The sequence below is a fragment of the Beta vulgaris genome, chromosome 1 (genome assembly GCF_026745355.1).
Source record: "Beta vulgaris subsp. vulgaris cultivar EL10 chromosome 1, EL10.2, whole genome shotgun sequence".
In the NCBI taxonomy this organism is placed as follows: Eukaryota; Viridiplantae; Streptophyta; class Magnoliopsida; order Caryophyllales; family Amaranthaceae; genus Beta; species Beta vulgaris.
In genome coordinates, this window is record NC_079202.1 from 53,891,369 (window position 1) to 53,961,923 (window position 70,555).

General features: G+C 35.4%; 8 protein-coding genes and 1 long non-coding RNA gene across 10 annotated transcripts; 4 read left to right on the forward strand and 5 right to left on the reverse strand.

Moving 5' to 3' along the window:
• Positions 1 to 2,547: 2,547 nt before the first annotated feature.
• LOC104905554 (transcription factor DUO1) lies at positions 2,548 to 4,754 on the forward strand. Its single transcript, XM_019252143.3, has 3 exons — positions 2,548 to 2,979; positions 3,337 to 3,595; positions 4,143 to 4,754. The coding sequence occupies exons 1-3, from the start codon at positions 2,699 to 2,701 to the stop codon at positions 4,623 to 4,625; spliced, it is 1,023 nt and encodes a 340-aa protein (XP_019107688.3). The 5' UTR covers positions 2,548 to 2,698; the 3' UTR covers positions 4,626 to 4,754.
• Positions 4,755 to 5,100: 346 nt separating this feature from the next.
• LOC104905306 (uncharacterized) lies at positions 5,101 to 9,545 on the reverse strand. Its single transcript, XM_010693796.4, has 4 exons — positions 9,057 to 9,545; positions 5,853 to 6,011; positions 5,646 to 5,754; positions 5,101 to 5,552 (listed from the first exon to the last, which is right to left on the reverse strand). Exons 1-4 carry the CDS (start codon positions 9,339 to 9,341, stop codon positions 5,347 to 5,349), a joined length of 759 nt encoding a protein of 252 aa, XP_010692098.1. The 5' UTR covers positions 9,342 to 9,545; the 3' UTR covers positions 5,101 to 5,346.
• A 2,319-nt stretch (positions 9,546 to 11,864) lies between these two features.
• LOC104905305 (dnaJ protein homolog 2) lies at positions 11,865 to 16,642 on the forward strand. The gene is made up of 7 exons (XM_010693795.4): positions 11,865 to 12,021; positions 12,860 to 13,097; positions 13,901 to 14,072; positions 14,265 to 14,403; positions 14,559 to 14,692; positions 14,779 to 14,921; positions 15,848 to 16,642. The coding sequence occupies exons 2-7, from the start codon at positions 12,948 to 12,950 to the stop codon at positions 16,370 to 16,372; spliced, it is 1,263 nt and encodes a 420-aa protein (XP_010692097.1). The 5' UTR covers positions 11,865 to 12,021; positions 12,860 to 12,947; the 3' UTR covers positions 16,373 to 16,642.
• Positions 16,643 to 24,024: 7,382 nt separating this feature from the next.
• On the reverse strand, positions 24,025 to 24,519 carry LOC125492036 (glycine-rich cell wall structural protein 1-like). The gene has a single exon (XM_048634131.2). It carries the CDS (start codon positions 24,517 to 24,519, stop codon positions 24,025 to 24,027), a length of 495 nt encoding a protein of 164 aa, XP_048490088.2.
• A 3,414-nt stretch (positions 24,520 to 27,933) lies between these two features.
• On the reverse strand, positions 27,934 to 32,418 carry LOC104905304 (histone-lysine N-methyltransferase ASHR2). Its single transcript, XM_010693794.4, has 3 exons — positions 32,193 to 32,418; positions 29,465 to 30,704; positions 27,934 to 28,327 (listed from the first exon to the last, which is right to left on the reverse strand). The coding sequence occupies exon 2, from the start codon at positions 30,675 to 30,677 to the stop codon at positions 29,493 to 29,495; it is 1,185 nt and encodes a 394-aa protein (XP_010692096.1). The 5' UTR covers positions 30,678 to 30,704; positions 32,193 to 32,418; the 3' UTR covers positions 27,934 to 28,327; positions 29,465 to 29,492.
• A 3,785-nt stretch (positions 32,419 to 36,203) lies between these two features.
• On the forward strand, positions 36,204 to 42,739 carry LOC104905303 (uncharacterized). The gene is made up of 5 exons (XM_010693793.4): positions 36,204 to 36,359; positions 36,502 to 36,772; positions 37,098 to 37,212; positions 38,447 to 38,565; positions 42,293 to 42,739. The coding sequence occupies exons 2-5, from the start codon at positions 36,549 to 36,551 to the stop codon at positions 42,342 to 42,344; spliced, it is 510 nt and encodes a 169-aa protein (XP_010692095.1). The 5' UTR covers positions 36,204 to 36,359; positions 36,502 to 36,548; the 3' UTR covers positions 42,345 to 42,739.
• Positions 42,740 to 48,575: 5,836 nt separating this feature from the next.
• On the forward strand, positions 48,576 to 51,332 carry LOC130591367 (uncharacterized). Of its 2 annotated transcripts, XR_008969227.1 has the most exons (4): positions 48,576 to 49,061; positions 50,229 to 50,438; positions 50,509 to 50,674; positions 50,952 to 51,332. It is a non-coding gene; the product is annotated as an uncharacterized LOC130591367 (long non-coding RNA). The 2 variants fall into 2 exon arrangements; XR_008969226.1 differs by having other exon boundaries at positions 48,936 to 49,061; positions 50,229 to 50,674; positions 50,952 to 51,330.
• Positions 51,333 to 52,755: 1,423 nt separating this feature from the next.
• LOC104905302 (cysteine proteinase inhibitor A) lies at positions 52,756 to 56,236 on the reverse strand. The gene is made up of 2 exons (XM_010693791.4): positions 56,061 to 56,236; positions 52,756 to 53,244 (listed from the first exon to the last, which is right to left on the reverse strand). Exons 1-2 carry the CDS (start codon positions 56,157 to 56,159, stop codon positions 52,975 to 52,977), a joined length of 369 nt encoding a protein of 122 aa, XP_010692093.1. The 5' UTR covers positions 56,160 to 56,236; the 3' UTR covers positions 52,756 to 52,974.
• Positions 56,237 to 58,712: 2,476 nt separating this feature from the next.
• Positions 58,713 to 59,993, reverse strand: LOC104905301 (hypothetical protein). Its single transcript, XM_010693790.4, has 2 exons — positions 59,816 to 59,993; positions 58,713 to 59,179 (listed from the first exon to the last, which is right to left on the reverse strand). The coding sequence occupies exons 1-2, from the start codon at positions 59,924 to 59,926 to the stop codon at positions 58,895 to 58,897; spliced, it is 396 nt and encodes a 131-aa protein (XP_010692092.1). The 5' UTR covers positions 59,927 to 59,993; the 3' UTR covers positions 58,713 to 58,894.
• Positions 59,994 to 70,555: the final 10,562 nt, after the last annotated feature.

Below are 70,555 nucleotides of genomic sequence, written 5' to 3' on the forward strand. Positions count from 1 at the left end.
ATCCATGCTGGCGACCCATATGTACGATCAAGACGCTCTAGAATCAAGCCTGACCCTTCTCGGTTATTTGTCCAAGTAAACCGAGGTCCCACAAAGGAATATCTTGTAATTCTAAATCATGTTTCCTTTTCTCCCCTAATAGTATCATCACCACCTAATTTGTCCTCGTAATGATCTAATGGTTTATATCAATAATGAGATGGGTTATAATTGGAACAGGTGAGCCCACAACATTGGGCGTAGTTGATGATGGTTCCCCAAACAAAACGTCCATATCATTCCATTATTTACCAGAGATTTTACAAAAACATAGTTACACATAGAACTAAGTACAGTCACATCATAAGGAGCCCAACAAAAAACAACCACTCCTCCACTAGCACCTACAACATCAACCCCTACTACACTACGTGGCCTAGTACTATGAAGCAAACCTTGTACATGATGTACTGTAGATTTTGTTTCCTGCAAAAACAAAAACATTAGACGTACGGTAGATGTCAACCAGAGTATATACGGAATTATCGGAGCGTCCCTGGACGTCAAACCCCGACAATTGAGCGAGAGGATATTCATGGATAAGGTGGTGACTGGTCTGGGTCAGTCACTACCCTAGGAGAGTCATCTGACAATTTTACCATCAGTGAAAAACGACGATCGATCTTATCAGCTTCAGTGTGATGAATGGTAGACTCATCATCATTACCTTTAATGCGCTTGAAAATCCATTTTCCCGCTGGAAGTGGTGGAGAAGTTGCTGCATTGCGCTTTTTCGAAGCTTTTGAAGTAACTTCATCACCAGGTTCAACTCCCATTGATCGTGCCATGGACACATCAGTCAATGCCTTAGTCTGAATCCCAGTTGGCGCAAGTGGAGAAGCAAGATTAAACCCACCTTTAGTTTCCCATTGTACAAGACGTTGTCTTTTACTACTTTTGGTTGCTGAACTGGAGTCCCCTAGCAGGTCATCCACCCCGTCAATAGAGTAGCTGCGAATATGGCGTTTCCGACCACATATGTCACCCTCTTGGCCGGACCAACGCGGTGGTCGAATAGTGCACCATGCACTAGGTCCAGCCTCATTTGGTGCAGGTGGTTGATTCCATGTCCATCCTTGTTCTACCAAAGCCTCAAGAGTTCCATTCCCATGTAAATCACTACAAGCACCAGTAGGACTAGTAACAAAATGCTGAGGGTTTCCCCCATCCACGCCATCACCCTTACCCGTATCTGGACTAGGTTCCTTACTAACAGCAGCTGCACGAAAGGTGGTTGGGAGTCTTGTGGTAATACCCAGGTGTCTACGAAAAGGTCGTGGCCCCCGAACTGAACCCTCGGCCGCTGCATGAACACTCGATGGAGCACCCTCTACCATCGTCGAAGGCACTCGCTGCACATTTGTTTGATTTTCCGGCCTTCGAACCGTCCCACAAGTAATATCATCCACACCAACACGCCTCCCCGACAACGCCACCACTTCTTGTGGTTCAGTTTCCCTGTTAACACTTTCGACAGAACCGCTGGAAAAAGTCATGGGTCCGACCCTAAAATAGAATTTGCAATTACGTGAGACATATGGATGCCAAATATGTTGTAATTGATATGAGACAAAAGGACTTGGAGTTCCAAAAAGAAATAAAGTTGCAAAATTGTGGCTGAACCAAAAATAAAATAAAAAATTTAACGATCTACATTATTTTATTTTTAAAAAGTTTTTTTAAAAAAATCTTATTAAAAAGAAAGAAATTTCCACCAATGACAAAGGTAATGGTTTGGTTACTGTTGGAAGTCTTATTTCATGGGAAGTAAATTCCCTTGTCTATTTTTTAGGAAGTGGCTTTGGGTATTTGGTTGAGCATATGAATTTGTAATTGACACAGGAATGTCTAATCACCAAGGGGGTTGGTGATTAATTTCCGACACTTCATAAGAATTTCCATTTCCTTGAAAATTCTATTTTCCGTGAATTTTCTATTTCCTACATACCAAATAACTATCCTAATTTGTACTTCCTAGAAAATCCAAATTCCAGTGAAATTTAAGGTGAACCAAACGACCTCGTAATACATTGTGCATGTCTTTGTATCAATATATTAAAGTTTTAATGACGAAATCAAATAATGTTTGATATTATAATACTAAAGTAAAACATTATTAAATAAAAATTATAATTATCGTATCTCGAGCCTAAAACTAGTTAATCTTTTCTAAATTAGTACATGTAATTTCTAGAAACATACGAAAACAATTAACACAACACCACAAAAATTCCTAATAATTATCAATTTAATAACTTTTATTTCCATCTTCAAACACATGATTTATTAACAACAAACATTTCTAGAAAATAAACATTAATATTTTTTGCACCCATTAAACAAACATTAATTTTTTAAAGATGTAATAAAATTACTTAAGAAAAAGAAGTCAATCCAAAACAATATTAGTACAAAAAAAAAATTAAAATGGAAAAAAAACCACGCACGTAATTGGAAGATAAAAAATTCGAAAATGGGAGTAGAGGTGGAGAAAAAATCGGGAATGAGGGAGTATGGGTATAGGACAATCCGTATAACTGTTAACTGCCACTTTCATTCACATTTTACTTAAATTATTTCTTCCTCACTAAACACAAAATTCTACTCCCAAAAACAAACAAAAAATCCAACTTTCATACACAAAGAAAAAGAGAAGAAAATGGAGGAATGTAGTAATGGTGTAGGAAATACTAAGAGAAAAAGATATTGTTATTACAACAACACTAATAATAACAATTATAATGACAGTATTGAAGCAAGAAATGTAATGATGATAAGAAAAGGTCCATGGAAAGCAGAAGAAGATCAAGTTTTACTTAATCATGTACAAAAATATGGCCCTCGTGATTGGAGCTCCATTCGATCCAAAGGTCTTCTTCAACGTACTGGCAAATCTTGCCGTCTTCGTTGGGTTAATAAACTTCGACCCAACTTGAAAAAGTACTCCTTTCGTCTCATAATGTTTTTTTTGTTCTTTAGAATAATATTGCATTTAAGAAGAGAATTGTCGAAGTTTGTCTTGTTTATGGTTGTTATATTTTCTTTATTTCGAACTTATAACTGATATTGATATTGAACGAGTTACGAAGATGGTTAAAAGAGAAAGTGTACTCTCCATGTGTTGGGATTATGCTGTTTTTCTTTTTCAAGTATAATGACAGATTGACAGTTACTTATTTTGGAAAGTTTCTAGTAGTTATGTTTGTTTCTAGAATAAGGTTTTTTTTTGTTTGTTTGTAATTTTTAATGGGTATGTAGCAAATTTTCTGACAATTGTTGGGGTTGTGTTATTTTTAGTGGATGCAAATTTACAGCAGAAGAAGAGAAAGTAGTTATAGAATTGCAGGCACAATTAGGGAATAAATGGGCAAGAATTGCAACACATTTACCAGGAAGAACTGATAATGATGTCAAGAATTTTTGGAGTAGCAGACAAAAGAGATTGGCTAGAATCTTAGTGTCTCAATCTCCTACACGTTCAAATAAAAAGCAGAAAACTTCTGCTTCTTCAACCACCACTACTACTACTTCAAGGGATCGTGCTCATTTTCTCGAGGTATGTCTTTTTTTCCTTCTTAATCAGGGTTTTTGGCAATGCTACATCTACCCGGCAGGTAGTTAACCCACTAGAAATAGAGCATTAAAAAACTATTAGAACTGATGAGTTGGATTCCACTATTTATTTATTTCTATTAGTAGTGGGTTGTTGATCCACTGGGTAGATAAAGTTTTTTCCGGTTTTTTTTCATGTTAGTAATTAATGTTGTTTAGTTAGTTGAAAATTAAGAGTGCGGAAATCTAGATGGATGGCATTTGGGAATGTATGATAGGAAGAAAAACACATAAGGTTAGGAGTTCTTTTAAAAACACAAAGTGAAGATTAACATTAGTAGGTTGTTTATGTTATTGTCTTTTGGAAATAATCTCAATCCTACGGCAAATGCATGTACAAATAAGATGATAATGTCAAGGATGTCTTGATCTACTGGTTAAGATTGAGGTGTTGTAAATGATGACCACAATTCTTTTATTTCCTGACAATTTTACGTAGTTGTATTATTTCAGATTTTGAAAGTTGCATATTGTTTTGTTTTGAATTGTAGGTCCCCAAGAATTCTTTAATGGAGGGAGAAACATCATCACCTAAAGCTCAATCTCTGGAGTCATCCTCTCATGGCAGCACAGACACAAACACCATGCAAATGATACCATTTCCAGCATCAGTTGAGCATAAATGTCCATCTTTTGAAGATAACAACTTTACCTATCTGGAACCAATTGCCTTAAACACATACTACAACAGCATGGACTGGCAACTTCAAGAAATGATATTCCCCTCAATTCCCCCCCTCCAAACAGACCTTTCATTCGTCCCAGAAACTCAGGAACTCATAGACAGGCTTGACTCCAGCTTTTTTTCTCCCTTTGGATGCACAGGTTTCGGTGTTGGAGGTGGTAGTGTGAGCGCTGGCGCCCGAGTGAAGCTGGAGAATGACAACCATGCGACACCAGACAGTTTTTTCGATGACTTCCCATCAGATGTGTTTGATGATATAGAGCCATTACCAAGCCCTTCTCGCTGGTAGATTAGAATTAACTATTTAGTAACCTGTAATAACTCTCATGTTCTAACTTAGTTTTTACAGACTTTGTAGCTAGTTCTCTGTTAGTAGTTTAATTATTCTGTACTCGAAGATGCTTTTGACTTGAAAAACTATGTGATTCATTTGTTTTAGTGATGTATATATGCATCTAATGTATGAAGTCTTGTCATCTAGTTTCAGGTAACCATGTTATGACGTTAATCTGAATAAGAATATGAATGATGCCAATCTTCTAATAATGATCCCAACTTAAAGGCTGTTCTATAAAATCACAACTACAGGGTCGTTTTCTAGTTTGGAGACCGAAAAGAAGGCGACTTATAAGGTCCAAAGACGAGCTTTAATTGGCTAGGCGGGAGGACGAAAAAGGAAAAAGAACAACCAAGATTAACATTTTATCAGTCATTTGAGATTAATTTGGGAAAACACCACTCAGAGAAGAAAAAAAAGTCCAAAGTGAATAAGAAAGAAGAAATAGCAAAACTGCAATAGGATGTTTGAAAACCACAACTCGTTTTCCTCCAAACTTTTGTATCTCAATGTTTTGGCCAATTCTTGTACATCCAATAAGCTAAAAAAAATGGAGTTGCTACCAATGAGAATCTGTAAATAATGGATCTTGTAGCATAATATGGCTACAAACATTTATTCAGAAATCACACCCTTCAGAAATGAGGAAAATTCTGAGCCTTAAGGGTAGAAGTCATACACCATCAGCCAAGGTTTCTTCTATGGTGTAACCGATACCTGTTACACCTGGAACGGTGAGCAATTGAAAGCTTCCGGCAGTAGATGAACCACTTTCTCCAAAAGTGATGCATCTTGATGCATGCGAATAAGCACAATAGTTTACTTCATAAACAACAGCACGTTTCTTAAAGGTTGAAACTGAAGTTCCAACACCTTCCCCTACAAAGTCAGCAAAAATATGTCAATTGAAGGAAATACCAACTTATAAAGTGAAATACATCATCAAAGAATCTGGTAAAAAATAAAGCTTACCATGGGTGACTAACAATAAATTTTCTCTAGGGTATTTATCGGCAAGTGCTTGAATGACATTCTCATATCTGCTCCTTGAACCTAAAACGGTCTCTTCCCACCGTGGCATCTATATTTGCTCCACAAGATAATTCAGGTTAGAACAACCACATATACATTTAGTAGTATCATTCCCAAGGAAAGTAACTTGGTAGTTGGTACATTTACCTCTTGGTAAATTCTTTCAGCAGAATGATCTACAGTTCCGGCAGGTAGCAGAGCTTCGAGCTCAGATATATTGAAACGAAAATCACCATCTTTAGGTGCGAATTCAGGTCTTATGGCTTCCCTACTCAGCATCTCACACAATCCATACTCGATAGAGACCTGCAAGGTAGTCGGAGAAAATTACACATTTTGTACTCAAGTTATGTATTACTAATTTTTAACTCAAGATTGATCTTAGAATAAAATGCTTTTGTAGTTGAAGTAAGAGTCGATTCATCTACCCCTATACAAACAAAAACTCACTATGATGCAGCCACATATACAATCAATCAAGATTTTTCTTTTTCCTTTTTTCTTTTCCTTTTTTCTGAGGGGAGTCTCAACTCTCAATCTAGATGAAGGCACCAGGGGCCACTTCATGAAGCTAATCACTACAGTATATAATATACCAACCTATCTCAGAAATTGCCAGCTGAAGCACAGAAGGCAGAAGAGGGAGAACAAATTTCTTTGATGGAGTAGGGAGAACCATCGACTAACGACCAACTTACATGAATCAAAGCCTCAGAAACTCCAAAACCTAGTGTGCGCACGTTTTACCATGAGATTAATCAGTCAGCAAGGATAGCATGCCAAGGAACGTGATTCGATAGTGTCATTGACTTAAAAATAATAGAAGTATATGCCTTTAGGTATATTGTGCTGAAGGGTTGAGAGAAAGAGGGTAAAAAAAAAAAGGATGATAACAACTACTGAAAGCAGAGAAAAGGAGAAGAGGAGACAACAGGGAAGGGGGAGCAAAGGAAATCCCAACAAGGCAAGGCCGTCATATCTGGAGCAGGGCAGCTGATGCAGGTAAAGTGATAGCTGAGAAGTGCCAAACAGGCTTTGCTTTTCTAAATTCTTTTTGCAAAAGATGCAGTAAACAAAAAGAGCGAGAATGAAATCTGTGTATGAGATGACTCAACTGACGGAGTAACCTCTTTGGTCAGCACTCTATCAATAGTCCGTACATACACAGATGCCATGTCGATCATATCTAGCTTGCTTGCCATTTCGGATGCCATGTCGATCAATTTTTCCTTTGGTCATATATTCATCTCATAGTTTTCAATCGCTCATTGGGTTACAAGGAAGTGGAAGCTAGATGCTGAAGCAATCAGTCAAAGGCACGACAATTCTTGATATTCACAAGGCTTCAATTCTTACTCTCTACCACCAGTCCCCTCTCTCTCTCTCACTCTGCCTGTTTCGCCTCCTCCCTGCACATTTTCATTCTAGTTTTCCCTCCACATCACATCCTCAAGTCTCCTTCCTTTTCCTCCCCCCTACCCTCCTCACTCGTACTTTTCAAAGCTCTCCTCCTCCACAAGTCAGGAAAGCAAGCAATAGTAATTGTCAAACTTACAAACATAAACCTCTTCGTTATTTTCAAAGGAGCAATTCAGATTATCAGTTACCAACCCAAGTGAAAACGACAATCATCTCTCATCCACACTATTTCAAATTAATTTTTTGTCCTTTATTATCCAATTATTCCACAAAGACTGTCACATTAATATTTAGGCTTATATCAAAACTATGATCTTCTATAACCACTCTATGCCAGCACACATAATTGACCAGTTCACCGTCACTCATCAACTTGCTTATCAACTAGCTCTACAAATAGTCAAATACCATCAACATCAAAAATCACAAACATTACATACTAATCATCCAAACAAATTAAGAAATAAAAGAAAGGGTAATCATTCATAATCATCAATTCTATAATACCAACACTAATCAAACACATACAACCCAAAAAAAAACAATTTTTTTCCAAAAGAAAGAAATCCATCATACCCAACACTCAATTCTTCTAAATAATACAAACACTCATTTAAACTAACTAACTAAATACTCATAATGATAATAAAAAAAAAGGTAATGTTATAAGCATTAAATGCATGTCTTAAAATGAAAACAGTTTATGAATTCATGACAAAATTTCACATCATTTGAGGTAATAAATGCTTGATTCAAATTTTTATTTCTATTATATCATTTTCCTAAAAAAAAAGGGTAGTCATACATAATCATTAATTATATTTTTTTTTTTGAAAGAGAAATTTCATTAATTGAAGGCCAAACGGCATCTACAATAGATATTAAAGAAAAACAAGATACAATTAAACAAGGTTAAATCAAATTCGTCTTCGAAGAAACTATAATGAACCAGATCGAGCAATACAGCGCAGCCCCCTTGTATTTGCTGAATCAAACAGCTATTGATGAGGAAGTCTATCATTCTGACATAGTTTGGGAAGAGTCTTCTTGATCGAGCCATGTTAACCGCATCCGAGATTCCAATACCTTCATGTTGAGTTTTGAACTTCAACCAACAAGAACAATTTTCATACCTAAAAACAAAACAACCACACTCACAACTCCCATAGAGGAGAAGGAGATCTCCACAACAAAGACTAAAAACCCCATAACAGGGTTTGAAGAAATCTCATAAAGAGATACTGATTTATTCAACAAAACAAGAAAATAAACTAAAAACTGAAAATAAAAGGAAAAAGGGGCTTACCATGGATGAAATCATCCATGGCAGCCCCTAACTGATGAAGAAGAAGTAGGGGAGGCTAGGGTTTTAGAGAGAAAAAAGAAAGAGGGAGGCTAGGGTTTTTGCTAATCAAACAAAAACAACCCAAAAAAACCATATCTTTCCAAAAAAAAAATCAATCATACCCATCATTCAATTCTTGTAAATAATACAAACACTCATTTAAACAAACTAACTAAATACCCATAATGATAATAAAAAAAAAAGGGTAGTCATACATAATCATCACTTATATGATACAACACTAATCAAACAAAAACAACCCAAAAAAATCCAAAAAAAATAATCAATCATACCCATTATTCAGTTCTTGTACATAATACAAACACTCATTTAAACTAACTAACTAAATACCCATAATAACAATATAAAAAGGGTGATCATACATAATCATCAATTCTATGATACCAACACTAATCAAACCTAATATTTTTTCCTAAGAAAAAAATCAATCATACCCCATCATTCAATTCTTCAAGATAATACAATACAAACATTCATTTAAACTAACTAACTAAATACTCATAATGATAATAATAAAATGCAAAGAAACCAAAATACATGATTGATCATAAAAAGAAGAAACATACCTTGACTTTAGATGGGTCAAAGGAGAGAGAATCATCAGAGCAAATAGCAGTAATAACCTGAGAAGCAGTCTGAATACAACGAAGAAAAGGAGAAACAAAAACTCGGTGAATTGGAAAACCGAGTTGAGTTCGAAACTCGTTACCAACCTTAAAAGCTCTAGATTTTCCGGCATCAACTAGAGGTGGGTCCCAAGGACGCTCAGCCGTTGATACCCACGTCGGAACAAAGTTGTCCATACGATCTCCATGCCTCATAACAAGCACATTTTGATCGAATGAACTCATTTTTTTTTCTCTCTCCTACAATTTTTGGATGTGACTTTGTTTGTGTTGTATCACTTGATGATGAATTGATGATGTAGGAGTACTTAGGAGTTGTTTTTTTTAAGGAATGGTTGGTATTTGGTAAACAACTTCGGAAGGGAGGAAATTTGGCCGAAAGTTGGGATACTCTAATTGATTACTAGTACTCATTTTTATTTGTCATTGGTCATAAACAATAATAGAGAAAGACTTTATATTATATTATCAATCATCATTATTATGTATGGACTGTCTTTTCAAGGTTATATTCGATCCGATCTTTATTAGTTTACGTGTTTCTTTTGCACAAAATTTTAGGAAAAACAATGTTATGGGACACAGAAAGAAAGAAAAACCATTATTTTATGTGAAATTTGAATGTATATGTGATGGAAAGTTAGTGATCTCATTTCAAAAATAGAAACAAAAAAATGGGTAAACTAATAAAGGACATTCAAAAAGAAATACTGGTAAACTAATAAAGACCAGAGTATATCATTGGAGAAGTAGATATTTAAGTTGGCAGCTAAAATACTTTTCCAAGGTTATATATAGAACCAATTTTATTTTAGTTATTTTATGTTTAGGAAGTGAGAATTGATTTAATGTACAAGTTTATTATACACTCGGGTGTATCATGAGAATTGTATACTCAAAATTGTTATTTGTCTCATTGCTCAATTGAAAGTGAGCAGCTTATATACAAAATTGGGGATCCAAATGAGCAAATCATAACTCTGGGTGTACCATATACATAGAAGACTCGAGTGTATGATGAATGTGCTCAATTAAACAGGTAAAAGCTAGTTTGAGTAAAAAATCAAAAAAATATATTATACTTCAACGTGCAGATGATGTACACATATTAAAATACGGGTAAAAAGGAACAAAATGGGCTCGAGTGCGGATATAAAATTAATTTAAAATCAAAATACCATTTTTAAATTTTAATAATAAATCCAAACTATAGTTTCTATAAAGTTTTCCAAAATATTCATTTTAAATAGCATCATATTCAACCAATAGAAAATAACATCTTCTATTTTGAAAAATGAGACTTAAATTTCATTAATTTTTGAAGTTCTTGACACATGCTAATTTTAAGGGTATAGTCAAATCCGTCTTAGTTTTACTAACTATCACCTTGTATTTTATATTTTTTATAAACTCACCATTTTTTTTCATTTTTTTAAAAAAGTCTTCTGACTAGTAGTGTGATCTGCCACGACTAGTAGAAGAGAGGTTGATGATCATTCAATGAAAAGTGAGACGTTAGGGAAGGGAAGATTGAGGGAACTCGAAAGGGAGGAGAGAGGAAGGAGGTAAAGGAAGGGTTGAGAGGAAATGAGAAATATAAAAAGGTGAACTCATATGTATTTAGGGAGATATAAAAATAAATGGGGGAGGTTTGTCAGTCACATGTAAGGATGTGCACTGGTTTAGGATTGCACCAAAACCGACCGAATTGATGGATCGAAATTTGAGTTTTTTGGGATCGGTACCGGACCGTAAAAATCCGATTTGATATGGACCAATTTTTTTTTGATCTTGGACCTGTTGGACCGGAATTTATATATTTTTAAAAAATATATAGGAGTATTTATTATTTGATTATAAGATATCTATATATTAGATATATTAACATCTAATAATTTTAATAACAATAATCCTAATAATAATAATAATAATAATAGGGTTTTTAACTTTCTTATTTTTTTATCTTTTATATTTTTTTAACCTATAAACTTTTTTTACTAAAAAAAACACATAAATTTCGATCCACCGATCCAGATCGAAATTTTCTAGGTTTTGACCAGACCAAAAACCCAGAACATGGATTTTATGTGGAACAATGATCGAATCCGGTCCAAATTCAGGTTCATTCCGATCCAATCCTGGTCTTTGCACAACTCTACTCACATAGATATGCAACTTTTTCAAAAAAATGGAAAATGCTTTTGAGTATAAAGATAAGTTGAATAAGTTAGAGTTGACTCTATTAACGGAACTTGCAAATGTTATTTTTATTTGAATTAATGTTCTCTTAATTAAACTAATTGTTAAGTAGAATTAACATGTTCTTTTGCGTAAATTTGATGTTCTTTTATTTTGTCATTTTAGTAACTCGTGTATTTTATTTTCATTTACTTGTTCTTTTACCCATACACCGATACACGAGATGCCAGTAGCCAACGGTTAGTTCAGTAGGGCTCTTCTCCTCGACTCCTCGTTGATGAGGAATTTTTTTTACTTCCTCCGTTTTTTCTATATGTTACACTTTCTATTTTAGTAAGTTTTAAAATTAGATGTTACATTATTATTTTGGATAATAACTTCTCTATCTCTCTCCTATCACATGTCCACATGAGATCCTTTTGTATTTCATTTTCTCTATTTCTCTCCTCTCCAAAAATAACCTAGGAGTCTGTGATTTGAAAAGTGTGCCACATTTAAAAAAAACGGAGGAAGTATTTGTTTTTTAAAAAATATTCACAATCAGTACTACTAATGTAGCCTGCTTTTCACTCCTTGTTGAACCGCTGAAACCCTCGACTCTAAAGCTGCCCATCAAGAGCAGAGACCGTCTTTCTCTGCTATATTTATCTATCTATCTATTTTTCTTTCTTCCCTCCATTCGGAAATTTCCTTTCAAATTTCTTCGGTAAGTTCAAAGATTTGAACTTTTCTTTTGTATGAGCAGAACTATTATGCTATCTATGGGTCTTATTTAACTACTTTTATTTGGTTTAGTTTAATTTGTTTTTCTCTAAAAGATTAAATCTTTCTAGTACCCGTTTAGTAGTTTATATCTGGCAAGCATTGATTTTTAATTTGTTTTTATCTATTTGTTTGCTTTGTCAATTGATTTATATTAAGCTGTGAGTAGTTTGAAATTAGGGTTTGGAATAGTGTGTTTGAGGAACTTGCTATTTATTTTGTCAACATTTATTGATAATTTTGTAGTGAAGTTTGCTTTATTTTTCTGGGTTTCTGTATTTGTATGTTATCTACAAGCTTGATAATGTTTGAAGAGTTGAGAGGATTAACATGTGCTATATGTTGGAAAGAAGTGTTTTTGCCATTTTTATATAGGAAGTAGATTGGGATATTGGTATACATTCATAATCTCTAATTAATAATTATGCTCAAATGATGTTTTACTGAGAATTTTATAAATCATTGAGATGGGAAGTTTTTGGTTTTCCTTACCATACCTGTTTGCGGGCTAATCAATTGTTTGCCTCCGCAAGCAAATATATGATGTAGTAATTTTATGAATGGTTTCCAATGAGAGGTAAGTTATTTGCAGGTAGTTTAATTAATGCAGTGCATTGTCTTCTAGGTGAATATGTGATTCCTACACGGCTACGCCTGAATGAAAACATTATGTTTTTGTGTTTGGCTTAAGTGATTGCATTTGTTATTTTCTGCAGTTGTGTTGAAAAATTTATTCCTAGTGACACTGACGAAACATCTCCTACTGGCTTTATGTTATTTAGGTTTGAAGGGGAATCAAGATTTCGTGACTGCTGCATCTAAAATCTTGAATTTACTTTAGTGAGCAGTGGGGTGCAGCAGAGACTAACCATGTTTGGGCGTGCTCCAAAGAAAAGTGATAATACCAAATACTATGAAGTTCTTGGAGTGTCGAAAAGTGCCAGTCAAGATGAACTCAAGAAGGCATACAGAAAGTCTGCCATAAAGAATCACCCAGATAAAGGCGGTGATCCGGAGAAGGTACATGTGACTTATTTACTTGCCCTGTAAGGTATATAGTACCTGTGCAAAGTTGCTGTTCTGCATATTTGTTTTTGTAGTGTCTCTATGGGTTTTTGAGTTATATGCCATTTAACCTGTGGGTTTGAATTGGTCTTGTGCTGCCTGCAGTGTTCTGCATATATATATGAATTGTCATGCGGATATCTCATCCTTGTTATAGTTGTTTTGTATATATGCGCTAAAGGCTAAAGCATTTCTTAAATAAATATTCTTGGAGGGTATTGCTTTTATAATGTCGTCTCTTAGGGGAAAAGTTTATGCTTAGGTTTCGCGCAGGCAGCAGGTTTCTTCATTTCATAATATGGAAGTTTGAGGGCTTGTTTTATCTTTACCTGTTATATCCCCTTTATCTGACCACCCAAAAGTCCCAGAGATTTCAATCTTTGATTGAATAGAATATTTTCGTCATATATGGAAAATAGCTCATGTGGCTTATTTGGTTAAGTTGGGTGATTGATTTAGAAACTTCACAAATCTTCGAGCGTGCTGCAAGTTGAGAGATTTCTTGAGGCGAAAGTGTAGATGTACATCGTGGAAGAGATTATAGACTTCGAAGGGCTTAAGATGATTATTTTCTAGCTATTTTTCTGTTTACTTTGCATGCTTTCTTTTAGGCTGACTTCTAAATATTTATACTGGACTCTTATTTGTCAATTTGACTTTTTTTATGGGCATGTTTTTCATGAGAATTCTTGTTTGAGTTATCTAAATGTTTACTCTTCATCCTTGTCTGATCTTTCATTTGATCACTCCTGAATCAGTTTAAGGAACTCGGTCAAGCATATGAAGTTCTTAGTGACCCGGAGAAAAGAGAGATTTATGATCAGTATGGGGAAGACGCTCTTAAGGAGGGAATGGGAGGAGGTGGTGGTGGTCCTTTCCATAACCCATTTGATATATTTGAACAATTTTTTAGTACTTCAGGTTTTGGAGGTGAGAACTTTTACAGTTTATTATTATCTCTAATTTTCCTGTTTCGCGCCAAACCTTCGTGAATATTCTACCATCCTGTATTTTTGTCACAGGCCCTTCCAATATATGAGAAGGATAAAATACATTAACATAAGCCAAACTCGTGATTCTTTCTGTTGTTGTTCATAATATTTACACCCATCGCTATCATAGGTGGTAGCAGTTCGAGAAGGAGGCAACAACAAGGTGAAGATGTGATTCACACTATGAAGGTTTCTTTGGAGGACTTGTACAATGGGACCACTAAAAAAGTATCAATTTCTAGGAATATTTTGTGTCCTAGATGTAAAGGGTATATTTTTAATCTTCTCATCATATGATTTCTTTCAGATGCATTTCTGTTACAGGGTGGATTGGTGAAAATCATTTCTTGATGCTGCGCGTTGACATTTTTTATTGGAAATTGGACCTCATTGGTTCTTATTTTTCTGATCTGGGATATTGCAGGACAGGATCAAAAAGTGGGGCATCCAGTCGTTGTCATAGTTGTCAAGGTTCAGGTATAAAAATTACTACTAGACAAATTGGGCTTGGTATGATTCAGCAGATGCAGCATTCATGTCCAGAATGTAAAGGCTCAGGTGATTGTTTCAACCTCTTATATACTTCCTGCTTTCTTTCATATATGTTGTGCTTGTATATCATATATAGATTTTTGGTATTGCAGGGGAGGTAATCAGTCAAAAGGACAAATGCCCACAGTGCAAGGCCAGCAAAGTTTCTTTGGAGAAGAAGGTGCTGGAGGTGAATGTGGAAAAAGGGATGAAGAATGGTCAGAAAATTGTGTTCGAGGGACAAGCAGATGAGGCGGTAAGTGCATATAAATTGCAAAACTCTAATAGCCTGTTTGGTAGCTAGTAATTAAAATTATGGCAATGGTAATGAATCTATTTGTAATCTGTAAAGGTCTCATACCATAGCAATGGAATTTCATCACCAAACAGATGGTTTTCTATTGCTTTTTCACTATCACTCAATACCACCTCTAAAGTGGTAATATATGGTATCTATACTAATATATTAAAAGGCGTTCCTAAGCAAGGAATTACGCCACGCGGCGCTATCCCTTAGAGTATTTACTTTATGTAAACACGCATACAATAAAAAAAAGAAATAGAAAATGCATCTTATAAGATTTGATTCCGTGACCTCAAGCTTATACACTAAAGTCTTAACCACCAAACCAACTAGTGTTTGGTGTTAAACTTATGAATTAAAATGTTAATGAAAATTATAATAACTCGGGGCATAGCCCGGGCCTAAAAACTAGTTAGTAATGAAAATGAGTCATAAATACCTAATCATTTTAAATTGACAACATTTTCTATGAATTCAACGAATTAGGGGCAGATCCGTGCCAAGAAAGCAAAGTCTAGTGAACTGACATTGTGGTTCTGATCTAGAAGAGTTGGCTAATATCTTGAGTATAGCTAAATGAATTAGGGGAAGATCCATGCCAAGAAAGCAAATTCTAGGACTGACATTGTGATTCTGATCTATACCAGAAGAGTTGGCTAATATTCTAAGTATAGATAAAAGAAAGGGGAAATATGGTGGGTCCCATGGAAGTGGTATTATCTGAATGTCCTCCTGTATTGTTTGTTAATTATCAGTTTGCCATTTAGTTCTTTTTTCTTAATGCTTCTTAAGTTCTTATAGTCATAGGCATTTTGATAACTTTTGACAGTTTTTCAAGTACAAAACTAAGTTCTCTTTTTCCCTGATGATGCATGCAGCCCGATACAGTCACTGGGGACATTGTTTTCGTGTTGCAACAAAAGGAACACAGTAGATTCACACGCAAACTCGATGATCTCTATGTTGAACATAAGCTGAGTTTAACTGAGGCACTATGCGGTTTCCAGTTTGTCCTGACCCATCTTGATGGCAGACAACTGTTGATCAAATCTGACCCAGGGGAGATCATTAAGCCTGACCAATACAAGGCAATCAATGACGAGGGAATGCCACACCATCAAAGATCATTCTTGAAGGGCCGATTATATGTGCACTTTAATGTTGAATTTCCTACTTCCTTACCCCTTGAGCAATCCCGAGCTTTGGAGAAGATCTTACCGTCAAAACCCGGGAAACAAGTATCAGGAATGGAGTTGGATGAGTGTGAGGAGACCACACTACATGATGTTAACATTGAAGAGGAAATGAGACGCAAGCAGCAACGAAGGTACCATGAGGCGCATGATGAAGATGATGATGATGAAGATGATGCTGGGCCTCGCGTGCAGTGCGCTCAGCAGTAATGTGATGCTGCTATTATTACAGATGATTACTTAAGTTGTTTGCAATAGAATTGAACAACCTTTGCCAGCCATTTGAGATTGGAAGTTTATATTTCAATCTTTGGTTAAATGCTGGTGTTGAAATTTTTGTGGTGTTTATTTCTTTTTTGGCGTGTATAGCTTCTACAAACTCACAATTTATAGTATAAGCTTGTAGTTGCTCCAATAGAATCTTATAAATGTATTCATTTGTTTGATCGGCAAAATATTTCTTCCTCTGTTATTGGCTCACTAGCAGTCTAGCAGGTGTCCTTTTATAAGGTAAAAAGTTGCACTTTTAAATAAGAATCAAGTTCTCTCAGTGTCACAATAACTTAATGTGAAATTGTCCCTGTACAAGATTGGGTCTCCTAGCAAAGAAACAAACCCATTCTACATTATATGTCTAATTACATTTTGAGCACTATTTAATGCACAATAAGAGTACCAAATACTTTAGAACAACTTACTGGATATAATTTGCTTAGCTCCTTGTGGAATATTATTGTGTAGTCAAACAACTCTCTTAGGGGGCGTTTGGTTCATATAGTAATATGGGTTTGGAATCAGGAATAGAACAAGGTGGTATAGGTTTGTGTTGTGCATGTACATGTTATGTTTTATGCACATGTTATGTTTTGATGATGAAAATTAATATAATATGTTATAGCATGAAAGTATGTAACAGTTACAACAGATGCATGAAGAAGAAAGAAATTGATAAACGAAGACTTTGAAGAAAAGAAGAATCAAGAATGAAGTTCAAGTTTATAATTTCTTAGAATAGTAACTTTAGATTCAAATGTAATATGCTTAGTAATATGCAATGTGCTCAATATAGAAATATAAAGTTAATATAATTATTATCTTCTTTGAGTTAAGAAAGTAAATAATTATATTAAAATTATATTCCTATATAAAAGGAAATAAGTTTTTAAAATCAGAAATCAAAAGGGATTAGGAAAATTAAGGAAATAAGTTTTTAAAATCAGAAATCAAAAGGATTAGAAAATGAGTTTTTAAAGAAAAAGTTTTAATAAAATAAGTTTTTGATAAAAACGAGTTTTGAAAAAGATTTTAATAAAAACAGATTTTATAAAAACGAGTTTTGAAAAAAAGATTTTGATAAAAATCGTTTTTGATAAAAACCGTGTTTTAAAAAAAGATTTTTATAAAACAAATTTTATTAAAACATGTTTTCAGATTTTCTAAAAGGATTTGGAAAAATACTTTTTAGATATAAACAGACTTTGAGTTGAAAAAGAAAATCTATTGGAAAACTTATCTTTTTTGTTTAAAAGATAAAGTTTTATCCCTTAAATCAAGGATTAAAAGATAAAGATATTTTTAAGTGATTTTCGTCCTAACCAAGCCTATAAAAGGGAATCAGAATTCACTTTTAAATCTCACGTTTTCAGAGAGAAAAATCGAGTCTAATTAAAAGCTGAAAACTATTTCCTTGGCACTGAGCATAGCACTGAGCTAGTTAGGTTTAAGTTACTATTTCACATTGTAATTGTCCTCTATTTGCTTGACTAAGAAGCACATCATTGAGGATCGTTCTTTCTTGTAACTTTTACATTATAGAGAGTGTCAACACTTAGAGTTAAGTGTTGGGAGTCATTACTAGGGTTAGTAGTGAGGGGAATCGTATTGTATCAAGAGTTTGATATTATAGGATTCAAAGAAATAAAAGAGTTTTTGTTTCTTGTGGACGTAGATCTCAGAGGTGAGATTGAACCACGTTATATTTGTGTCAAATCTAATATCTTTAAGTTTATTATTCGCAAAAACGCAAATTAGTAATTTTCGAGTGTTCAGCTCAGAGCCTGGCACTGAGCTGTGAAAGGATTTTTGCGAAAATCGATTAGATTTCACCACTCAATTCAACCCCCCCTTCTTGAGTGTTCCCTTAGGTTACAACAAGTGGTATCAGAGCAGGCTATTCTCGTAAGACTCACATCTAGAGAATAGAAACATGAACACACAAGACGACTTTGACAGTATTCCAAGTGTCCATTTTCAACGGGAAGGACTATGGATGGTGGAAGACTAGGATGAGGATTACATTCAAGGTTCGACTTTTGAATGCTGGAGAATCATAAAGACTGGCCTCTACCTATTCAAGTCAAAGATGCTGAAGGAAAGCTGATCGAAAGGAGGAAGATCAATACAATTCTGTTGACTATGGAAAGCCGAAAAGAACTACAAAGCTATGAGTATTCTCCAATCTGGAATTGGACCTGATGAATATTCAAGGATCTCAGCATGCACTACAGCAAAGGAAATCTGGGACACACTGGAATTGGCACATGAAGGTACAAACGAGGTAAAACAGTCTAGGATAGATTTACTAGTCCAACAATATGAACTGTTCACAATGAATAAGGACGAATCTATTAAAGATATGTTTACCAGTTTACACTAATAACTAATGAACTAAGATCTTTAGGAAAAATCTATTCTTCTGAAGATTTAGTTAGAAAAGTGTTAAGAAGTTTGACTAATAAATGGCTTCCTAAAATAACTGCTATTCAAGAGGCTAAGGATTTATCAAAACTCTCACTAGAACAACTCATTGGTTCCTTAATGACTCACGAACTTGTTTTAGACTCTAACTCAAGTGAACCAAAATATAAGGAGTTGGCCTTAAAAACTGAAGTAGAAACGGATGATAGTGAGAGTGATGAAGAACTAGCTTTTCTAACTAGGAAATTTCAAAACTTTCTGAAAAAGAATAGGAATAACAACTTCAGGAGAGGTGGAAACTCCAAAGGTAAAGGCACTACTTTTAACCCTAAGAAAAGTGCTACTAACTCTGGTTGTTTCAAGTGTGGTGAGTATGATCACAGGATTAAAGAATGCCCTCTGTGGGATGAAGAAAAGCCTAGAGAAAAACGAGAGCAGTCTAAGAAGGAGTACAAGAAAGCCATGATCGCAGCAGTCTGGGGAGACTCGGATTCTGACGAAGATCAGTGCCACGCTCAGAGCCACGAAGCAAAATTATGTCTGAATGCTGTACAGACCACTCTGAAGACGGCACTGAGCCATGACGACTCACATCTATGCTTGATGGCTAAAAGTTCGAACCCTCTTGAAGAGGAAGAAGACAGTGAGGTAAGTCTAACTTCTTTAAAACCTTCAATTCATCTTCTTTCCAAAAGTAAGCTTGTCATATTGCTTGAAAACGTAATTGATGATTGTCAAAACATGAATGATAATTTTGATAACATGAAAAAGGAAATAAAAAATTTGACCAGGCTAAAAATTGGATTAGAAACAGAATATAAGGAATTGCTGAAAGAAAACAAAACTCTAATAAAAAGGATTGACGAGAAAGACTTAGAGATAAACACACTAAAACAAGAAAAGACTCTAGTTGATAATCTCGTAAAAACTCAGTGCCAGTCACTGAGTTCCAAGCTGAAAAGTCTAGTCTTGAGGAACAAATTGAAAATTTAAATCACGAGTTGAATGAACTTAAAAATCAAGACAACAATCTGAAATTGTCCCACTACGCTACCTAGTGATGAGAAAATAAAGAAGAACTGGATAAGGTTAAAAAGGACTTAGAGATTTCCCGAAAAAGAAGTAGTGATTTGAACACCTCAGTTGAATATTTGGAATCACAACTTTCTATTGCTCGAAAGATGCACGAAAAATGGACCAATGGGAAGAATGCTCTAAATTACCTAACTTGCACCACAAACAACACGAACAAAACAGGATTAGGATATTCTGACCAGCGACTCAGTGCCAGGCTCAGTGCCAGACCCTTCGAAAGAGACTTTCGAAAAAGAAAATATGTTGGCCTTCCTGAATATCTTATTTGCAACTTTTGTGGAAATAATGGACACCTAATTGAGGACTGTAACAAAAAGAAAAATCGAATTGCAAAGAACATTAAACATGTCACTCAAATCTGGGTTAGAAAAGACATTCTAGATGCTCAACGTAAGAAAAAGGGACCCAAACAAGTATGGGTTCCTAAAACTAACAAGTGATTCTTGTGCAGGTAAACGTGAGAGGAAGCAACCTATGGTATCTCGACAGTGGTTGCTCAAGACATATGACTGGTGACAAAACACAATTCCTCTCACTAGTAGCCCACAATGGAGGGTGTGTTACATTTGGCGACAACAAAAAGGGAGAGATCATTGGAATAGGCAATGTCGGCAAGTCTCTAACACACTCCATCGAGAATGTTATGTTGGTAAATGGACTGAAACACAACTTGTTAAGTATATCACAACTGTGTGATAAAGGTAATGTTGTTGAATTTCAGGCAAATTTGTGCCAAATCTTGAATATGAAAACTAGGGAAGTAATTTTGGAAGGTAAAGATTAAACAATGTCTATATAATCGTCTAGATACCTTACCTAATGAGAAAATTTCATGCATGAGTGCCCTACAAGATAATCCACTACTTTGGCATAAAAGACTTGGACATGTTATCTAGACTGCTTAACAAATTGAGAAAAATGGATTTAGTAGATGGTTTACCATCCATAAACTTTGATTGGGAAACAATTTGTAATGCATGTGCTAGATGCAAACATGTTCGATCATCTTTTAAGTCAAAGACATTTGTTAGCACCTCTAAACCCTTGGAACTAATTCACATGGATCTTTGTGGCCCAATGCGTGTAAGGAGTAGAGGTGGTAGCAAATATGTGTTGGTACTTGTTGATGATTTCTCTAGATTTTTTGGACATTATTCATTGGTGGGAAAGATGAAACATTTGATGTTTTTCTTGTTCATATTCGAAAAGTTCAAAATCAAACAAATTGTAAATTGCTGTCTGTCCGTACTGATCATGGCACTGAGTTTGAAAATACAGATTTCGAAAAATTCTGCAATGACAATGGAATTGATCATAATTTCTCTGCACCAAGAACACCACAACAGAATGGAGTTGTAGAAAGGATGAATCGTACTTTAGAAGACATGTCTCGAACCATGCTTCTACAAAGTGGCTTACCTAGAAGTTTTTGGGCCGAGGCAGTAAGTACTGCATGCTATATATATAACAGAACTAAAGTACGATCCATCTTGAATAAAACTCCATATGAACTGATCAAAGGTAGGAAACCAAATATCTCTCACTTAAGATGTTTTGGATGTACTTGTTATGTTCACAACAATGGCAAGGATAATTTGGGTAAGTTTGATCCAAGAAGTGATGAAGCAGTGTTCATTGGTTACTCTCCTCATAGCAAAGCATATAAAGTATACAACAAAAGAACAATGCGTATGGAGGAGAGTGTCCATGTCATATTTGATGAATCTGATAAAAGCTTACAAGATGTGCAGGTAGATGATGACGAAGACTTCTCTATTGGACTGATTAGAGAGTCACGAGACAAACAGCATGATGAGAATCAACCTGAAACAAGTTCTGAGGCTCAGAGCATGGCACAGTCTGAAGAACAAATCAACAACTGCGACGAGAATGAAAAAGATGCAGAAGAGTAACTGAAACTGTCGAAGAAGAAGTGTCGGCAGAACCAACAGAAGCTGAAGAAAACGAAAACAACAGTGAACGCTCAGAGCATGGCACTGAGCCACAGAACGAAATTTTCACTCCGAAGAAGTGGAAACACCAAGGATCACATCCTACTGACCTAATACTCACAGACATATCAAAGGGAGTCCAAACTCGTTCATCTCTTCATAACTTTTGTGCTTTCAATGCTTTTATATCTGAAATTGAACCATCTAATTATAAAATTGCATTGACTGACCCTGATTGGATTTTGGCTATGCAGGATGAGTTAAATCAATTCAAAAGAAATGAAGTTTGGCATCTAGAACCTCGTCCCACTCATCAATCAGTAATTGGAACAAAATGGGTTTTTAGAAACAAACTGGATGATAGTGGGATGATTGTTCGAAATAAAGCCAGACTAGTGTGCCAAGGCTTTAACCAACAAGAGGGAATTGATTATGATGAGACTTTTGCCCCTGTAGCCCGTTTAGAAGCTATTCGAATTTTGATATCCTTTGCAGCTTTTAAAAATATTAAACTTTTTCAAATGGATGTCAAAACTGCATTCTTAAACGGGTACTTAAAAGAAACAGTGTATGTTGAACAACCTCCTGGCTTTATTGATCAAAATTTTCCTAAACATGTTTATAAACTAGATAAGGCACTTTATGGTTTAAAGCAAGCTCCTAGAGCTTGGTATGAACGCCTATCTATCTTTTTAATGGAAAATGGATTTAAACGAGGTTCAGTAGATAGGACATTGTTTCTGAAAAGTAAGGGGGAAGAATTGCTAGTTGTTCAAATTTATGTTGATGATATTATTTTTGGAGCAACTACAGAATTATTATGTCATTATTTTGCTGAACTAATGAAGAGTGAATTTGAAATGTCTATGATGGGAGAATTAAGTTTCTTCCTAGGTTTACAAATCAAGCAACTGGATAATGGCATCATGATACATCAACAGAAATATGTGAAGGAACTATTGAAGAAGTATGGTATGGAAGATTCAAAGACTTATCCTACACCTGTACCTACTGCACTTAAGTTAGATCTGGACGAAAATGGTAAGAAAGTAGATGAAACAATCTACCGAGGTATGATAGGTTCTCTTCTTTATTTAACTTCCAGTCGACCAGATATTCTTCACAGTGTATGTCTCTGCGCCAGATTTCAATCATGTCCAAAGGAGTCTCACTTCAAAGCTGTCAAACGAATCCTTAGATACTTAAGAGGCACTAATAACTTATATCTATGGTATCCTAAAGGAGGCAACTTTGACTTGATTGGTTTTTCTGACGCAGATTATGCAGGATTTTTAGTAGATAGAAAAAGTACCTCTGGAACAGCCACCTTCTTAGGTCCTTGCTTAATCTCATGGGCTTCCAAAAAGCAAAATTCCGTGGCTCTTTCCACTGCAGAAGCTGAATATGTTGCAGCCGCATCTTGTTGTGCACAGGTATTATGGGTAAGACAACAACTTAGAGATTTTGGTGTTTTGATTGATAATGTGCCCATTATGTGTGATAATACAAGTGCCATAAACATCTCTAAAAATCCTGTTCAGCATTCACGTACAAAGCATATAGAAATAGATATCATTTTTACGTGATCATGTGAAAAAGGTAATATAGCCCTTGAATTTATTTGTACTGAAGACCAAATAGCTGATATTTTCACTAAACCTCTTGCTCGTGAAAGATTTGAAAAACTTAGATTAGCCTTGGGGTTGATTTCTAGTGCCTAGTTGATTTAGTGTTTTTGATCCCTTTGCAAACTTAAGAGTTCAAAAGATTATACCTACACTAAGTCAGATGTTTGATTTAATTCAAGACTCCTGAAAAGGCTATTGATGCTGTCCTGATAACTGACACCTAAGTTGCTTCAGAAAAATTCCATGAAAAATTCCAACAAAAGTATCACAATTTTCGAAAATTCCATTGATGTTGCTTTGTTAAAACAAAAAGAATTTCAACAACTGTTTTATAAAATTTTTCTTCGAAATCTCGTGCACAGCATTTGAGAAATAAGGCTAAGTAGACTAACCTTCCCTCATAAATTAACCCCACCTAACCCACAAAACCGGCCCTTTTTTATTTTCAAAATAACCCAAACTCCAATCCCTTCTCATAACCGGTTAAACCCTAAAAAACCTTCCACCTTCTCTCTACTTTCACCTGCAAGTGCTCCACCATGGGAAGAAAAATGGTGGCTCGGCGGTTTCTCAAGAAAAAACGCCTTTCCTCACCAACTCCGTCACCCTCGTCCTCTCGGCCGCGCATTCCGACACCCCCGCCATCACTAACACCCCCACCTTCACCTCCTCCGTCACCTCCTCCACCACCTCCACAGCCAACACCACCGTCCACAACAAATTCACCAAAACCTCCCACCTTCACAAAAGGCCGCTTCAAAACTTTCGCTTCCAAACCTCCGGCCACAAAACCCTTTGTCCGAAAACCGACTACCAGATCTGCTACACATTCCGTGCCAAAGTCGAACCCGCCTCCATCTCCTCTCCGGCCACCACATTCAGGTCCGTCGAGTTCCGCTGCTACACCGCCTTCCACCTCGCAACCTCGAAAACGGAAAACCGCCGGCAAACCGGGTAAGGCTCGTTCCAAGTCTTTAAAACTCATCAAAGTATTTTCCGGTAGAGTTTATGAGGATGACTGGCTTTCTAGGCCTGAATTTAAGTTCTTAAAAGAATCTGTGGAGAATCAAGGTTGGTTAAAGTTAACGCTGTCGGGTTTTTCCCACTGATTGGGTTGCACAACCAGCATTTAAGTTTTTCTTGAAGGCTTTACAATCACAAGGTTGGGTGAAACTGGTGAATTATAACGCTGGGGTGTATGAATATAACGTTGCTGAATTTTATGAGAATTTGTCTGTTAATGAGGATTTAGTCTTAAGTTCGTTTGTCAATGGTACTATGATTACCCTAACTGTGACTGAGTTCGCTCAGATCTTAGGAGTACCTTGCTCAGGTTTTTCAGAATTACCTCACCAATCATGGCCGTTGTTGTCTGGAATTGACAACGCCACGATTAGTCGGACCTTATCAGATCAGCCCCTCACTCATGCCCAAATTTTTTCTGTTTCCCGTCTCTCTGCTCCACATAAGCTACTCCGTAACTTGATCACCAAGTCTGTTTTGCCTCGCATTGAAAACCGCGGTGAATGTCTCATTATGGACCAGGTCCTCTTTGGTTGCTGATTCATGATCTCCCCATTAGTCTGCCTCATCTGATGATTCTCCATATGAAGAATCTTTCTCAATCTTCTCTATACTATCCCTATGGTGTTTGGCTTACTAAGGTTTTTGATGCCTTTGATGTGATCTGTCCCCATACAAAGGGTCACTGTGTTGATGTTATGAGTACTGGGCTTTTGAGCAAGATGGATTTATGTGTTATGAATGATAATTGGTCAAGAAAGATTTTCGGGGTTGTGTTCCAAAGGATGCTTGTATTGGTTGTTTGAAGCTTGGGGAGGAGGTGCGTGAGATGCGCCGACAATTACAGCAGATTTCAGCTCGTCAAAGAGCAAGTGATACTCTTGTCGCTCAACGTCACCGTCAACTTATGTCCAAACCCTGACCAGCTTTCTTTATCCTAGTTCTACTTAGACCTTTTGATGATGCTTTGTCGTTTTTTTTTAAAACTTGTCGTTTTGTTAAACTGTTTTGGTACTTTTGGATACTTTTTGGATGTTTCTGATGATTGTGAATTGGTATTGGTTGTAGCACCAGCATCCCTAGCCCACTTGGTTGAGCTATTGGATTATTTTGGCTATATTCTGACTATATATGTGTTTTTTGTCTTTTTGCTGCTTTTTGAGAATGACAAAAGGGGGAAAAGAAAGCATATAATATTGACTAGAATCTTGATGATATCCTAGGTTGAAATAATGTGAATAAAATATAAATGAGCATGTGGGGACAAGTGAATGATTGAAAGCTATTAATCTAAGGTACGGATAGATTCAAAGAGGGTAAATACTAAATATTCAATCCATGCATTGTTTGAGGGGGAACAAAAGTCAATATGCATACTTTAAGGGGGAACAAATGTTTATGTAACAATATTATATTCATGAGTTTGTCATCATCAAAAAGGGGGAATTTGTTGTGCATGTACATGTTATGTTTTATGCACATGTTATGTTTTGATGATGAAAATTAATATAATATGTTATAGCATGAAAGTATGTAACAGTTACAACAGATGCATGAAGAAGAAAGAAATTGATAAACGAAGACTTTGAAGAAAAGAAGAATCAAGAATGAAGTTCGAGTTTATAATTTCTTAGAATAGTAACTTTAGATTCAAATGTAATATGCTTAGTAATATGCAATGTGCTCAATATAGAAATATAAAGTTAATATAATTATTATCTTCTTTGAGTTAAGAAAGTAAATAATTATATTAAAATTATATTTCTATATAAAAAGGAAATAAGTTTTTAAAATCAGAAATCAAAAGGGATTAGGAAAATGAAGGAAATAAGTTTTTAAAATCAGAAATCAAAAGGGATTAGGAAAATGAGTTTTTAAAGAAAAAGATTTTAATAAAAATAAGTTTTTGATAAAAACGAGTTTTGAAAAAGATTTTAATAAAAATCAGATTTTATAAAAACGAGTTTGTGAAAAAAAGATTTTGATAAAAATCGTTTTTGATAAAAACCGTGGTTTTAAATAAAAAGATTTTTATAAAACAGAATTTTATTAAAACATGTTTTCAGATTTTCTAAAAGGATTTGGAAAAATACTTTTTAGATATAAACAGACTTTGAGTTGAAAAAGAAAATCTATGTGGAAAACTTATCTTTTTTTGTTTAAAAGATAAAGTTTTATCCCTTAAATCAAGGATTAAAAGATAAAGATATTTTTAAGTGATTTTCGTCCTAACCAAGCCTATAAAAGGGAATCAGAATTCACTTTTAAATCTCACGTTTTCAGAGAGAAAAATCGAGTCTAATTAAAAGCTGAAAACTATTTCCTTGGCACTGAGCATAGCACTGAGCTAGATAGGTTTAAGTTACTATTTCACAGTTGTAATTGTCCTCTATTTGCTTGACTAAGAAGCACATCATTGAGGATCGTTCTTTCTTGTAACTTTTACATTATAGAGAGTGTCAACACTTAGAGTTAAGTGTTGGGAGTCATTACTAGGGTTAGTAGTGAGGGGAATCGTATTGTATCAAGAGTTTGATATTATAGGATTCAAAGAAATAAAAGAGTTTTTGTTTCTTGTGGACGTAGATCTCAGAGGTGAGATTGAACCACGTTATATATTGTGTCAAAACTAATATCTTTAAAGTTTATTATTCGCAAAAACGCAAATTAGTAATTTTTGAGTGTTCAGCTCAGAGCTTGGCACTGAGCTGTGAAAGGATTTTTGCGAAAAGCGATTAGATTTCACCACTCAATTCAACCCCCCCTTCTTGAGTGTTCCCTTAGGTTACAACAGTTTGGAACTTGATATCTGATACCATGTGTTTGGTTTTATTTGGGAATGAATTTTTTTCTTCTATTTGATAGGTATTGGTATGAGTCATACCCACATATCCACTTGGGTTTCTAAACCCCATACCTTGTGGGTTTGAGGTATTGGTTTTAAATCTTTAATTTTGTAACCAAACACTAGGTATAGGTTTTGCTCATTCTAAACCCATACCTCATACCAAAATCATATGAACCAAACGCCCCGTTAATCCTCACTATTTGCTTATAATTAGGGAAAATATTAGCAATTGTTTAAAACTAATGGATTATGAGTATTGTATGATTAATATTGGATTTGTTGATTTATATTTCTCAGTTACAACTCTAGGGTAAAAAGATGTAGCTGAAACAATAAGAGCATTGGTATCTTCAAAATTCAATTTTGCTTTTGAATAGCTATCCATCTATTGATATCTTCAAGATGTTATAAACGTATTTTTTGTAAATCTCTGTTTTCTTGTTAATCTTGTTTCAATGTGCATTTTCAGAATATTGTTCTGATCAAATTTTCTTTAATATGCAGTTAAAGCAATTAAGATCTAGGATGTGCATTAAAGATCATATAAATCAAACGGTAGAAGAAAAAATAAACGTCTCAGCTGATTTATCATACCAAGAGAGGAACAACTTTACAACTAAGTACATAAAACTAAACAACAGAACAAGCATTCCCTAACCAATGGCGAACAGAAACATTATGAATTAAGATTATGGACTTCAAACTCATACAGTAAATAAAAGCAAACAGTACGATCTCCGGCTTCGTAGCGTCAGCCTGAAGAGAGAAGAGCAACACTAGCAGGTTTTGGCCTACTAGTTTTTACAGACCGAAAGTCGAGGTTATCGCAGCTGCATATCTGCAATTCTCACTCTCAGGTCTTTCAAAATAAGCTTCTTTACCGTTCAATGAGAGAAGATAGCCTCCAAAACACCAGTCAACCCTACATCCAGAGAGAGGCAAAAGTAATATAAGCAGGGTGAAGGGATACATTCAATTTATACCATAATGCACGGAATAATAATTAGCATGGTTTGCTACAATTGGTGAGATGGAGTACAAGCAAGTGAAGAGATCCAAGAGCGAAGTCAGGATTTGGGATGTATGAAGAGTCTATTCTTATCACTGCCAGATTCCGGTTTTTGGCTTTAAGATAAGAAAATGTCATGGCATAGGCTATATAATGAACTCAAAATTAGACATACATACACTAATCATGTTCATTATGAAAACTGACGACTATAAAAATGACGAATATGTTTTCTGGTTTCCAGATATCTGATTCCAGTTTTCAAATAACTTAAAACTGAAAACAGAAAAAAGAAACAGGATTGTAGTTTATATCAAGCATAAAATTGTTTACAATTTGATCAAACAGAAGCATGCAGTGGTTTGCATGGCACATTCACCTTGTGGAATTGAATGTTTCTCTTATGCTCCATATATCAAAGTGAATGCAACAACAGGAAATCCTAACCGTTTACCTAGAACAGCTCCATATAATTTCACTCATACACAACAATGTTTTCAAAAATAAGATTTAACTATCAAGGTTCACCAACGAATGTCCCATCTTAGTTATGAACTATGTTACCTGGACTCTTATACCCATGTCTGACACGGTACGTGTCCAAGTGTCTGACTTGGCTAATCTATGAAAATTTTCAAAGATTTTGGCCCAAAATGAAGTGTCCAAGTGTCAGTATCCACATCCGAGTGTCAAGGATCTGACACGGGTACTTGTGGTGAATTGAAGAGTCCATGTAACTAAGATTATGAGTACAACATAACCTTTCTCTGAACCAGCGTAAATCATATTGGTTCAGAGTCCTGCATGAAAGGTCCTCAAGAGGCAAGATATTGATTTCTAAAGGAAAAACAGAAATATAATGTACCCTTCTACATGAAAAACTAGTTTCATTTTGTCAAATCTGTGATAGCATAACAATCAATACTGAACCATGCATGAAAGAAAATCAAAATATTATCATAGTGGAAGCGAGCATCATAATTAACTCATAATAGAGCTAGACATCAAAATTGTCAACATCATGCACACAAAGCAAAGTAGAACACATACCTCAGTAAAATCATTTTCCTTCATCATGTTATAACTCTTCTTTCTTCAAAGAGCCACATGCATTACACTCCATGATATTAGGTGTATTATTATTTGAGGGTGGCAAAGGAGCCAAAGTGCCTCCACAATTTTCTTTATCACACACGAATCTCACAAAAAAATAGGCATGAGGAAAATCATCATCCCCTTCATGCTCAATCTCATTGTTCTCCACATCTGACGGCGACATCTCCTCATCCTCCTCTTCCATACTTTCATCCTCACCATCATCATCCTCATCTGGCCATTTAGCTTCAATCTTGCATCGATCACAAAAACAAGAAAAACCATAATCATCCAACAACCTCTTCTGTCTTCCAGGATAACTTAGATTGACTGGAAAATAACTCAAGCAAATTTCTTGGCCTTCAGGAATATCATGTATCATTCGAATAATCATATCAGTGTTTCCCTCAGTTTCGGTATCAAGATAGTCAAATCGGCATGCATTAGGCAGACAATCGTGGTTGAAGAATGAAGCGTTTGAATAAATAGCATAAGCTCTCACAGATCTTTCCCCATGTTCTGAAAAAGGCTCCATGAGACCAAAGGAATTGCACCTGTCCTTTGATAGTAGAGCAGCAGTAATTTCCACTGATGGAGCAGATAATCCCTCAGGAAAAGGTAATGCTGAGATGATAGAGTGCAGAAAGATAGCAGCATCTGAATCCCTTTCTCCACCATGGGGTCCACCTCCATCAAGTGACATCAGTGTCTGGAAGAAGGGAGGATTAACCATAGCAAGATTCAATGCAGCTACCAAGTAACGAGCTTGGATCGGGCGATCTTCAGGTTGCTGGTCAACCAATAAGGGACAATTTCGTAAATAACTAAGAGATTGACACACCCATGGTGTGTGTGTGAAACGAAGGGCCAAAGACTGGCATTTAGGGCTGCAATATATTGCATCATCGGGATGAGAGCACGAAGGACATGCCAATGTCCTATCTCCTGTGACCAAAAGCCTATAGCAATGACCACAATATCTAGAGTAAGAAAAGCCATCCCCTTGTCGTTTTAAAGGAAAAGCCGAGTAAGTTAGGATGGGAGAGTCTCGGAGGACAGTTTGTCCTCCTTTAAGTGGCTGAGATGCCACTAGACCCCTCCCTTTCCCTTCAATGTCCACCAATCTCAAAAACGGTGATATCAGCGCATGATTATCAGCTACAGCCATGGGCAATGGAATACTGAGACTTCACTCCTGCAGAAAACAGATACACTTCTTTAGTTTATAAGAGCAATTAGCGTTTACAAGGCATTGTTGCAGATGGCAATTAAGCAGGGGTCTCCACAACCAACGCATATTGAGACTTGATACTTTTTGCATATTACTGACTTAAGAAACCAATTATCTTCTAAATATTCATGCTCATGTTCAACCTTTGCCAAATACTTCATCCGTTTCTTTCTAAATGCAAGAGTTTGATTTTTTCCCTATTCATATACTAATCGTAACTGTCCTTTTATATAAAGAACAACAAACAAATATTAGTGTCTAAGAGGTTGAATATTGACTCAATGTATATTTTCAAAATATCAACTTTTTATAAATTTCACCAGCAGATAATTAAAGATATTATACTATCTGCCAGAGTTGTGCATTGGATAGTGTGAGAACTGAGAAGTCACAATGTTGCAATTAGTACGAATTTTTATAGTTCCCAGTAGACATTACACAAGAGGTTAACAAATTTACTACCGGAAAGTCCTAAATCGACACCCCTAAAAGAACATCAATTAAAAGTCTAGATCACCAGCAATTTAATCATCAAACAATTCATCTAGCTACTTCATACTCCCTCCGTCCCATAATATAAGTCCTGATTCTATTTTTACACGGGAATTAAGGTAAAGTGGAATCTTGTTTTTTTTGGATAAAAATATTCATTTTTATTTGGAAACACTTACATTATTATATCTTTGTAACAAAAAATAAAAACTGAACATTAATGTTGCATGGTTTAATGTGTAGAGGAGTTTAATGGGGTAGAAGATTCCATTTTGTCATTAATTATAGTGTATTGGAAGCTGAAATTATGAGGGCATTTTGAGAATAAATTATTTTCATGAGGGTATTTTGGATATAATTATTGATTGAAAATAGAAATAGGACTTATATTTTGGGACACCTTATAAGGAAACAGAACTTATACGGAGAGAGTAGTTCACTAACAAATTTGACATATAGCATTATTCATTACTATTCCTTACAATCAACAACAACATCATCAATTCTCTGAGAATTTTAACAAAGTGGCATTCTATTGTATTAAATTAGTCACATTACAAGTTCAAATCATGTTATCAACGTGACAGATAATCCGAATATTACACAATCAACACGAAGATTAATTTCAGCAGCATACTTTCTAGTTTTTATACCATTACTATCAAATTAATCCGTCTGCTCATAAATAACCAAAACAAATCAACTCAATTCACCCAACAATATAAATATGCAGAACGTGAAACTTCACTATAAAGTTTGTCTCTTTTTAATGTCACAACATTGAATTGAATTCTAAACTCGAAAACTAATATAATCAAATTCAACATAGAAAGCAATAATTATTGATTAGCATGAAAATTCACCAAACAAACTTCAATTGACTCCCAAAACAATTAACTGAAGTGGTGATGAATTTGTGTGTTTGTTGATTGTTAGAGAGAGATAGATAGAGTGATTCACCTATGATTTGCTGAAAGTTGAAGTTGTAACAGAGGAGAGAGATTGATGCGGCGTAGTAGTTGAAATACAAAGAGACTTCACTCACTCTGTCTTTATTTATGTCTTCTATGATCTACAGACTCCTATTCTATTTCGGTTAGAATTTACTAAATACAAAGGCACACCCTCCTCCAGAAGCCCAACTAGTTTAGGTCTCCAAAACTAAAGCTACAACTACAAGTCTACAACTACAACCTCGTATCGTTTTGGCTCATAAGGGTAAATATTAAATAGTACAAGTGTAATCTTATATCGTTTTGGCATAGAAGGGTAAATATTAAATAATAGCAGCGATAAATGGATAGTTCAGATTAGATTCAATTTAAGTTAGAGTCGGGTGATATTAATTAATGAGTTCGTATTGTGTCGGACTCGTCCAACATAATATTCTCGTCGGACCACTTTATTTAGAAGCACTTGTGCTCCAGTTAGACGCACTTGGATTTCAGTTGGTCTTTATTTTTTTCAGGTAGTCTTCATTTTTTTTCAGTTGGTTTCAATTTTTTTTCAGTTAGTCTTCATTTTTTTTCAGGTAGTCTTCAAATTTTTTTCAGTTGGTTTCAATTTTTTTCAGTTGGTTTCAATTTTTTTCAGTTGATTTCAATTTTTTTTCAGTTGGTCCGTTATTTCTTTCAGTTGGCCCATTATTTGCTTCAGTTGGTCCATTATTTGTTTCAGTTGGTCTATTATTTCTTTCAGTTGGTACACATATTACGGAACAAAGTCCAACTGAAACAAAACAATAACTAACTAAAACATATTAAACACCAACTGAAATAACAACAAAAACTAACTGAAACACTAACAAAGCACCAACTGAAACAAAACAAAACCCAACTGAAACAAAACAATACCTAACTGAAAAATATCAATACCCAACTGAAAAAAGTCAAAGCCCAACTGAAAATGAAATTCAAACAATAAACAAAAGAAATGAAAGAAACAACACCACCACAACTTATTTACATGATAATATATTACATGGTTCGTATTCACTGAGCGTCTCTCTCATTCTCCTTATTTTTTCATCTTCAATTATTTCCAAATCCATGATTTTCGTATTTCTCGAAGGCACCTATGGTAAGTGTGCTAATTTCAATGCACTCTTCATCCAAGTTTACCTTCGAATATCAAATTTCTTGAAAACAGATTGCCGGATTCACCGGAAATGCAGATAGTTGATCCACCGGAAAAATTTGAGTTTGATGTTTAGCGCATCATTGAGAGAGAGGAGTGGTTGTCCGACCAAATGTATTGTGTCAGACGGTCTGACACAATACTTTCACTTAATTAATTATAAAAGTGGCAAATATGTTATTTTTATTGAGTTTGATTTGAGTTAATTAAATTTGGATTGGAGGATAAAGTATAGAGCTATTTACCTTAGTTTTTAATTGGATTCATCATTTTTCATAAATAGATTTGAGTCAAATTACCCCCTTTTTTAATTTGGATTTGAGTCAAATTACCCCTTTTTTTTTTTTTTACTTGCTACATTTTTCATAAATAGATTTCTCTTTTTACTTGCTACATTGCTTTATTTCGTAACCATGTACCGATATCCTCCATTATTTTTGCCATCTACCTCTAATTCTCATATATTCATCATTTTTCCATAAAATTATGGTTCCCACCACACCTTTTTTTTCATTTCCTAAATATTTATGCTCTCAACGATGTAGCAAGTAATTAAGGACAAAAAAATTACTTTTTACTTCAGTTTGAGTTGGTCAATATCGCTTCAAGTCCAAATCAGGTTTTCTAAGTTCAAGTATAACCTACGTTTGTTTTAGATAATTAGGTTTGATTAATTATTTTTGTCACATCTAATATAAGTTATTTAATTTGACCTTGGTTTTATACCAACCATCTCCATATACTTCCTCCGTTTCTTTTTACTCGCTACACTTCTCATTACACGGACTCTTAGGCAATTTTTGGAGAAGAGAGAGGTAGAGAGTAAAAAGAAAAGGGACCCATGTGGGAGGAGAGAGATAGAGAGAGTTTATTGCCCAAAAAAGAAGTGTAGCAAGTAATGCGAAACTTCCCATAATAGAAAGTGTAGCGAGTAAAAAGAAACGGAGGAAGTATGTGTTCAATATCTAAGTTTATTTCTTATAAAAAATTATTTAATCGAAGTCATCATCTATTTAGAAGTCATATATAGAGATGGGCATGGGCCGGATCTGGGGAGGGTCCAACTAGACTCAGACCCGTATTTTTTATTTGGACCCAGACCCGCCCCAGACCCACAGGGTCTATAAATTTTGGACCCTTACCCAGACCCAATGGGTCTGGCGGGTCTTGGGTCCAAAATGGGTCCAAGATGGGTCTCAAGTATATTTTGATTTTCTATTTATTTTTTACTTTAAGATTTTTTACGAACATTTTCTTTAGTAATTAAATGATATGAGACCAAAATAGTAGTTTAATTCTTCCACAAAATATCCCAAATAAAACAACCACAACAATGTAATACCAAAATGTCACAACTCACAATTGGTCTATAATAAGTTTAAGTTACTCAAATTCATAATAATAATAATTTTTTTTTAAAAAAGTCGAACTAGGGATTCGAAGTTCGAAGTGAAGCAAATAGAAACAGGAAGGTCGAAATTCGAAGTGATCGTCTCTGGCTTGTGTGTATATTTAGGGTAAAATTAATTTTTATATATTTTTTTATTTTTTTATATGTTAAAAAAATACACTGGGTCTCTGGGCCGAGTCTGGGTCTAGAATTCTCAGACCCGAACCCAGACCCGTTTTCAGACACTCAGACCCAGATCCGACTCGGACCCAATGGGTCTCAAAATTTTAGACCCAGACCCTTAAAAATAAATCGGGTCCAACCGAATCTGGGTCGGGTCCTGGACCCATACCCATCCCTAGTCATATATATGACATCTTATAAAGTCGTCGAGTTTATTTTAAAAAAGGTCATTAGTCTTATATTATGACTTTAGGAGTTAGTTACTCGTACGTCGTACCATATGTCATCTTATAAAGTTACTCGTACCATATGTCATCTTGTAAAGTTGTCGAGTCTATTTCTCGTTTGCTAAATTACGTCTTAGAATATCCTAGTAATGCCCTAATACGTATAATATATCGCAAATTCAGATTTTCTAATTTTAGATTTTAGATTTTTCCCCCTTTTTCATTCACTTTCCCTCTCAAGTCCCATCTTCTTCCTTATACCCACTGGACAAACCACCACTGCCGCACCATCGCTACACTGCTACTGGCGTCACTACCACCGCCATACCCCACCACACCATCACCAATCTTCTTCTCTCTCCTCTGTTTTCTTAATTTATAGCGATTTTTTTTAAAAAAAGAAGGGAGGCGTGCACCATGGACTCCCCATCGGTGGTGGGGCTTCCATGGTGGACGCCTCCCTTTTTTTTTTAAAAAATAAAATAAAAAAAAGCGTCCATGGTAGGCGCCTTACTGTATGGTGGAGCGCCTGCCATGGACGCCTCTGTATAATTTTTTTTTTTTTAAAATCAGTCTCCTCTAGTGTGCCGGTGGTGGTGATACGTGATGGTGGTGGTGATGCGTGATGTTGGTGGTGGTACAACGGCGGAGACAAACGTTTTGGTGTGCCGGTGGTGTGGCGGCGCCGGTGGTGGCGTGGAAGAAGGGAATGGGAAGTGAGTGAAGGGGAGAAAGAAAATGAAGTTGTATTATATGAATCTTCAATGAACTGGTGGTGGTGGCGGCGGTGTGGGTGTGGTGTTGGTGGCAGCGGTGTTGGTGTGGTGTTGGTGGTGGCAGTGTTGGTGGTGGTGGCAGTGATGGTGAAGGGAAAGGGGAGGGGAAGGAAAGAAGAGAGAAAAAAATGGAGGTATAAATATACAGTATAAAAATACTATATTTAGGGCGTTAGTAGGATATATTAGGTCGTCAAATAGCAAAATCCGTTTATTTTAGATTGGATATTAATCTTTGTTATGACTTAGAGCCTATAGGGTGCATTTTGTTGGGTTGATTTGGCTCGGGTCTATTTGACAACTCTAATTAGCCCACCAGGCCACCACACCTTCATTACCAAAGTCGTTGAGAGAGTTAAAAACTTAAAATCACTCTTCTTCTTCGTCCTCTATCTCTCTCTCGTATCTGGGTTAGGTAAGTAACAAAGTTTAATCCTTTTCAATTAGTAGTATTATATATCTTTGAATTCCTCAAAAGATCAACATACCCATTTAAATATAATCTTCTTAATGAACTAGAAATATGTCTGATTTCGTGATTTTTCTTCTTTGATCAGAAGTGAATTGAGGGCAAGTTTTAATTTTGGTTTGGAGGAGAGAGAAAATGCAGTTTTTTGGTGCAACAGAGATAAACCCATCACCACCAGCAGTTACAGCAGCTGGAAACAATGCACACATGATATATATATTCAATCGAAATGGGGTTTGTTTGCTTTACAGGGAATGGAATCGCTCACTTCGCACTTTGAATGTTCAACAAGATCAAAAACTCATGTTTGGTTTACTTTTTTCCCTTAAATCTCTCACTGCAAAAATGGATCCTGTTAGGTTATAATTTTCTCCTTTTTTATGGAATTTTAATTATGGGTTTTCATTGAAATTGTTGATTTTGTGGAATTTGATTGATTAGAAAACTACCCAGATGAGTAATTTAGGTTTCTTTTGTTAAAAGGAATTGTTTTTGGTGGGTGAATTGTTACATTTTGTTATTGTGATGTTTGCACAATGTGGAGAAGTTTTGGATCACTAACATTTGGATTGAACATGTTTTTAGTTTTGTTTGAATGATATATGTTTGGTTTTATAGTTGCATTTTGATAGATGGGATTATATTTGGAATATTAATGCTTGAAATTTGTAATTGTTTGAACAGTGCTGAAAAGGTTAACCTTGGGGTGCCTCAATTGCCTGGTCAAGGGTGTTCTTTTCACAGTTTCCGCACCAATACGTACAAGCTTAGTTTCATGGAAACTCCATCAGGAATAAAGGTAAATCGGAATGGTTCCGTCAACAATTGTGGAAATACATATTTTGGTTATATTCCATGGATGTTAGATGGTTGTTCTTTCTACAAGATAAATTTGTTCTGTGTCTTTCATTATATATTGTTATAACCCCCCATGTATATCTTTTTATGGCTCTTTTTTTAGTAGCTTTTGCTATCAGTAGTTTGGGAGGGTTCGACTTCTTAGCGGGTTTGGGTTCTAAAGTTTAGGAGTTTTATCTTGATCCCATGGTGCCAAAGATTTAATCTTAATACTGCTGCATGTTCTGCGCTAATAGTTAGCAAACAGTCATCTTCATTAATGCAGATGGACCATGCTATTCCAATCCACATACTGTCCTTAAAAGTATATGTAACTGTTTGGTTTCTTGGCCTTCTTGCTTTTTTGATTAACATATTTAGAGTAGCCATTGCCTATTGGTTTTGTAAATTTAGGGAAGTTCTCTAGAAATTGAAGTTATGATTCTAATTTTGCCAATAGAAGTATAGGATTGAAATAAAAAAGAAAATGACATGACGCAAATGTACACTAGTGTTAAGACGGGGGACTTGCATGGATGTAAGCTGTAATTTTGCAGTTAGAAATAATTAACCATGATTGTCAGATCAGAAGTCTGAACTTCATCTCAAACTCTTTAAAGAGAACAAAATCTTGAGTTGCTTAATTAAGGAAGAATTGATCCTCAAAGTTGTTTTCAGTGCATTAAAAACACCTTTGACCTTAAATTACATCTTCTTGCAACTGTTCTGTGATCCTAGATTCCTAGTTTTCTTTTATGGCAAGTTTCAGACTCCTTGTTCATCCATTTTCTTGCCTTTTTTATTCAATTTTTGCTTACTGTTACCCAAGTGTTACTCCCCTGCCGCCTAAGGTGGACGGAGAGAGTGATATCTGCATGCAACATTATCCGTGCTATTATGGAGATGTTATTACTTATTTCGCTGTCTTCTTTACTAGAAAGGCATAAATAGGCTTGCTGATTGATCAGAATTGAAAGCTAAGGACATCTGCACATCCATTCTTATAGATTTTGATTTCCTCCTAAGATGATGCTTTTAATATGTCTACCTTATTTTGAGGACCTCTGCCTATCTCTTTGAACTTCGGGGAGTCTTGTATCTATATCCATATTATGCACTGTCTTTGATGTGTGTTTTTTGAATTATTGTTCTTATATTGGTACTGATTCCTATGCATTTCATCTCTATTTGGGCAGCTTATATTGGTCACTCATCCTAGGACTGGTGATCTACGAGAATCACTGAAGTATATTTACAATTTGTATGTTGAGTACGTTGTCAAAAATCCACTCTATACTCCTGGAACTCCTATCAAGTGAGTGATTTACATTTTACATCACAGATTGAGTTATTGTTTTGGCTAGCTTTTCCTGAATAAATTTATCTGCTTTCCAAAACTTTTTCTCTAATTTTTAGTGCTCTTTATCCCTTAGCCTATAATGAGCTTTCGTGCTATTAAGACATACTGAATAAATTTGTCTGCTTTGTGAATATATATTAACTTGTTTAAAATGGCAAGATTGGTTTCATTATGCTACTTTGCTACGATGCTTTACGTAATGATATATACACTTGCGTTTTGAAATCGACGTTGACATACTTTTAGCTAGTGAATAAATTAAGACATCAATTATATCAGGTATCTTGTAAGCTCTTTACCCATCAAGGTAACCTTTTGTATCTGGTACTTCATCCGCTACTTTTGATAGATCTCGGGTAGACCTACTTCCTCCTTAAAAAGCCTCTATATTCTGATCTAAAAGAGTTCCTTTTTAGGCTTTAAATTACTTTCAGCCCTTGTTGGTTCAGCTGTAGGGAAAGGAAACATAAAGGATGCAATTAAGGTAGAGGAACGGGCACAATTTAAGCCATTCCATTCCTTTGTTTGGCTCACTGTAATCTTGAAGGAAAGGCCATGGGCTGATTTAATGCTAAAACAGATTGGACTCACATCTTAGCAAAATGTAACTCAATTATCATCGTAATTAACTTTTCCAGATGTTTGATCATAAAAAAAGAGACAGTTATAGACATAAAACTCACCAAAATGAAGTTGGTTACCCAGCAACAATTCTGAACGCTACCAATTGAATTAACACAATCTGAAGCTGTAATTTGCAGATCGAACAGCAGCACAAAGTAGGGAGAGAGATGTGAGAAAGAGAGCAGCGAGATGGAGGGAGAGTTGTGAGATGGGGAGAGAGAGAGAGATAGTAGTGTGAAATGGGAGAGAGAGGAGGTTGTGTCTTTTAAGTTTTAATTGGTTAGAGGAGGGTAACCTCTATGTTTCCGCAGGAAAAGGAGCAGTATCAAATTAAGAGATTGAGTTAAGATAAGAGATGGATTTGGTTATCTTTCTGACCCAACTAAACATGTGAATATGGAATCATTTATTCCATTCCATTTCTGGGCTCTTTTTTGCCAACCAAACATGGGCTCAATGTTGATCTTAGGAGAAGGCACTAGATTACAGTGTATATAGCATGAAAGATTAATGATTTGGTGTGCTTAAAGAGAATGTATAGCTGAAGAAATGTGGGAGTTAGGAAAGAGTGGAAGTGGTAACTTTTCATCTTAACTGGTATGAGTTATGATGCAAATGAGTATCGTTGGTCCTAATAGCATGTTAGACAGAAATAGGGCCTTCTGAACATTTATCTAGTCCTGTACCGTTATTCTAATAGCTAGCACATAGAATCTTAAGAGCTTCAAACCCTGTCCACTTTGCTCTTCCAGTCATACATAGTTGATTCATTTGAGTGCAGTGGCAAAGGGCTAACCCCCCGCCAAAAGAAAAGAATAAAGTTAAAGATAAAATAAGATCCAGCCCTGGACTTGATAATGTGTTGGCAAACTGACCTCTTGGGATGTGGGTAGACCAGATGTGGACAAGGGAAACCATATTGAAATTTTAGGGTCTCTTCGATATAGGACAATATAGAATGGGTAGGCATGACACATGAGTGGTCTAGGGCATGGACTAATTGATGAAACGACTAGGAACCTAAACTGAAGCAGATATTATGTGTAAGTCTCCGTTTAAGCATCAATAGTTTGATGTACTGGTGGCATCTGGTATTGAAGAAACCTGATACGGAGTATTCTAGAAGGGTTTTGGGCTTTTGGCTGCTTGGTATGAATTTTTTTTTACTCAAGACTGGAACAGTTCATTGAAGCTATAAATTATATGCTGTTAAAGTTTGTTTGGCTTGCGCTAGTCGGTATCTTAAACACTTTTTTCGTCTTCTTTCTTAGAATCTGAAGATCTACTTGTATGCTTTGATAACCTCATTTATTTGAAAAAAAATGTGCTAAAGAACTTGTCTCAGACGTAGTGGAGTAAATAGATTTCTCTGAACATGGGATGATACGAGCCTCAATTTTACAGTTCTTAACAACTTAGAGGACATGTATCTATAAGGACATTATGATTCTTTTTGCATCATCACATTGTCCAAGTGAAGCTGTAGAAGCACCTTAAAAAAAAAAAGTGAAGCTGTCAAAGTCAAACTTCCTTGCTACATCAAGTTAGTTTTGCTTCTTTAGTTGCCCATTATTTGCAAAGAATGAGAATCTGTTGTTTTCTGCTGTCTCTGAAAGGCATCCCTCAACCATGATTGTTTGCACATATATATGTTATCCCTCAATTCAGTCTTTTCTATCTAGTTATGTCTCAACTGGTCCAAATTTATGATGCTCTGACTTCGATCCGAGTTTGAGATGAGGTATATGGGTCAAGGAGTCAAAATTCTAAACTTAATATGCTGGAACACTATTACGAGTAGTTTTGATTAGGACTAGGGATGGGCAAGGGTAGGGTCTGGGTAGGGTCCAGCCGGACCCTAGACCCGGACTCTAAATTTTTTTGCAGACCCAGACCCGGACCCTAAGGGTCTGAAAAAAATGGACCCTGACCCAGACCCTTAGGGTCTGAAGGGTCTAGAGGGTCTAGAGGGTCCAGACTTAAATTCTTTAATTGGCCAAATTTTCAGCATTATTAATATCAATAATCATCTGAAATTCACATGACACAAACACAAAAAATCGCATGAAACAAACACAAGAATTTGCATGAAACAAACACAAACATATAAATTGAAAAAAAGAAACAAACACAAACTTATAAACTGAAAAAAAACGAAACAAACACAATTCAAAAACATATAAACTGAAAAAAACAAAACAAACATACAAACTAAAAAAAACGAAACAAACACAACTTACATAAGAGTTCAGAATGGGTGTTTTGGTGTTTTAGTTTAGCTATTAGTCTTTTAGAAAATCAGTTTGTTTTTTAAAAAGAGTTAAAATGTATATATTAAATACGTTTAGGGTCTAAGGGTTGGGTCTGGGTCCAAAATTTTAAGACCCGGACCCTAAAAAATTTACTTGGACCCGGACCCGGACCCGGACCCTTAGGGTCTGAAAAAGTTGGACCCAGACCCTTAAATTAGGGTTGGGTCCAACAGGGTCCAGGTAGGGTCCTGGACCCATGCCCATCCCTAATTAGGACACGTGCATGAGGATATATATATAAAAGAATAGTCCCTTTTGGCCAAAATCAAAGTGTCTCAGCATCCATACCCAATCACCATTTGGAATGTCCGAGCTGAAAATAGAGTCCGAGCGTCACGGGCACAAAGAATCGAACTAAAACCCCCCTTTCTCTAACCTGAAAATTTATTGAATGTTAACTCTTGATAAACCATGAAAAGTTTTATTAGTTTCATATCGTTGTCTATGGCTGTCATAGAAATATGATACATCCTTGCCTTCTTGGGTACCATCAAGTCATCAACTGATGAATTGTAGTACCTGACTACCAGTATGGTTGCAATCTACTAATTCTCATTGTTAGTCATAGATCCTTAGATGGATTCTTTCCATCAAAATAATGAATTCTCAATTTCGGGTATTGCTATTCATGTAATATTGCAAGATCCCCCCCTCCCCGAAGCGTGCTGATTTTCATAGTTTATATGTCCTGTTAAATTTTGTGTGTATTGCTACTAACCATGCAAGCATGTGATCCGGTTACTTAGGTACGAGCTGTTCAACACTACACTAGACCAATATGTTCGAGGCCTGGGTTGATGTCAGAAACGCGGTAAAGCCAGAATTTAGTGCTGAAGACAGGATTGCTTGAATCTGGTCAAAAGTTCCCTTGTGAATTTTTTTTATTTGGGCCTTCTGCAGGATATTGCGTTCACTTGAAAGCGAGCAAGACTAGTAAAATTTAGAGAAAGTTTCATGATCATGTATGTGGATGGAAATGGAACAAGTACAGTCTCTCGTATCACTTGTATGTAGGTTAAGGTTTGAAGGATCTAGGCATTCACCAGAAATATGAAATATTGTAGGTATTTGAGAATATTGCTACAGATACAATATTGTTCGTACGTCTACTTTTAGCAACACTGTTTTATTTGCAGCATTATCTTGTATTCTATTTTGGTTTGCTAGTTATCAAGTTACTAGAAATACGCAAACCTAGGGCTTCGAAATTTTTTCGAAACGTAGTTATCAAGTTATTTCGGTTTACTCGTTATCAAGTTTTTTTCTCCCAATTGTTGTTGGGTTGCCTTCTTTCACTCAAGTGGAGAGCTCAAATGGCCGCTAGGATGGAAGATTTAGGGTTTCAAAAAAAAATTTCTCCTTCAAAGCAATTCACGAGGTGGCTGCAGTTGTGAAAGATGCATCGACATCGGAAAAAAATCACTTGGTGGTTCTGCAGTTGGGTGGAAGCGACAAAATTAGTGATGTAGGAGTTAAATTTTTTATTGATGCTCTAGATCTGATATCTTGTTCTTGTAAGTGTCGTTTGGCTTATTATTTATATTAACTGTGTTGCCTTTCGGCCATCAAAAAAAAAAAAAAACGCAAACCACTCATCTATACAAATATATTAATAGGCGTGCGAAAGAAAGTCTATGTAACACGTGATACTCTCCTCAAATTTCTAATGCAAATGCTTTATGTTCATGTATACTCCTCACTTCCATTACCCATTAAAAAGTGGGGAGTTCAAGCTACTGTTCCATAGTAACAGTGCTTTGACGTCCATGCCCTTTACACCCCACATAACCACTTCCCTGCCCTCCCTTTACCACGTTCTTTTTTCCCCCTCCGGTTTTTCCTCTGAACCCTCCATCTTCATCCTCCTCAATCCTCCTTAACCTAGATAATTCCCCTTCATTTTCAACCAACGCCTCCTACTTTCCTCTCCATTCTCACTTTCTCAATCTTCTCTGTCTTTCTCCTCACCATTTTTTCTATCTCTTCTTTTTCGTTTTAGGCTTTGGTGCAAGAACAATTCAAGCGGTGGGACTAGGAGCCATGAAATCAGTGAGCAAATGAAGATCTTCGAATGAAGCAATTCATCTTCGACTAGCGCCTCCTGCTGTCCCTGTTCAGACATTTGACAGTAAGACAGGTACCAATGAATTTAATGTTCTTTTCTATTTTGCAATTGATCAAGAAATTCCCTTTTCCCTGCTTTAATATTCATTGATCTGCTATTTTGCAATTGTTGATCTTTGCATTTATGCTCTTGTTGAGTATTTGTACTTACTATATAGCATTTTACTTGAACCCAGTTCATAATCGACCATGAAATTGAAGAATTTGAAGCAAAATTAGCATACCACATCTTCATCGCCTCTTCCTTTTCCACCTCTAACCTTTTGGTCCTTTGTGATATACGGTTTTCCGGCGAACCGTTCATTTGCTTCTCTTTTCTAGAAATTTCGGGAGAATCGTTCCAGAAAATTTTCGAGCTCCGAATCACTAAGAATTTGTCCCAAATTCACTGTAAGTTTCGGTGTTTATTGTATTCTTCGATAATCATGTTCGTCAAATGTTGTGTTCTGTCATATTAGGGTTTGTATTCGAGTGTGAGTTTTGATTGTTTTGTTTCTAATTCTGTCAATTTATCTTGTTAGGGTTAGTCCTGATGTAATTTTGCCATTTAATTGGGAAATTCCTACAATGGTGCTGCACTTCCTTCGATTGCATCAATTGCGATTCTGACCTAATGCTCTGCGACCTATGCTTTATTAAATTATTAGTGATTCGATTTTTTCAATCATCCAAGTGTTCCTGGAATTTATTGGCTCAGGTATTACTCAAATTTATTCCGTTCTTTTTTTCAATTTTGCTTTACTTTTTTTTTTTTCCTGTTGTTTGCCAGCTGTTGTATTGTTTGTGTTGCTATCTCGTGTTGTATTGATGTAAAAAAATTCTGATTTAATTAAACTGATTTGCGTTATATAGCTGTTTTGGTTTGCTATCTCATTCATGGTTGGTGGAAACGAGTTATGGAACTCATTGCATCTGAATAGGCTACCACCCACGGGAGTGGGTATTCCAAGTAACCCTCCCAACTTCCTCTAACTACTGTCTGGCCATTAACCCACACGCACGTGGCTGCTTCATCACCTGGAACTTCCACGTCACCTTCACCATCTCCATTTCCATTTCTCTGTGTGCTTCTGCCTTCGCCATCTTCATTTCCCTTCTCTAACTTCCTGGTGCCTGCGATTCACCATCGTCACCTGCCAAAAATCGCATTTTCTACAATGCTTTACGAGCATTTTCTTCTTGTTGTTGAACCTCCTGATCCTTATCTAACTCGTGATGAAATTATTGATGGTTGTATCAAAACCCTAGCTCAAGTTATCGGAAGTTGATCTATTCTTCTTCTTCTTTCTCTCGTAATTTGTTGAATTTTACGTTAATTTCTGGAAAATTATCTGAATTTTACAAAAATTGAGTTTGTGTAATGAAGAAGAAGCTGAAATGAAGATTTATTCTGTTTCTACACGCCATTACTTTGCTTTGAGTGCTTTAATGTCCGACGAGCTCGGTTACAAGCTTGGAGGTATATGAAATTATAGTTTTTGCTTTGATAATTCTTGAGTTTTGTTTTATCTTTTGTATAATTGTATATAAATATGTGGGTTTAATTCATAATTTTATGTATAGTTGTTTTAGACCTTTTGTCATTGATTTTATGTGGGTTTACAAGTCGATTTCTGGCTTGAATTAATTATTTTAGACCTTTTGTCATTGATTTTATGTACTCTTAGTAGTAACCTTGTGGTGTTTAAACTTGCTTTTTTGCCCTGGCTTTGCACGTGTTGTTTTATCTTCTAAAAATACGATTAATTCGTGACTTTTTTTTTCAGACATAATTTACAGATTTTTCTCTTCACTTGGATGGAACCTCTTTAGGGTTTTTGGAGAACAAGCTTCCAAGATCTCTAATGGTAGACGATGAATACGATGATTTGGAGATGGGGTAAACTTTTATTTTGAATAATATTTATCTTTTGTTAAAGTAAATTATGCAAATTAAGGTTTTCATCTCATTTTTTCCGCATCTTTTTTCTTAACTTCGTTCACTTTCTATTAAGTTTGCCAGTTTAGGATTTATGTGTCTTCATGCGATTTCACCAACGAATTATATTATAAATTAGGAAAAATTGATTTCCAGAATGTTAGCCATATTAAAAAAAAAATAACTCGAGCGGCCTATAAGATATTGTTTTTGAAGAAAATAAATACTTTTAGCTCACTTTACATGTAAGGAAAGGTTATAATTTCGAGAGCTATCATAGTTACATAAAGAGCGTATACTAAAAGATTTAAGCGACTTCTTTTGGAAATGTCTTTTGGAATGTCCTAAAATTGTTAGTGGTCATAACTTGTGCATGTGCGTTTCTTGTGGATCGGAGGGAGGGGTTAGTAGTTTACCTTATCTATGTCCAGTTTCTCTCAGAACTAATTGAATATGCAATATGTGGTATTGATAAAATAGGACTTTAGTTGGTGGTGAGATGCGCTTGTTTTGTTGCTTATTGTTATTGTGTGTGTTAGGAGGAAAGGTATAACTTGGTTTCATGCAATTCCTTTCTTTAAAAATGAAGTTCAGGTTTCACTTCATTCATTTGAGAAACTTATGTATTATATACCTCTTCTTTTCAGCCTTCTAGCTAATAGAAAAATATAATCAATTAGAAAGATGGTTATGATTAATATTATCTGTATTTTAGTGGGACGCAAGAAGTTAAGGAATATACTTCCTCCGTTTCTTTTTAAGTGGAACATAGAGAAAGGGCACACCAACCAAGGAGGCTAGAGAGAGAAAGTAATTAAAGGTTTGAGTGTGGACCCATACAACCAACAATTACACGCTAATGACAAAGAAAAAGAGAGGGAACAACAAAACTGCCACATTTATTTCAAACTTTTGGCTCCAAATTTTTTTTTTGGAGATTCACTTACAGATTCTGGGGACCGCTCCAAAAAATTCAAACTTTGGCTCCATATTTTTTTAGAAGCCTCTATTTATACAGGGTACTAACTTTACCATATGCTCTATTTTTTCCCCTTCACTATTTTAGAGGGAACAAAATATTTTTCTCTATACAAATTCTCTAAACAATTACAATTATCACTTGCACACACAGCACTCCAAATTCAACCACTTGCACACACAGCACTCCAAATTCAACCACTCGCACACACATCACAGTAGATTAATAAGTACATGGATGAAGAAGCCTTTGAAGCATGGATTCTTTCTAGTGGAGTTGGTGATGACACCACAATAGGAGAAGAAGAGCTGCACTTCGAAGAACATATCAATGCAGAAGAAGAGGAAGAAGATAATGAGGTATGGTACTTCTCTGACCATGAGTCTGAAAATGAAGAACAAACAATGAATGAGTTAAATGAAGATAGGGGTAATGAGGAAGACAACAAAAAACCAAACACTTGCCCAACAACATACGAAGACAAATTGTAATTGAAATGTTTGCATCTGCATCTGATGAGTTAGTATTACAAGGGGACTTTTAACAACACTAAGGCAGAATAACACATGTAGTAGATCAACTATGAATAGGATATGGACTCTTGCTAGAAAGCAGAAAATAGATGGTGTAGAGGTCAATGTTGCAAGTAGGAAAATTGGAAATTGTGGGAGAAAGGTAAAATTCACAGATGATGAAGCCTTGAGAAGGGTACATCATACAAATACAGTACCAAACACACACCAAACACACACTGAAAACAGTAAATAAACCCCAAGATAACTCCATCACAACCACAGCAACTACATCATACACAACACAGTACCAAACACACACCAAAATCAGTCCATAAACCCAAGATAACTCCATCACACACCACAGCAACTACATCATAAAAATACAGTACCAAACACAACCAAACACACACACGAAATCAGTAAATAAACCCCAAGATCACTCCATCACAACCACAGCAACTACATCATACAAACACAGTACCAAACACACACCAATTACAAAAACTGAAATCAGTCCATAAACCCCAAGATCACTCCATCACAACCACAGCAACTACATCATACAAACACAGTACCAAACACACACCAATTACACAAACTGAAATCACTCCATAAACCCCAAGATCACTCCATCACAACCACAATTAACTACATCATACAAACACAGTACCAAACACACACCAAAATCAGTCCATAAACCCCAAGATCACTCCATCACAACCACAACAACTACATCATACAAACACAGTAACACAACACACACCAAAACACACTGAATTCACAACCACATCAAAATCATCATGCAAATCAGATCACACCACACACTAAAATCAGTACCAAACAAATATCACAAGCAACATTACAAAATTGCAATTTAAGAGATAAAAAATATCATAAAGAAATAATGAACGCACAAGTACTAATAAAGCATGAAACCAACAAATATCAGAGCCAACATTACAAATCATTCAAACACCACACATAAATTCATGAAAAAAAAAATTTAAGAGATAAAGTAAGAAACGCTTCACCAATTCAGAGCAAGACATGATTTGTCAATTTTTTTTTAATTTCCCAGCATTTTTAGGGCTTTCGGCAACATAGGTTGAAGTTTGAATTTTGGGGATCTCATCTGCAGACTTTTGAGGCGAAGATTCAGGGGACTCGTCAAATTGCAATTTTCTTTTACCCAAGCACGCAGATCTCGAATCCACCGTAGCTTCCACCACAATATCTTCTTTTTTCGGCAACACCAATTTGGATGTTGGTGTTTCAGAACCCCTACGCACGTAAGGGAGCTCAGTAGACGTGTAAGATGAACCGTGGTTGGCACGATCTATCAATCGCATCAGCCTCGATTCCTCCGAAGAATCCATATCATCACAGCCAAACAAGTAATCCGCGGTAATCCACGAAGAGACATAATTAAAGCAGCAAGTAGAAGCGACAGAAATTTAAGAGAGATCAGTTTTCAGAGAGAAGAGAGAGATGAATCAGAGATAAGAGTTAGGGTTTTTGAGTGACAGAGGAGAAGTTCAAGATTTAGGGTTCTTGAATGAGAGAGAGATGAGTGAGAGGCTGGAATGAATTGTGTAGAATGATCGAGAAAATGGTAGGTGGGGAATGATTCCAAGAATAAAAAAAAAGGAGGGAACCCTAATGTAATTAATGATTGTTAGGTTAGTAGTTAGAATAATTAATAAGGTAGGTGAGTTAATTGTAATGGCAATATTGTAATAATTCAGTTTTTTTTTTTCCATTTGTGGAAGTGTGTCACTTATTATGACTATTCCTTAATAGGAAAGTGACTCACTTAAAAAGAAACGGAGGAAGTATATTTTTAGGTGTTTACTACTTACCAGTCTTTTTCTAAATGTTGCTTAAAGAACAATTTCTTTTGGTGCTGGCTTCTTTGTTTTAATAGGATGGCAAGTAGTGTGAATGATATTGGAGTCATATGGATTCCTCGTACTGTTGAGGTATGTAGTTACTCTTAGATGTCTAACTTGTGCATGTTGTTCCCTGTTACTGAGGTTTCTTTAATCTGCGTAGTGGATTTTGGCCTACATTATCAGTTGTTTCATGTTTGTGCAGAGGACTCCTGTTCTTGGTTGGATTTTCCAGCAGCCATGCATTCGTATCAACTTTTTTTTGGTCACAGTTTAATCGTCGTATATGAATTTCGAATTAGCATTTCTATTTTGCTCATATGAAGTATCTTTTTTTCTTCTCCTTTACAACTTCTAGAATGTTATTGTTTTAAGTTACTAAGATTGTTATGATGTCGTTATGGACGTAATAACCTAATTTTTCTAGGTTTAGCTCACTATAAAGTATCTAGGTAGTCTAAGCTTGGGCCTGACCTCCTCTACTCTAGAATGGGTACTTTTTCTAGATCACACACCCGTACATGTAACCAATGCAATATGTTTATTGTCTTTTGTACGTATATGTGTATTCATGTCCTAAAATGTCGAAATTGTGTCGTTTTCGTCTCCGTACCCGAATTTGAACCCTTACCCATACACGTCCCTGCCCAACTTGATATCTTAGCATTCTTCTTCATATGGCTTACTCGCATTCCTTACAATACTTCACATCAGTGGCGCTTTTCTGCAACAAATCCACCTCGCTCTCTCATTTTGGTGACGTATCACAGGCGTGGCAAAAAGGGTAGCCAGGGAGGACAAGGGAAACAACGGTCACCTGCAAGATTATCATAAATGACAGAGGATAATGAGGAATGTCAGAGGATATTCTGAAATTATAGAATTAACTGTGATGTATGGTGAAGGTGGCATTTAGGAGGAGTAAAAGGGAAGTTGTAGTTGGCTATAAATAACAGAAGGAAGGCAAGGTGAAGGCATCCAGAGATTGTCGGTTGTTATTGTCGTTCTTTTGTAGATAATGTTGTTGCGGCATCTATTGTGATATGAAGCATATGAAGTTAAAAACACTTGAATATGTGACTTTTAACGACTCGTTAAATCTTTTTGTTAAGAAGTCGCTTGATTGAATTAATAGAATTAGAAATAGAATTCGATAGTGAGATGAGTAATCTTCTTACTATCTGCAGGGTTGGGGTCAAAGCAGATTTGTCTTCTCAGATTTCTCAAGTTGAACCTCTGGTTTGAGGTGATGATCAGGGTCCTCGTTTGCATCATGAAGATGTAATGAAAGCACCTAAAGAGAGTGTGAATGGGGTTGTTCTTTGAATGATGAGAAGAGGGAATTTGGCAAGGATCATTGTAGTACATCCCGTGGTAAAGATGTCTACGAAGTTATGCTTAATATCTCTACTAATAAAATCAGGCACTCTGTTGAGGACGGCTCACACTCATTGAGTCAGACTCGAGGTCAGTGTCTGAAGCTTGCTCAATTTACTTCCCTTGTTTCAGTCGGTTGATTGTTTTCTTCTATGTCCAGTTGTTTTTTCATTGGATTCTATTGAAGGAGAACACGTTGGTGGCTCTGACAATAGTTTGCAAAGTGAAATGAATATATTAACTACAAGTGGTGCACCTTGCTTATTAGGGAAAGCACAGGAACTACCTACATTACATCCTTCAACAAGGCTGTAACTTATACACTGGTATGTGGGTGCTCTTTCAAATCTTGCACGAAAAGGTCATAGCTTGATTTTTATTTACTTTGCTCTGTATGCACAGTAAGTGGATGTTAGTATGGTACATTCATGTACACGTTAATCAAGTGACATTACAAATTGTAATTTCTGCAACATACTCTTAAACAGATTAATTTTAATAAAAAAAAATTAGTATACATCTCGACATATCATGAAATATATGTGCTATTTGTGTATTTCTGATTTAGAATGTAAGTGAACTTTTGAAAACATCTTATTGCAGTTCAATGCAGAATTCTTTCTGCAATCATTTTCAGTTGTTCAGTTGAATTGGTAGTTTTGGCTTTGTGGAAGAAGGCATTACGAATTTGCAACTCTTGGCTGCCACGAAGTGGTCTATCCGATAGCTCTTCAGGAAAGAAGTCCACTGGTAAAGGAGCTGCAAGTTCTTCCTTAGAAACAGAAGACACCACAGACTTCATGAATCCTTCCTCGGTATCTATCTGGGCCGAGCAAGGCTTTATTAATGCATATGATGGAACAGAAAAGCTATTCAAGTATCTGCAGGACTTGTATTGTAAAATTTATTTTGGGATTATTTTATTGAAAACTAAACATTTATCTTATAAACCAAATCTATAAACCATTTTCTCTCCCCTCCCTTGCACAAATAAAACAAAAACTAATGTAGTGCTATCTAACCTCTCGAGTTACGCACTTATGCTACAGTAAATTGATATCAAATTGAAAAGACAAAGAACAACAATAACATAAGGATAAAATGAGACAATAAGCGAACTGAAAGATTTAAGTAGAATTGGAAAAGAGGAGACAAACTTTGATCTCTAAATTGTAGAGGTATAGTCATGGACAAAAAAAAAACAAGAGACAGAAAGAAAACTAAGAGTTTGAGTGCAGCTTCCTGAAATTGGAGAGGATAGAGTGATTGAAGATGGGACTATAAATATCTTAATCATTTCGGAAATTGTTGTAGAAGAGGAGAGAAAGGGGGGGGGGGGTTGTAGGAGGGAGAAAAAGGTGTTCGGTGATGGTAGTACAGAGCAAACAAGGTTAGTGATGAGTGGGGGTGGTGGCTTGCGCAGGAGGGAGAAAAAAGTGCTCGTGTCATGCGATAGGTGGTGTTGTTCGGTGGTGGTGTCTCGTGAAGGAGAGAGAAGAGTTAGAGATATATAGTTGGGACTGCTCATAAATAATCCCGAGTTGGGACTGAAAATGACGGAACGTCTATAGTTAGGATTGTCCTATCAATTTTTCCTAATTTATAACATAATTCTTATTTTCTCTATATTTGTATTAAAAATATAATTAGTGCTCAATACTCGTCCCAGACAATATTCTACTAAGATCTGCCAGCAGATAGCTTAAGTTTTGTCACTTTGTTGTATTCTTTAATACAAGTAATATACTACCATTATCATAGTCAGATGGAGAGAACCTTCATTTAATACGATTGGCCTAACATGGCCTAATATTTTTTGCTACTAATGCATTTTGCTACTAGACATGGTTAAGCTGTAATATACTTCTATATAACAATGATCCAAGGACATTGTAGAGGATATAAAGGCTCGTATGACTCCTTGTTTCTAGCAAAGACTCTTGTTGTATTTTGTAACTCAATAATATACGTATATGTCAATCTATTTAGCTTATGGTCCTAGCTACCACGTTTAGATGCCTTTGTCTTCCCTATTTCGATTGTTGTTGTTACCTTCGAACAACTATGGAAAAATTGCGAGTATAAAGCATCTAATATCTTTTTCGTTTTAGAGAAAAAGCATCAAATATCTTAGTGTATAGCTTGATATTCAATAAACTAATAACATTGAACTTAATTTGAATAATGCAAATACATGATAAAAACAATGATTTAGCTCCAATAATTATATCATCGTTTTTTTTTCAATTTTTTCTTTTTTGGGGGACGGCGCGCGTTAGCGCGCCGGCCAACAACTAGTTTTAAAAAAATGTGTAAGTGTAAAAACAAAAAAGAAAAAATTACCTGAATAACTATTAAATTAAATACATCCATAAAATCACTTATAGATTATGTCACGCACTCATCGTGTGCAAAAGATACTAGTATTTTATTTTATTTAAGTTCGTACGTATGTGGGTGTAGTAATAGCAGTACAAAGACTAAGCTATTTAAGTCATGTAATAGTATGTAAAAGTAGAAGCCGTAGTTCCAGATAGTTGCGTTATCCTTGTATGTTGTAACTAAGCACACCAAATGCTTAATTAGCGCGCTTGCGCATTAACCAGAGATTGCGTGCGCGCAAAGATTAGTTGGGAATGGCGACACTTGCATCGACTCCCAACACAGACTTGAGAATGCCGACACTTGCATCGATTTCCAGTAGAGGCTTATTGGCTTGCGACAGAGGCTTGAACCCTTGGAGTTGAAGGATATCTCTTGATTCTTCTTCATAAACTATTGCAGAATACTTGTCCAACAAGGATCCATTAGATGCCTCGAGATCAATATAGTAGGTCACTCCAAGAGTTATGAGTCCATAAGCCTTCAAAACCTTTTCAAACTTCAGGCAATGTCCCTGCATATTTCACTAGCAGTCTAGCATGAGTCGCGATATTATATACTTCTTCCGTTTTGTTTTAAGCGCAACAATTAGCCAACAAATGGGTATTATTTGTGAGATATAAAATATTCATTTGTTGCATTTAAAACAAAAAGGAGGTAGTATAAGTATGAAGTCGTCCTTTTTTTTCTCTACACTTCGCACAACATGGTTTATTGAAATATGTCTTGCATTATCTAGTTGTAGGTGTATGCAATTTAGTAAATTGTTTCTGTTTTGATTTCGATTTTAGGCCGAGTCTGTTATAGGTTAATTAGAAGGGCACTACATTTAAACCCTCATTTTAATTTTTAATTAATCTCTGCCTCATTATTATGTAATATGTACTTTTTCTCCTCAACAGGGGCGGATCCAGCGTGGGTTCAACTGAACCCACTCGAATACGCAGAAAAAATTGAATTTAATAGGAAAACAGAGAAATAAGTTATATAAACAAACCAACGAACGCATATTGTATGATGACGCTGCATAGCCTAGTGATGTTTCCGCATGAAACTTTCAGCATGTGCAAGTGGCCAAGTATCTTTTTTTAGTCTTTTTTTTCCTCCCTTTGTTTTTTATATTGTACAACTTATGTTTTCTTTCTTGGTTTTATTTTTGGTTTAATTTTCTTTTTGTTCCAATTTTCTTGTTTAAGCAAACAATTATTCATAGCATTAATGATTTATTTACCAACTATATTACAAAGACCTTTATTTGTTTTAGATTTTTTTTATTGTTAACACTATTTCATTTTTTTCTTCGTTTCATGTGTGGGAGCTTTTAGAGTTTTCAAAACTTATTTTACCTAAAACAAACTAATGAAAATTTATCGATATAAGTTACTGGGATTAGAGTTTTAATTCAATGACTGATCAAACGAAGATTAATATATGCAGTGAGCTAGTGAGATTAAATACATATTTTTTTTATCTCATTAAAAAATTACAATAAATTGTCAACTTAAAATGAAATCAACTAGTATAGATGTTAAACACCTTTGAATATAAGTACCTTTTTTTAGTCTTTTTTTCCTCCCTTTGTTTTTTATAGTAGACAACTTTTGTTTTCTTTCTTGGTTTATTTTTGGTTTAATTTTCTTTTACTTCCAATTTTCTTGTTTAAGCAAACAATTATTGATAGTATTAGTGATTTATTAACCAACTATATTACAAAGACCTTTATTTAGTTTAGATTTTTTTTTTTTTTTTATTGTTAACACTATTTCATTTTTTTTCTTCGTTTCATGTGTGGACAGCTTTTAGAGTTTTCAAAACTTATTTTACCTAAAACAAACTAATGAAAATTTATTGATATAAGTTAGAGGGATTAGAGTTTTAATTCAATGACTGATCAAACGAAGATTAATATATGCAGTGAGCCAGTGAGATCAAATACATATTTTTTTATCTCATTAAAAAATTGAAATAAATTGTCAACTTAGAATAAAATTAACTAGTATAGGTGTTAAACACCTTTGCCTTTGTTTTTTATATTATACAACTTATGTTTTCTTTCTTGGTTTTATTTTTGGTTTAATTTTCTTTTTCTTCCAATTTTCTTGTTTAAGCAAACAATTATTGATAGCATTAGTGATTTATTAACCAACTATATTACAGAGACCTTTATTTATTTTAGATTTTTTTTATTGTTAATACTATTTCATTTTGTTTCTTCGTTTAATTTTATGTGTGGGAACTTTTAGAGTTTCACCAAAACTTATTTTACCTAAAACAAACTAATGAAAATTTATGGATATAAGTTAGAGGGATTAGAGTTTTAATTCAATGACTGATCAAACGAAGATTAATATATGCAATGAGCCAGTGAGATTAAATACATATTTTTTATCTCATTAAAAAATTGAAATAAATTGTCAACTTAAAATAAAATCAACTAGTATAGGTGTTAAACACCTTTGAATATAAGTACCTTTTTTTAGTATTTTTTTTCCTCCCTTTGTTTTTTTATATTATACAACTTATGTTTTCTTTTTTGGTTTTATTTTCTTTTTCTTCCAATTTTCTTGTTTAATCAAACAATTATTGATAGCATTAGTGATTTATTAACCAACTATATTACAAAAACCTTTGTTTATTTTAGATTTTTTATTATTGTTAACACTATTTCAATTTTTTTCTTCGTTTCATGTGTGGGAGCTTTTAGAGTTTCCAAAGCTTATTTTACCTAAAACAAACTAATGAAAATTTATCGATATAAGTTAGAGGGATTAGAGTTTTAATTCAATGACTGATCAAACGAAGGTTAATTTATGCACTGAGCCAGTGAGATTAAATACATATTTCTTTATCTCATTAAAAACTTGAAATAAATTGTCAACTTAAAATAAAATCAACTAGTATAGGTGTTAAACACCTTTGAATATAAGTATTAATATTAAAATTTCGCCGCGCACTTCGCATGTATATAAGACTAGTTTTGGCTCTATTTTTGAAATAGTTTGAACCCACATGATTCAATTCCTGAATTCACCAACTGTTCCTCAAGATAATAAAACTGCTTTTCCTGTGTCTGTGAACATAGCTAAGAGCCTAACACATTGTTTGTGAACCATGATAACACACTGTTCCTCAAGATAATTGTTTTATTAATTCTTCGTTGCTTTAGTGCTTTCCTGATAACATGGTTAATGATTCAAAATCTTGATCGTATTTGGATGCATATATGAAGAAAAAATAGTAGAACTTAATCACATAAAAGTAATTAACAAAATTGCGAATTATTTTACAACAAAAACAATTAATAAGGTATGTAGAACAGTAGAAGCTTACGCTCTTGTTGTACTCATTCACAGCCCAAGCAGCTATCTCTTTGATTTTTGGACTGTTTATATCAAATCCAGCGTTGTTCTGTTCATTGCAGGAAGTCATAATTGCAATTTGCAAGTGTTATTATTTGTGGTGTATACTTTGGGAGTATACTAGTTTCGGCCTCTGCCCTCTCAATTTATAGGATGTGATCAATAGGAATCAAAATTATACATCTTCCACAACGTTCGTTAACGTTATTTCGTGGCCGTATGAATATATTCTTTTTGAAGTTTACCTTACGCTAGCTAGTTGATTCTTTATTATATATTGCTCTAAGAATGTACACGTGCACTGATGACTGATCCCATAATTTAAAGAGGAAATAATGAAAGGGATCATATATTCTTCTACAATAGCTAAAAGTATAGTTAAAATATACTTCCTCCGTTTTATAATATTTGCAACACTTTATACTTTTTATAATTATCACAGGGCTTACGATTTTTTTTAAGAGGGCCTTTCACCTATACTCCTAATGCATGTCAAGGCATATTAACATCAATACTGACATTAAATAGTGTTAGCACTAATATTATTTTATTGTAGTTTAATTTGATCATTTACAACTTTTTTTTTCAATGTGATAAACGAACATGTATTAGAATGTATTATAGATTGATATTATTGGATGATATATGCTAATATGTTAGTTTCCTCATCTTAAGTAATCTTTTAATGGCAATCGTAAACTTTTTTATGTTAGTTTTCTCTTTTTATATCTTTACTCATTATGCATAATTGTAATTCAAGAAATGAGAAATTCCAAATAGTTTTTTTTAAATTTCAAATTAAGGGTACATAAGTCTTTTTATAAGGGGATACCATAGTTCCTCCCTTGACTTATACTAGAGATCAATTTAATTGTCAACCGAATATATCTTTTTTTAAGCATATATTCTTGTGAAAGGTTTTATGCATACATTACATCTTATTACAAGTTAGACAATTTTAAATTTCCTTATTAATTATTACACATAATTGTAGATCAGGAAGGAATCGAATATTAAAAATAATTTACTAAGGGCAAACATAACTCAGCCTTTGACTCATATAATAGATCAACTAATTCGAGGATATAACAACCTAAAGTTAAGTTTTCTTAAAAGGTACAAAAAAAATACTATTTTCGGCGAGAAAGCTAAATTTTCGGCCTTTGAGTTGCTTAATTACTCTTTGTATAGTGTGTGATATTCAATTGCTTCTATTGCATTCATTTTCCTCCAACTTCATCATTGTCACTTTGTGGCTCACTCGCGAGTTCCTACCAAGTCAAAGGCCAAAAATTTGACTTTTTCACCAGAAATTATGTTTTTGGTACCTTGTAACAAAACTTAAATTTAAGTTGGTATATCTCCACAAAAAAAATTTAGTGAGGTATATCCCTACAAAATGCCTTATTACCCTGCTCAACTTCTATACGTCGCCTATAAAGTACTTAAAACCACCCAAAAAAAATTGAAATTACATTTTTAACCTTTTTTTTCCCTAAATCACAGCCCCATCATCAACCACCTCACTCCTGCACCACCACCTCCTGCACCACCACCGCCACCCACCAGCCACCCTTCTTACCTCGTTCTTTCTCTTTCATCCTCAATATCAAACCCCCACCCTAGAATATCAGTTTCTTCTTCCTCAATATCGAACCCAACCCTCTGTTTCTTCTTCCTCAATATCAAACCCCACCACACATGCTGCACCACTGCCACCCACCAGCCTCCCCTTTACCTTCCTCTTCTCTTCTGTTGTTCCCGCTGTTGAAATTTTTTTACATCGGCGAACGTCCGGCTAGGACGTTCAGCCTAGAGCTGGCCACGGGCCGTGCTGGGCCTGACCACGGGCTGAAGTGGAATACGGGCCGGGCCAGGCCCGTGGCCCATCAAACTCGTGCCGGGCCGGGCCGGGCTGAAATTGTGGGAAACTTGTCCATGGCCCGGCCGGGCTCGTGCTCACCGCGGGCCTGGTCCAAAAATTACAGTTTTTGAAAAAAAAAAATTGCAAGGCCCACGGGCTCGTGCCGGGCCCGGGCCGAAATCTAAAATCTCCAAACGTGCAAGGCCCACGGCCCATGTTACGGCCAGCGGGCCGGGCCGAAAACGGGCCGGCTCGGGCAGCCCGCGGGCCAGCCCGGCCCATGGCCACCTTTAGTTTAGCCCATGGGGCGATCATCCCGGCCGGACGATCGCCCCATGGGCTGAACGTCCTGGCCGGACGTTCGCCGATATAAAAAAATTTCAACCCATGGTGGATGCAGTGGAGGACGTTAGGTGATGGTCTGGAGGTCGACTGTGGTAGTGAGAAGGTAGGTGGTGATGGTGGGGTGGGGGGTGGTGGGTAGTGTAGAAAAGAGGAAAGGGTAAAGTGGTCTATAAAAATATATTTTGGGCGATTTTAAGTACTTTACGGGCGATGTTTAAGGTATGTCGTCGATCACAAAAAACTCTTAATATTTTAACCCACTCTTTTGTTTCTCTCTATTACTTTTCACTTCCTCTCTCTACCTTTTCAGTTTCTCTCTCATGCTTTTGTACTTTCTCCGTAGTTCTTCTCAAAGTGAAGTGAGTAAATTGAAAAGAAACCGAGAGAGTAAATTGTATAAAGCATCATGCAGCATATATAATTGGGATCCATAAGATCCGTTTTATTCAAGTATGTAAGGGCAGTAGTAGTACAATAACTAAGTCATGTAAAACTATGCAATAGTAGTAGTTTTGGTGTACCCGTAACCAAGCACACCAAACGCCTAATTAGGTTGCACATCTTTTTGCGATTGCGTGTGCATGATTGCGTGAAGTTTAAAGAATTCCGATACTTGCATCGACTCCCAACAGAGGCTTGAGAATGCCGATACTTAAATCGACTCCCAACAGAGGCTTGAGAATGCCGATACTTAAATCGAGTCCCAACAGAGGCTTGAACTCGTCTAGTCGAATGCTCGAGCCATTAACATATACTTGTGCAAAACAGTTGTGCAACAAGCTACCAATAGATACCTCCATATCAATATAGTAGTTCACACCAGCATTAACATAGAGTGCTTCTGCTTTGGAAGCCTTTACAAACTTGATCGAGCTATTTCCCTGCAAAACTTCACTAGCATTAGTCTTGAATCTATATATATACCTCCTCCATTTTCTTTTAACACTTAGGGGGATTATTTGTTATGATTGAAAAGGATTTGAATAAGGAGGGAAAATGGAGATAATAATAATTGTAAACTTTGATAGTTATTTGGTATTCTTGTGGAATGGAAACAATTATGATTGAGGAAGGAAGCGTGATATGTTTCCACTAGTTTGATAAGGGTAGCAAATGGGAGGATTGTGTTTCCCTCCGAAAACGGTATTTGCTTTTTAACACTCATACCAAACACTTAAAATGAAAACGCTTATTTGAATCCGTTTCCTACCTCTAATTTTTCCATACCAAACACCCTCTTAGAATAATAAACATGCGTTAGAAAACTTGATCGTATTTGAAAGTGTACATATATTATATATAAGAAATTTTTCTAGTCATATGACCAAAAAGTATTTATAGTCATATCTGAGATTTGTATTAGATTGGTATCAATGTTGTGTCATTTTATTTAGAATATTAAATTCATTTACTTATAGATAATTGAAGATATTAATGTCGCCTGTGGATCGGAGATTCTATGCACAAGCTCGCTAAGTTCAAATAAAGAGCCAATGAAAGGAGAAAGAAAAGCTTACACTTTTGTTGCACTCATTCACAACCCAAGCACAAACCCCTTGGATCTGTGGACTGCTTGGGTCGACATACACACGCCTATCAGCCTTGATTTGTTGTATAGAGGAACTCATAACTTGCGGGTGTTTTTCTGTATTATTTGTGTGTGTTTGTTGTGTTTATGTTGGAGTACTTCAGTTTCAACAACCGGTTTCTCAATTTATAGTGATGGGAATTAGAATCGATCAAAGTTTTCATATTCCACAAGTGGCCTTATGAATATATTCTTGTCAAGTTCAACATCAACTTATTCTTCTCTCAGCTCGTTGATTCTTAGTTATATAATGCTGTAAGAATATATAATGTGTCACATGCAATTATCTCACATTTTTATGAATAAAAGGACATAAAGAGATTAAATTTTATAATCTTCTACAATTATGGAAAATCAGTTTGATGTTTTAAGGATCTGATCTCCTTATCATCCCTGATTCGTATTGTCGTTAAAATATAATGTGAATATGAATGTTTTTTTTTTCGTCTCGCACTCATGATATAAGATTGGTATCAGTATTGTTTAAGGCAAATTTCACATAAAGAAGAATTTGTTTGGAGAGGGGGTTGACAATTAACTTGCGAATAATAAGGACTTGCGAGAAATAAAGTTGCGCAAAGAGCAAGAACACAACCATTTTTACGTGGAAACCCTTTGGAAACGAGGGGAAAACCACGGGAGGATTGGTATTCCGCCAAATTCACTAAGTTGCTTTAGTTTGTCAGAGGACAAGTGTTTTAGCTAGAGAAAGAGTAAAGAGAGTAATGAGTGATGATTTATAATATGCGAGCTAATGGATTATTCATACTAAGTTAAAATTTTAAAAATTCTCTTCCCTAGGCTATTCTCTATCTCTACTGACCCCTACGCCACTATTGATTCTCTTGCCATCTGGGATGGCCATGACTGGCATTGGTTCTTTACATGGCGCAGATCACTTCGTCCGCGAGATTTAGAAGAAAGGGATTTATTGTTTGCCTTGCTTAGAATGTAACCCTTGACCTATCATTATCAATGGATGATTCCTTGGTTTGGACTCCGCAAAAATCTGGAATCTTCTCCGTTAAATCAGCCTCATTCGAAATAGAAAATGCTCGAAATTTTCTCATCAAGATATTATCAAAGGAATTTGGAGAGGTTTAGTTCCACATAGGGTAGAAATATTTGCTTGGCTTTCGATCTTGGGAATCAATACGAGATCAAAATTGGCTAGTATTGGTACAATTCCAAAGGACCTTTCTTTTTGTGGATTATGTCAAAACCACATTGAAACTACGAACCATCTTCTGCTCCATTGCCCCTTTTCATGGGCGTTATGGACGTGGTGGTTAAAGCTATGGAGCTTGTCTTGGGTTCATCCTTTGTAATATCCCGAAAATTTAAACTTCCCTAAATTAATTAATAATAGTTAGTGATTAAATTTTTCCTTTAATTATAAGGTATGACTAAGGGCCTGTTCTCCCCAGCTTATTTTCAGTTCAGTTCAGTTCAGTTCAGTTCAGCTCTAATAAGTTCAGTTCAGTTCAGTTCAGCTCCAATAAGTTCAGTTCAGTTCAGTTCAGCTCCAATAAGTTCAATTCAGATCAGTTCAGTTCAGTTCAGTTCAGATCAGTTCAGTTCAGTTCAGCTCTATTCTTTTATAACCATTTTGTTAAATATTATTATTATTATGTTGGTATAATTTATTTTACTAATTACTATTATTATTATTTAAATATATATTTACTATTAAGTATTATTATTATTATTATTATATTATTGTTGTTTCTATATATTTTTTTTATTGTAGCTTTACTAATTATTATTACTATTATTATTAGGAGGAACATGGTTTAGGTCAAAGCACAAATAAACCCACTTTTTTTAGCCCATAAACCAATCAAATCGCGTCAAGACGGTTTATGATGTAATTTTCGCGGTCCAACCCAATCATTATTTTTATTACTAAATATTTTTAAATTATTAAATCTAATTATGAAAATAGTAATATTAATTTACTTCTTAGATATTATTGTTATTATATATCATCGTCAAGTATTAATATATTAATACAAATAATATAAAATAATTATTATTAATTATCATTACTATCATTAATTATTATTATTATTATTAATTTATGATTATTAATATTATTTATTTATAACTGTCATTTAAAAATATTCAAAATACTACTATTATTATTATTCATTATTATTACTTATCATTATAATTATTATTTAATATTCATATTATTATTGTTTAAAATATTATTTATATATTTATTACATTCAATTTATTTCAATGTAATATAATTCAATTCAATTTAATTCAATTCAGTTCAGTTCAATTCAGTTCAGTTCAGTTCAGTTCAGTTCAGTTCAGCTCAGCTCAGCTCTGATAAGTTCAGTTCAGTTCAGCTCCGATAAGTTCAGTTCAGTTCAGTTCAGTTGTTTTATGCCGAAGAGAACAGGCCCTAAATTTTGTTACTCTATACCCAAGTAAAGTAATAATTAATTCGTTAAATAAATATATGTTGCAAATAATAACATATTAGGTTAGATTAAATAATTATATTAGTTAAATCAAAGAATGAAACAATAATCAAATTAAGTAATATTGGAACAACTTTGTTAGTATTTGAAATAAAAAGGAAAAGAAAAAGAGAAAAGAAAAGAAAAAAGGAAAAAGAAAACTCAAGAAAACAGTAGAAACTGTTTTCATCAACCTTCAACCCATTTTTCATTTTTCCTCCTCAAACAACCCGACAAGGGAGTTTTAACTCCACTTATGAATTCTTATGAACAAACAAATTCAACTTCCATTAAAAATTACAATTCAATCCAAACCCATCCAAAAATCTAATTATTTATCAAGACAACGCACCCAAATTTCAGATTATTCATCAAACCAACCCATCCAAATTCAGAAAATTCAACCCCAACAAGGCTATAAATAGCCATGGTTGCTTCACCATTATGACCCATTCACAATCCTAAACACTCGCCGGAAAACGCCATCAAAAACCACCACCAAAGCCTCAATTATTTTCGCAACCACCACTCTCTCTCCTCTGTTTTCGTTCAACAACCGCAACACCACCACAACACTGCCGCGCCTACTGTGCGCCCTACTCGCACCATCACACCATCTCCGGTTGAAGCCGCTACGTAACACGCGAACCCACATCGCAGCCCAACGAAGTCTCCTCCTTCTTTCGCCCCTTCTTTCTCTTTCTCCTCTCTCGCGCTCCATCTCTCTCTCTCGTGTTTCGCTCTCTCTCCTCGTGCGCCGGCGAGCCACGCCAGGACCGCCGGAATCCCGCGACGCCTCGCCACTGCCGCAGTACCCCGTCGCCAGCTTTTCCTCCCTCCCCTGTTTTCTTCGTGCTTGCTCAACTGAGCAGGAGGTAACCTCTTCCTCTCTTGTTTTCATTTCATTTAACTTATGTAGTTGAGCCCAAACATACCCATTTTTAGTTAATCATAATATGGGCCTAAAATTTGGTTTTAGTTTTAGTTTTAGTTGAACTAACCAATAAAATCCATGTAATTAATATTGATTAAGTCTAATGAACTAATTAATTAGGTTACTTCTTTAATCAATTTTTCTAATCAAGCGATAAGACCTAAACTAATTGAGTTAATTATCACCCATGATTCACCTTATTTTTGTTGTTAGACTTACTTAAGTTAATATATTAAATTATAAATTTACGACAACTATTTATAATATTACGAATTGACAAGAAAACTTAGCACTAACGTCACTTAGTAATTATCAATATATTCTTATAATATGAAAATAATAAAGGAATGTAAGTAATTTACGATTAATTGGGTTACGATAATTGAAATGGTTTTATTAACTTATTGAAGATAATTTACGTATTAAATTGAACCAGGTACTTAATAGGATAACATATGATAACTTAAATTATTATAAAACTTGTTGAAACTAAATTACTTATTAAATTAAATAAGATACCTATAGTATCAATATATAACAAGTACATTGTATTAATCAAAGTAACGTAGAAAAAGTTAATCATAAAAGCTTAATAATGAATATATGTAGTGTCAACAACGATCTTCGATAATAAAAAGGTAACACCAATAACTAAAGGTCAACTGTTAAAAGAAATCGAATATTTACATTTTTGTTGCGTCATTTCATGGTTAGATTAAACGGAAAGAATATTACAGCCTTCCCCCGGCTTTCAAGGTTATTAAGCAGGAATCCAGGTAACATCTATTGCTAACACCCACGATCCCCTTCGAAATGTGTTTGTGAAATGTTGTTTATAATAATTATGATTTTCTGATGTGATTATTTATATGGATTGTGGGATAATTAAATTGTTTTCGAATGAGTTTCGTAAATGATGATCTTATGAGTTATTGATGCTCAAGTATGATTCATGAAAGATCTATGGCTTATGCCAATGAATGATAAACGAACGAAACATGATAAATAAAAGTGAAAGAGGTTCTGGCAATATAATGTTACGCTTATCTACTTTATGGTCGTGCACGTACCTTCGCACCCGCCGTACGCTCGAAAAGGGAGCTGGGCTCCTTGAGGGGTACCGCATGCTATTTTGGTGCGAGCGGTGTATCTAAAAAGGGAGCGGGGCTCCTTGAGGATTACCGCATGGTGGTGTATCCAAAAAGGGAGTTGGGCTCCTTGAGGATCATCACATGGTGGTGTACCCAAAAAGGGAGCTGGGCTCCTTGAGGGTCATCACATGTCTATACTCGCCAGCTACCAAGCTAAAAGATGAAAAGATAATGGGAACTTATGAAGTATCGAGATGCTATTTATAAATGTTTACTTTGCTATTATTTCATTACGAATTTGAAATATGTTTTACTATATTCTCTTCTCCCTGTTTGCAAATAAAATGAATTGAAATGAATTTACGTTGTTAGGGTAGAATGTTACTGAGCTTCGGCTCATGATGCTTTGTTTTCTGTTTTAGGTATGAGCATATCCATTGCAAGTGCGCTGTTAATAAGGAACATGTTCAAGGGAAAGTGTGCGGTATCTGGTGTTAGAGAAAGTATTATGTAAGTCGAGTATTTATGTATATTTATCAAGGACTATTTAAGGTTTCAATGTATTAGTGGGCCATATCCCACAGGCTTAAGTTCCATTTCCGCTGCTAAGTATGAGAAATTGTGTTTAATTAAGGTTATGAATTTTCGGGGCGTTACATCCTTCCTCCCTTAAAGAGGCATTCCAACTTGGCATTACATAGGAGGGAGTAGTTTCTTCAAAAAAATATGGTATGCTTCTTTCTTTAATATAATATGGACCTTATGGAAAGAACGAAATGCAAGGATTTTTAATGGCATTTCTTCCTCTCCAAGTGAGATGCGAGACCTTGTTCTACTCGGGCTTTGTTGGTGTCTAAAAGCCTTGGAAGTTAAATTTTCATACACTGCATTTGAGGTCTTGCAAAACCCTCTTTGCCTCAAGTGGATGGGTTCCGCACCAATTCATTTGAAACCTTGCCAACCTCTGCTTCAGATTTGGTCACCTCCACCCTCAGACCAACTGAAGTGGAATGTTGATGCTTCTTTTGATCCACTAATCAATCACTCTGTTGTGGGAGGTGTACTGCGGAACGATAGTGGAAACTTTGTGTGCCTATTTTTCACTCCTATCCCTCCCCTAGAAATTAATTCGGCAAAGGTATTTGCTATTTTCAGAGTGGTGCAAATCACTATGAGATCGGAAAGAATCAAATCACAAAGCATTACTATTATCTCAGATTCCTCTAATGTTGTGAAATGGTGTAACCAAGATAGTGGAGGGCCTTGGAATCTGAACTTCATGCTCAATTTCGTCCGCAACGCTCGCAAATCTTGGCTTTCTTAATCTATAATTCACAAAGGTAGGGGTTCTAATGGAGTGGCTGATTCCTTGGCTAAGCAATGATTAAGGAGGAATGATAAATTTGTGGCTTGGTGCTAATCTCTCATTCCATCGTGATTTTGTAGCAGAAATCAGCTAATTATGTAACTTTCTCAATGTTGGGGATGCAAAAGTGTTTGATCTTGTATCTGATCGTGTATTTGACCTTGTATTTGATCCCTAATTTGGCCTTTTGAGCCTCAATAAAACTAGACCAAAATTATCAAAAAACAAAATAACGACGTTGCTTTTTTAGTCGTTTTGTGATAGAGATATGATTGGCCTATATCCTATTTTAATGGGACGTGTGCACATCTTCATTTGGCAGTTATTCCTCTTCCCACTTCTTTCTCACTCCATTATATGCTACTTCATTGAATGTAGGAAGCCTTCAAACCACTTGCCATGTCATCAATCTTCACTGTCTTCATGTTGTAACGCCCCGACAAATTTACATAACCTTAATCGTCAGCGGAAGCATAACTTAATCCTGTGGGTTATGGCCCACAAATAATATAATAGTCTAAGATTGAAAATTCACTATACAAATACTCATCGTATAATAATACTTGTTTATCCATCATACAAAATATCCTAAAACCTCATAGAATCATACATAATCTCCATAATGCAGTATAATAGTGATCCATATCTGTTCTTCCATACCTAAAAATAAAACAAAACGTCGTGAGCCGAGGCTCAACATACTACTCTAACATCGTAAATTCATTTCACATCATTTTATTTATAAACAGGGAGAAGAGAATAAGTAAAACCATTTCACAAACATATCATAGCATGTTACATTATCTTCTTTATCATGTTCATCATCATATATTTTACTTTGGTAACTTGGCTAGTACAACGGAAGGGACGTCTCCCCAAAACATCATAACATCATAAACGGAAGGCAGCCACCCGAGGACAAAAGCCCTCACTAAAGGAAGGTGGCGTTATTTGCCCAGAATGCGCGGTGCCACCCGAGGACAATAGCCCTCACTAAACGGAAGGTGGTTAACCGGCCGGAAGGTACGTGCACGACCCGGGATAACAGAATACTTGCCAAGAACCGTCTTTCACTTGAATTTATCATGTTTCATTGTTTTAAGCATATCATCATCATCGTGAATAATTATCTTCATTAATTTCATCATTCATCATTTCATAGCATCATATCATATCCATCATAAAACATTTCATTTCATCCCGCAATCCATATATAAAACATAATATTAATCATGATCATAAAACATACTTTGAAGGGGAATGCGGGTGTTAGCAGTAGACGTTACCTGAATTCCTGCTTAAACCATGATAGCCGGGGGAGGCTTGTAATACCTTTATCTTCTTTAATCTATTCAAGAATAATTTTATTAATGAACGTTTCGTTATTTAGCTTTTAAGCCTAAATATTAGTTAGCGCTTATTAAGGTCATAGCGGTCATTATAACGTCGTAAAGGTCTCCTTAAAGGTCATTATTTCTTAATCGTTAATAACTTTTTAATTAAGGTGACTCTTTAATCAACTAATTAATGAATAACTCAATTAGCTATGTTTTAGAATTATCGAAACATTAAAGTTATATTCTACATATTATATAACCTTTCGAAAACGTAACATTATTCTAGTTCATAGTTAATAATAATTAGTCGTCCAATTGATTAATTTAAAGTTATAATAGATCCATTAACATTATTTTAATATTATTTAGTCATTTAAAGCTAACAAGTCAAGTAACTAATTACTATAAGTGAACTTAAGGATTAGTGAATTACTCATAACTTAAACTTAATTATAACAATAAGCTTAATGAATTAGTTTTAAACAACTCAACTAGTTTAAAAAAATCATGAATTATAACCCAATAATAGATTTTCGTAAATAAATTGGGTGGTTTAGTAAAACTAACTAAATCAGTCCACTAAAGCTCAATATATTAAAGCAACAAGATTAACTTAAATGACTTACCTAAGTGAATCAGATTATAAGCCCAACATTATACTTAACTTAATAATTAAACTAACATGACTTAATGAAATCTAAATCAGCTTTAGTTTAACTCCATTAGCCCAACATAATAAATAAATTCAGATTTGTAAACACTTGAGTGTCCAAAGATATTTACTAGGCCCAAACTAAATATTAACTAATAAGAGAAATCAACTTGGGCTTGTATTATAAACTAAGGAAAATCAGAATTTAAAATAAAGAAGCATCACCTCTGCTACTAGGAGCAGGGAGAACGACGAGTGGGGCGAGGGAACGGCTCCTGCGAACGGCGGTTGACGGCGACGACCGGCGGCAGCGAGAAACGACGGCAGCGTGATGGCGAGGCGGTGGCGCGCAGTGCTGTGCGCGTCCTGCTGGTGCGACGAAGGAGAGAGCGAGAATGAGCTGCGCGAGGAGGAGAGAGAACGAAGCTGCTGGTGGTTGGCGGAGCTCCGGCGAGCGAGCTGGAGACCCGCGAGCGACGGTGAGTTGGAAGCGCGACTGAGTGCGGCGCAAGCGGCGCGCGACCGGTTGTCGACGGGGTGTGTCAAGGGGCGAATCAGAGGAGAGAGAGGGAGAGTTTGGGTTTTCTTTTGGGTTTCTTTTTGTCACAATTTTTCCGGCAATTATTGACTGAATTTCTGATTAGAGAGAAGAGATGATGAAGGTTGTTGTTGGTGTGTTCTTGGTGTTGAATCTATGGCTATTTATAGTGGAGTTTGGGGGTTTTAAAATCAGTGGTTAGGAGGAAGATGGTGAAGTAATTAATCTGATTTTGTTAACTTGAAGAAGCAATGGTGAGAGATTGGTGACAGATTTTGACTGAAGAAGAAGAAGAGAGGGTGATTGCATGTGTGCCATGTGTTTGCCATGAAAATGAAGGAATTGAAGGGGGAGGAAGAAGGCAGTCAACTTTCTCAGTTTTATATAATACTTTTATTTTTCTTTTAATTTATGAAATCAGAAAATGGTCATTGTTTCAACTTTCAACCACCTAGTTGGGTGATGGTTAAATATAAGTCTAATATTTTCTGGTTAAACAAAAGAATAGGATTACCCCTTTTTACAAAGTCTAGTAATTTATGTTTAACATAATAAAAGAAAATCTAAATCTTAGTCAAATTAGTGATAACTATATCTAATTAATTACTTAAACATGGTTAAGTTTTTAGGATATTACACATGTGCTCAATTAACCGCTGCCACATGTCTTCGCAAATGGATGCAATCTGGGCCCGCTTGTTTCCTTGCCACATCAGAATAAACTGACCAATAACAATAGCCCCTAATTTTCTTCTTTGGGCGGCAAAACAAATGAAAGAAAATTATTTTAACTTTCAAAACTGGCTAACCGTCTTGCAAATCACGCCTCATTATGACGGTTTTCTTCCTTTTGTATCAGTGATGGCTCCGAAACTTGCGACAGATTTTTAAGTGATGTCGCTTTCGCTTAGCCCCATATCTTTGATAGCATCTAGCATGATGATATTCGTTGAACTACCATTTTCTACGATCACTCTTCTTAAAAGGCAATTTCCAATTGCTTTTTGATGACAAGTCTTGTACCGTTAACGATTTGGTGTATATGGCATGAAAGATTAATGATTTAGTGTGCTTAAAGAGGGTGTATAGCTAAGGAAATATGGGAGTTAGTAAAGAGTGAAAGTGGTAACTTTCCATCTCTTACTTCTTAACTGGTATGAATTATGATGCAAATGAGTATCGTCGGTCCTAATAGCATGTTAGACAAAAATAGGCCCTTCTTTATCTAGTCATGTACCGTTATACTAATAGCTAGCACGTATAATCTAAGCATCACCACAGTTTGATGTACTGGTGGCATCTGGTATTGAAGAAACTCGATACAGGGAGTATTCTAGAAGGGTTTTGGGTTTTTGGCTGCTTGGTATGATTTTTTTTTTTACTTGAGACTGGAACAATTCATTGAAGCTATAATTTATAAGATGTCAAAGTTTGTTTGGCTTGCGTTAGTCGGTATCTTAAACACTTTTTTTTTCGTCTTCTTTCTTAGAATATGAAGATTTACTTGTATGCTTTGATAACCTGATTTATTTGAAAAAAATGTGCTAAAGAACTTGTCTCAGACGTAGTGGAGTGGATAGATTTCTCTGAACATGGGATGATACGAGCCTCAAATTTTACAGTTCTTAACAACTTAGAGAGGACATGTATCTATAAGGACATTACGATTATTTTTGCATCATCAAATTGTCTAAGTGAAGCTATAGAAGCACCTTAAAAAAAAGTGAAGCTGTCAAAGTCAAACTTCCTTGCTACATCGATTCAGTTTTTCTTCTTTTCTTCTTTTTTTTTTTAGGGGAAAAGTCACTACCATTCTCATTCATTCATAGACAACATGTCCATCAATAATACATATGGGCTAACCTCCTCGAGACAATGGTTTTTCCATATTTGTTCAACACCAAAAGGTAACTTAGCAAGGTGATGGGAAACCACATTTTCATCCCTACTGGCATGAGACCAAAGCAAAGAATTGAAATAACTACTACATAATAAGATATCTTCTAAGACAGAATCAAGATGCGCAAACTAGATCATAGCTTTGAAGACTTTCGAAATGATAACTTGGCTATCCTATTCAAGTTCAACATCCTTACATCCAAACCTCTTGGCCATACGAATAGCCATCAAGAGTGCTTTGCCTTCCGCAATTTCGATCGGCCAATGTGTGCGCACTCTTCTTGTGGCGGCGAACATAACTTGCCCTTCATGGTTCCTTGCTACAACACCCAAACCTATCCATCCTTAATTGGCCAAGGATGCGTCAAAGTTAAGCTT

Coding starts and splice junctions, on each gene's coding strand:
- LOC104905554 (XM_019252143.3), top strand. CDS start 2,699: ATGGAGGAATGTAGTAATGGTGTAGGAAATACTAAGAGAAAAAGATAT. Junction 2,980..3,336: donor CTTCGACCCAACTTGAAAAA/GTACTCCTTTCG, acceptor TGTTATTTTTAG/TGGATGCAAATTTACAGCAG. Junction 3,596..4,142: donor ATCGTGCTCATTTTCTCGAG/GTATGTCTTTTT, acceptor TTTGAATTGTAG/GTCCCCAAGAATTCTTTAAT.
- LOC104905306 (XM_010693796.4), bottom strand. CDS start 9,341: ATGAGTTCATTCGATCAAAATGTGCTTGTTATGAGGCATGGAGATCGT. Junction 6,012..9,056: donor TTGACCCATCTAAAGTCAAG/GTATGTTTCTTC, acceptor ACTACCTTGCAG/GTCTCTATCGAGTATGGATT. Junction 5,755..5,852: donor CTGAAAGAATTTACCAAGAG/GTAAATGTACCA, acceptor GAGCAAATATAG/ATGCCACGGTGGGAAGAGAC.
- LOC104905305 (XM_010693795.4), top strand. CDS start 12,948: ATGTTTGGGCGTGCTCCAAAGAAAAGTGATAATACCAAATACTATGAA. Junction 14,073..14,264: donor TAGTACTTCAGGTTTTGGAG/GTGAGAACTTTT, acceptor TCGCTATCATAG/GTGGTAGCAGTTCGAGAAGG. Junction 14,922..15,847: donor AGGGACAAGCAGATGAGGCG/GTAAGTGCATAT, acceptor TGATGCATGCAG/CCCGATACAGTCACTGGGGA.
- LOC125492036 (XM_048634131.2), bottom strand. CDS start 24,519: ATGAGTTTTAAAGACTTGGAACGAGCCTTACCCGGTTTGCCGGCGGTT.
- LOC104905304 (XM_010693794.4), bottom strand. CDS start 30,677: ATGGCTGTAGCTGATAATCATGCGCTGATATCACCGTTTTTGAGATTG.
- LOC104905303 (XM_010693793.4), top strand. CDS start 36,549: ATGCAGTTTTTTGGTGCAACAGAGATAAACCCATCACCACCAGCAGTT. Junction 36,773..37,097: donor GCAAAAATGGATCCTGTTAG/GTTATAATTTTC, acceptor TTGTTTGAACAG/TGCTGAAAAGGTTAACCTTG. Junction 37,213..38,446: donor AAACTCCATCAGGAATAAAG/GTAAATCGGAAT, acceptor CTATTTGGGCAG/CTTATATTGGTCACTCATCC.
- LOC104905302 (XM_010693791.4), bottom strand. CDS start 56,159: ATGACTTCCTGCAATGAACAGAACAACGCTGGATTTGATATAAACAGT. Junction 53,245..56,060: donor TGAATGAGTACAACAAGAGC/GTAAGCTTCTAC, acceptor TGAAATATGCAG/GGACATTGCCTGAAGTTTGA.
- LOC104905301 (XM_010693790.4), bottom strand. CDS start 59,926: ATGAGTTCCTCTATACAACAAATCAAGGCTGATAGGCGTGTGTATGTC. Junction 59,180..59,815: donor TGAATGAGTGCAACAAAAGT/GTAAGCTTTTCT, acceptor GAAGTTTTGCAG/GGAAATAGCTCGATCAAGTT.